This window comes from Stigmatopora nigra, chromosome 8, assembly GCF_051989575.1.
Source record: "Stigmatopora nigra isolate UIUO_SnigA chromosome 8, RoL_Snig_1.1, whole genome shotgun sequence".
In the NCBI taxonomy this organism is placed as follows: Eukaryota; Metazoa; Chordata; class Actinopteri; order Syngnathiformes; family Syngnathidae; genus Stigmatopora; species Stigmatopora nigra.
The window spans coordinates 14,471,823-14,543,911 of record NC_135515.1 but is presented as its reverse complement, the minus strand read 5'-3'; the positions used below and the strand labels follow the sequence as shown (position 1 = coordinate 14,543,911).

Sequence of the window (72,089 nt, the reverse complement as noted above, 5' to 3'; positions counted from 1 at the left end):
CACTACTATCACTATCACTACTATCATTATCACTACTATCACTATCACTACTATCACTATCACTACCATCACTATCACTACCATCACTATCACTACCATCACTATCACTACTATCACTATCACTACTATCACTATCTCTACTATCACTATCACTACTATCACTATCACTACTATCACTATCACTACTATCACTATCACTACTATCACTATCACTACTATCACTATCACTACTATCTCTACTATCACTATCACTACTATCACTATCACTACTATCACTATCACTACTATCACTACTATCACTATCACTACTATCACTATCACTACTATCACTATCACTACTATCACTATCACTACTATCACTATCACTACTATCACTATCACTACCATCACTATCACTACCATCACTATCACTACCATCACTATCACTACTATCACTATCACTACTATCCCTATCACTACTATCCCTATCACTACTATCCCTATCACTACTATCACTATCACTACTACTACTATCACTATCACTATCATTAGTATTAAGAGTAGTAGTAGTAGTACTAGCAGTCACTACTATCACTATCACTACTATCTCTACTATCACTATCACTACTATCACTACTATCACTACTATCACTATCACTACTATCACTACTATCACTACTATCACTATCACTACTATCACTATCACTACTATCACTACTATCACTATCACTATCACTACTATCACTATCACTACTATCACTATCACTACTATCACTATCACTACCATCACTATCACTACCATCACTATCACTACCATAACTATCACTACTATCACTATCACTACTATCACTACTATCACTATCACTACTATCACTATCACTACTATCACTATCACTATTATCACTATCACTACTATCTCTACTATCACTATCACTACTATCACTATCACTACTATCACTATCACTACTATCACTACTATCACTACTATCACTATCACTACTATCACTATCACTACTATCACTACTATCACTATCACTACTATCACTATCACTACTATCACTATCACTACTATCACTATCACCACTACTATCATTATCACTACTATCACTATCACTACTATCTCTACTATCACTATCACTACTATCACTATCACTACTATCACTATCACTACTATCACTATCACTACTATCACTATCACTACTATCACTATCACTACTATCACTATCACTACTATCACTATCACTACTATCTCTACTATCACTATCACTACTATCACTATCACTATCACTACTATCACTATCACTACTATCACTATCACTACTATCACTACTATCACTACTATCACTATCACTACTATCACTATCACTACTATCACTACTATCACTATCACTACTATCACTATCACTACTATCACTATCACTACTATCACTATCACTACTATCACTATCACTACTATCACTATCACTACTATCACTATCACTACTATCACTATCACTACTATCACTATCACTACTATCTCTACTATCACTATCACTACTATCACTATCACTACTATCACTATCACTACTATCACTATCACTACTATCACTACTATCACTATCACTATCACTACTATCACTATCACTACTATCACTACTATCACTATCACTACTATCACTATCACTACTATCACTATCACTACTATCACTATCACTACCATCACTATCACTACCATCACTATCACTACCATCACTATCACTACTATCACTATCACTACTATCCTTATCACTACTATCACTATCACTACTATCTCTACTATCACCATCACTACTATCACTATCACTACTATCACTACTATCACTATCACTACTATCACTATCACTACTATCACTATCACTACTATCACTATCACTACTATCACTACTATCACTACCATCACTATCACTACCATCACTATCACTACTATCCCTATCACTACTATCCCTATCACTACTATCCCTATCACTACTATCACTATCACTACTACTACTATCACTATCACTATCATTAGTATTAGGAGTAGTAGTAGTAGTACTAGCAGTAGTAGTAGTAGTAGTAGTAGTAGTCTTAGTATTAGTATTAGTATTAGTATTAGTATTAGTATTAGTATTAGTATTAGTATTAGTATTAGTATTAGTATTAGTATTAGTATTAGTATTAGGATTAGTATTAGGATTAGTATTAGGATTAGTATTAGGATTAGTATTAGGATTAGTATTAGGATTAGTATTAGGATTAGTATTAGGATTAGTATTAGGATTAGTATTAGGATTAGTATTAGGATTAGTATTAGGATTAGTATTAGGATTAGTATTAGGATTAGTATTAGTATTAGGATTATTATTAGGATTAGTATTAGGATTAGTATTAGGATTAGTATTAGGATTAGTATTAGGATTAGTATTAGGATTAGTATTAGGATTAGTATTAGGATTAGTATTAGGATTAGTATTAGGATTAGTATTAGGATTAGTATTAGGATTAGTATTAGGATTAGTATTAGGATTAGTATTAGGATTAGTATTAGGATTAGTATTAGGATTAGTATTAGGATTAGTATTAGGATTAGTATTAGGATTAGTATTAGGATTAGTATTAGGATTAGTATTAGTATTAGTATTAGTATTAGTATTAGTATTAGTATTAGTATTAGTATTAGTATTAGTATTAGTATTAGTATTAGTATTAGTATTAGTATTAGTATTAGCATTAGTATTAGCATTAGCATTAGCATTAGCATTAGCATTAGGATTAGCTTTAGGATTAGGATTAGGATTAGGATTAGTATTAGGATTAGGATTAGTATTAGGATTAGTATTAGGATTAGTATTAGGATTAGTATTAGGATTAGTATTAGGATTAGTATTAGGATTAGTATTAGGATTAGTATTAGGATTAGTATTAGGATTAGTATTAGGATTAGTATTAGGATTAGTATTAGGATTAGTATTAGGATTAGTATTAGGATTAGTATTAGGATTAGTATTTGGATTAGTATTAGGATTAGTATTAGGATTAGTATTAGGATTAGTATTAGGATTAGTATTAGGATTAGTATTAGGATTAGTATTAGGATTAGTATTAGGATTAGTATTAGGATTAGTATTAGGATTAGTATTAGGATTAGTATTAGGATTAGTATTAGGATTAGTATTAGGATTAGTATTAGGATTAGTATTAGGATTAGTATTAGGATTAGTATTAGGATTAGTATTAGGATTAGTATTAGGATTAGTATTAGGATTAGTATTAGGATTAGTATTAGGATTAGTATTAGGATTAGTATTAGGATTAGTATTAGGATTAGTATTAGGATTAGTATTAGGATTAGTATTAGGATTAGTATTAGGATTAGTATTAGGATTAGTATTAGGATTAGTATTAGGATTAGTATTAGGATTAGTATTAGGATTAGTATTAGGATTAGTATTAGGATTAGTATTAGGATTAGTATTAGGATTAGTATTAGGATTAGTATTAGGATTAGTATTAGGATTAGTATTAGGATTAGTATTAGGATTAGTATTAGGATTAGTATTAGGATTAGTATTAGGATTAGTATTAGGATTAGTATTAGGATTAGTATTAGGATTAGTATTAGGATTAGTATTAGGATTAGTATTAGGATTAGTATTAGGATTAGTATTAGGATTAGTATTAGGATTAGTATTAGGATTAGTATTAGGATTAGTATTAGGATTAGTATTAGGATTAGTATTAGGATTAGTATTAGGATTAGTATTAGGATTAGTATTAGTATTATGATGACGAGGACGACGATGACGATGATGACGATGATGACGATGACGTTGATCCGGTAGAAACATGTTCATACATAAAACTGGTTTAAAGTGCAAAAAAAAGCTTGGGCACCCCAATTAATGAACATGAAGTTAGGGGTTTAAGTAATCTGAATATTTTCAGATTTTAATTGTCTACTGTCATTTTACATTCGGAGCACTCAGTCAACCGCCAGCCTACTGGAAGGTAGACAATTAAACAGGTCAGCATGAGGTAACCTCAGGCATCCTGTGGGGGTGCAGCAGACACGCAGCTGGAAGTCGCAGGGCAAGTGAGAAGAGCAACACCTCTTACAGGTGCGGTCTCAGTTTCAGAAGCACACATTGACATAAGACAGATGATCCAGATGCACTTGTTCAAACAAACTAAGCCTCTGATATGAGAAACTGAAAATATTGTTGCCGATGATCTGGTAAAATCATCAAGAATTATCAAATCAAAATTTCGGGGTTTTGAACTATCTTTAGTGTTGGAAGCAGGTTTTTATAGTAGGTCAGTATTTGTGTGAGCTACTTCAATTCACCACACACGTATGCAATCAAATTATAAAGTAGAGGCTAGTTCTTTGGTAATTAATCAATTCTTTGAATTATTTGCCTTCACTAAAATCGGCTCTCTTTACAATTGTACCGTCTTTAAGAAAACAAAGGCAGTCGTAAAAAAAAGGCATTCGAAGACATTTTTCAGAATTGGAGTTACACTGCCATCTAACGGACACAGGCACACATTAAATAAAACATGCGTTTTGTCATTGAGATTTTTTAAATTAGGTTTATATCCAAAGACAAATTACACTTTAGGCACATTTTTTAAGTGCATATTATATGTTGACTAATTTTAAATAATGCCAACAACTGATGGAGTGGTTCTTCCGTCTGACATTAGTGGGGCAGTGAATTCGCACTCAGCGGTATAGTACTTCTGGGCGTGAGTGGTCGTGTGTTTCATTGTACCCTGTAATTGGATGGCACTATGTTGTCTTGTTGCCACAGTTTGTCTCACTAAAGTTCATAAATAAATATAAAGTACATGACAAAGACACGATATAAAGAAATTAAGGATGTCGAAAACAAAAGTGGGTTAAGCAAAAAAGGTGCATTATAAGGGCCAATCGGATTGATTGAGTCATGTTCCTTATTGGTATAATGTTTTGTATATTGTACCGTTAAGATTTTCATATTTGATCATTGCGATGATTTCATTGCATAATTACACTTAGAATTCATTAGTTCAAAAGTATAGACAGAGACACGGGAGATAAAAGCATTTATTTAGAATTGTTGACGTGGGGTTGGTCATGTGACCCAAATCTCGTTGTTGAGAGGTGTGACCCAAGTATCTCCAGTCAGTTGAAACCGCCTTCTTATAGCGTCACAGTTTTTTGACCATACGACATGATTTGTATTAGGAAGATCGTTATTTTTTAGGTTGAATATAACTTTCTTGTCCTGTCGTCTGCGTTCAAGACTTTATGGTTATTCGGTTTAAAGAGGTGTATTGAAGATGTTGGAATTACCTATACACCTACATTAAAAAAAATGCTACGGTAGATTGCATCGCATTGATTTAAAGAATAAAAGTGGCTGGCGAGTAGACAAAACTCATGCTAAAGTGGCTGGAGGCTCATAAGGGAGACAATCGGAAATAGTGGGTAATCCAGGGGTGTCAAACCAATTCCGTAGTGAGCCCTGGTCTTTGTACCAATCGATTCAGTGCCAACAGTTTCACAAATGAGATATCTTCTCAAACAGGAAGCACCTGACTTATTTCACCTTATTACACTAGCAAACAATCAGTTGGAATGAAAACCTGCAACCACTGAGGCCCTTTAATGACCATGCAGTTTGACAGGACTGCATGTAAGCAGTACGCTTAAAATTGACTTAAAATCTATGAATTTTACAATTTCCCTCATAGAAGATGCCACATGATTTACAATTTTCACTTCCACATTCATGGTTTTAATAGAATACAATTGTGTTACTTTGAAGGGATCTTAAGTCTAGCCTGTATCTATCAATCTTTTTCTCTCCCTCTCCTCATCTATCTATCAATCTCCCTCTTCCTCTATATTTCAATCTTCCTCTCTCCCTCTCTCTGTTTTTCTATCAATCTCACTCTCTTCCTCTATCTATCAATCTTGCTCTCTTCCTCTATCTATGAATCTCTTTCTCTCCCTCCCCCTCTTTCTATCAATATCCCTCTCTCCCTCTATCTATCCATCTTCCTCTCCCTCTCTCTCCCTCTCTATCAATCTCCCTCTCTTCCTTTATCTATCAATATCCCTCTCTCCCTCTCTGCCTCTATCTATCGATCTCCCTCTCTCCTCTCCGTTTATCTATCAATTTTCCTCTCTCCTATCATTCTCCCTCTCTCCCTTGCTCCCTTCTTTCCAATCTTCCTTTCTTGCTCTCTCCCTCTATCTATCAATCTTTCTCTCTTCCTCTATCTCTATATCTCCATTTCTTCCTCTATCTATCAATATCCCTCTATTCCTCTATCTATCAATCTCCCTCTTTTCCTCCATCTATAAATCTCCCTCTCTCCTTCTTTCCTTCTATCAAGCAATCTCCCTCTCTCCCTCTATCAATCTCCCTCTTTCCCTCTATCTAACAATCTCCCATTCTTCCTCTATTTATCAATCTCCATATCTTCCTTTATTTATCAATCTTATCAATCTATCCCTCTATCCATAAATCTCCCTCTCTCTGTCTATCAATCTCCCTCTCTCCCTCTATATACCAATCTTCCTCTCCCTTCTCTCCCTGTATCGATCAATCTTCCTCTCTTACTCTCACTCTATCTATCAATATCTTTCTTTACCCTATCTCCCTCTATCTATTAATCTCCCTGTTTCCCTTTATCTATCAATATTCCTCTCTCCCACTATCTATGTATCTTCCTCTATCAATCAATGTCCCTCTCCCTTCTCTCAATCTATCTGTCAATCTCCCTCTCTCACACTCTGACGCTACTTATCAATCTCTCTCCTGCTCTCCCCCTCTCTCCCTCTATCTATCAATCTTCCTATCCATTCTCTCCATTTATAAATCAATTTCCCTCTCTCACTCTATCTATTTATCTCCCTCTCCCTCTATCTATCAATCTCCATCTCTCCCCCTAACTCCCTCTCTCTATCTCCCTTTCACCCTATATCCATCAATCTTCCTCACTCCCTCTATTTTTCAATCTCCCTCACTCGCTTTATCTATTGATATTCCTCCACTCTCACCCCCTATTTTCCAATTTCCCTCTCTCACTATTTATAAATCTCTCTCTCCCTCTTTCACTCTATCTATCAATCTCTTTCTCCCGCTTTCCCTTTATCTACCAATCTACCTTCATCAATCTTCCTCTCCGCCTTTCTCCCTCTATATATCAATCTCCCACTCTCCCTCTCTCCCTCTAACTATCAATCTTCCTCTCTCCCCTATCTATCAAACTCTCTCCCCCCCTCTCCCTCTCTCCCTCTCTCCCTCTCTCCCTTTCTCCCACTCTCCCTCCCCCTCTCCCTCTCTCCCTCTTTCCCTCTCTCCCTCTCTCCCTCTCTCCCTCTCTTCTTCTCTCCCTCTTTCCCTCTCTCCCTCAATCCCTCTCTTCCTCTATCTAGATATCCCCCTCTCTTCATTTATCTATCAATATCCCTCTCTTCCTCTATCTATCAAGCTACATATCTTCCTCTATCTATCCATCTGCCTCTCTCCTCCTTTCCTTATATATATATATATATATATATATATATATATATATATATATATATATATATATATATATATATATATATATATATATATATATATATATATATATATATATATATATATATATATATATATATATATATATATATATATATATATATATATATATATATATATATATATATATATATATATATGTATGTATGTATGTATATATATATATATATATATATATATATATATATATATATATATATATATATATATATATATATATATATATATATATATATATATATATATATATATATATATATATATATATATATATATATATATATATATATATATATATATATATATATATATATATATATATATATATATATATATATATATATATATATATCATTCTCCATATATCCCTCTACCCAGCAATCTTCCTCTCTCTCTATCTATCTATCAATCTCCTTCTCTCCCTCTATCTATCTATCTATCAATCTCCTTCTCTCCCTCTATCTACCAATCTTCCTCTCCCTTCTCTCCCTGTATCTATCAACTACCTCTCCTCTCTTTCTCTCTCTCTCTCTCTCTCTCTCTCTCTCTCTCTCTCTCTCTCTCTCTCTCTCTCTATGTATCAATCTCCCTCTCACTGTATTTATTAATCTCCACCTCTCTCCCTCTCTCTCCCTCCCTCTATATATCAATCTCCCTCTCATTATTTCACACTATCTATCAATATCTCTCTCCCCCTCTCTCCTCTCAACCTCTATCTCCCCCTCTCCCTCTATATATAAATCTCCCTCTCCCCCTCTATTTATGAATATTCCTCTATTTATTCCCTCTCTCCCTCTATTTATGAATATCCCTTTATCTATTCCCTCTCTCCCTCTATTTATGAATATCCCTCTATCCATTCCCTCTCTCCCTCTATTTATGAATATCCCTCTACCTATTCCCTTTCTCCCTCTATCTATAGATCTGTTAGGTCTAATGTCAGGTTTAAGACCATATACATTCAATAATATCGGAGCAGAGGAAACACACAGCCAGTCGTGATGAGAATTTAAACCACTTCATATGAAGGAGGAAAGCCAGGATAGCCAGAGCAGAAAGATGGTCTATCTTCCTGAATGACCGTTTGGAATTCCCGGCAACTCCCTACAAACAACCTGGTTTTATTAGAGATAAGACAAGTCATAAAAATGGGAGGCGTTAATACAAATGAAGGAGGTGGGGTGCAAAAGGTGTAGTGCACATTTTAACCAATAGGTGTAAGTTAAATTCTATTCTAGTAACTTTTAATACATCATAGTGAAAAGGGTGCAAGACTAAATATAAGAATACAAATATATTTCACATCTAAAAATACAACTTCAGGAGCAGGTGAAGAAAGAGTGATATCAATTTAAATTAGGAAATAGGTTTATTACCGAAACTGCAAAGTGGAGAGTCACAGCTATAGCAGGGGAGTCCTGTTCAGCGTGATGTTCTTGCAACTCTAGTCGAATGACCAGTGAGTGTGTCTTAAATACAGGCAAAACTGACAGTTGTCACTAGGACTTTGGACAGATACGTTTCAGTCATTTGCACGGCAAAAAGTAATTGATCAGTGTCGGACAGTTGGGTGTTCATGCTGACATGTCAGCCATAAGGATGACTACGATGCTGTTATACTTACAAAAACTAATACAATATTAGCAAGTATTTGCAAAGAGACTTTGTCTAGTGTTACATATCCCTCCTGTTTGTGAGTATAAACACATCGGAATCTCGTTTGTTAGCGACGCTACTTTTGAACGAAATTCTTCACAAATTACTTCAAACTGGTGTTTAGACCGACCAGGAAGGGTACCTGGTGTCTCAGAATGGGAAAGGCATATTAATCAGCTTCAGACAGTAGCACAGCATCAAGGTCAGATTGGGATATGGATTGTTCCATGTGAATACGAGTTAGCATTAGCTGGGTTTCAACAATCATGATTCGTTCAACTGTGGAATTAATGGTACGTTTGATTAAAGCTGAGAAGCAGGGCAAACAATGAGTTAGGACAACAAGCACGAGAGCAATAACAGTTACGACTGGTACTAGGGCTTTCAAAAGAGTATGTGTCCATAATGAGCCAGAGAGGAACCAGTCAAGCCATCCTTGTTGTGGAACTGGATCTTTGGTCATAGCGTTCTGTATGTTCTTCATAGTTTGTAAGGCATCATGGACTGAGTGGAATGCATTGGCAGGGATGAAGGTGCAGCATGAGTCTCCTACCATGGCACACACACCTCCCTGCTGGGCGGTTATTCTGTCGAGGGCAAGGCGGTTCTGGATAATCATCTGGGTCATGGCAGTTATTTGGATTTCTCGGCCTTGTTGCAGTCGGACTGATGCATTGACGTAGGCCTGAAATCTGTAGTCAATGGTAGGCGGTCGAGCTTTGCTGGACAGGATTCTTTCAGATTACCCAGGATACAGTTGTAGGTTTGGTTGGCGAGTTCTTCGTTCTGTAGGTTGGCCCATAGCTGTGGTTGGGCTACGGCAGTAGGCATGAGGGAACAGACATAACAACCCTCATTGTTTGTGGCGCGTGCTGTCAGTGCGGCGTATCTGTACCAACTGTTCCTCATCATCGGGTGGTAGTCCTTTTCTTCTTGTGTTTAGACATGGGCGAGAATTGGGTGTATCTCGTCAGGCTTAGGTGTTCCTGCCGGACGGATTTTGAGTAGGCGTGTGGCTGAGGGTCTTACGAAGGGGTTCACACCAATCACTTTGGGGACCATGGCTGGACTAGTAGTCCAGATGGTGATAGTAAAGAGGGGGTCTTTTCCTGGTCGGTCCGGTCGGAGGCATAGGTTGATGCAGCCTTTTTGTTGGATATTGGTCGTGAGCCCCAGCGTATGTTCACCATCTTTGATGGTGGTGGCTAACTTGGTGAAGTTAGCGGTCATGGTGGTAGCTTCTTTGGAAAGGGGCCATGTGATGGTTTTGTAGCCTGTATGGAGGAGGACCTGGTCCCAGGTGTCTGGCCAGACCCCTCGGACTCTGGGAGCTTGTAGGTACCAATAAAAATAACTGGAGTCAATCCCGTGTAATCCCAAGTGAGTAAACTGTAGGGTGAGCAACAGGACTTGAACAACAATGGGTGTCTTGGTTAATGGGATGCAGATCTGGAGGGCCAATGATCGTTTCCGGAACCAGCTAGTGGGGCATTCCCCTCCAGTGGGAGTGTACCAAAGTTCTGGTAGGTCCCCCCATGTGGTTGAACAGAGAGCGGTGATGATGATGAGTAGCCACTTCATTCTTGTACTTTGTTTACTGTGGGATTGATGTATGCAGGTGTCTCTTCCTTCGATTTTGACGGTGGTGGGTGTGGCCAAAATCACACGGTGAGGTCCGTTCCAACGTGGAGAAGACCAGCACTTTCTTTTTATCACCTTGACGAGTACCAGGTATCCTGGGGACAGGACCTCCTCTGTGGGAGACAGAGAAGATGTCGGCAGATGATTTGCATTCATCACAGTTCTTTCTTGGAATAGTTTGCATAACCACTTAGTGAGGGAATCTGATTCTCCTTTCTCTTCTACCACCAGATCTTTTTCCCACATTGTTAAGTGGAACGGTCTGTCGTTCACTGCCTCAAATGGTGTGCATCCCTGTGCTGTTGGAATGATTCTCATGTAGGGTTCTACCAGGCTCAGGCATTCTGGCCATGGTTTTCCTGTGTCCTCCATAACTTTTCTGAGTCTGAGTTTTACTGTTCCATTGGTTTTTTCGACGAGTCCAGCACTTTGGTTCAGTTTGATGAAATCCATGTTCAGAACCTTGAAGGGATATGTTCTTGTTTGCCTTGTTCCGTGCTTGGGTTGTTCATTGCCCTGAGAGTTGTGTCTACAGCAGTTGAGACAGTTTCTGCAAATAATTTTGAAGTAAGTTTGGAGACCTCTGGGAACATGCATTGTTTGTTGTACAGTACTGATCATCCCTCCTATTGAGACATGGCTCCTCCCATGGCTCAATTTCGCAATTACTTCAAACAATGATCGTTGGACGCATGGCTTGTTTTCTACTTTATAGAGTCTGTTCTTGTTTTGAATGGCTCCTTCTGTTTCCCATTGCAGTTTCTCTTTTTCTGGGGCATGATTTTGCATTTCTCTTAGGAATTCAGCAGAGATTGGGCTGTGTCTTTCCACCGTCACGTCTTGTTCTTGGAATAGTTTACATGCCTCTGTCAGTGCCACTATTTCTGCGGCTTGGCAGACCAGTTGCCGGGGAGTCGTCCTGTCTTGAGGTTGTTTTTGTTTTAGTCACCACGGCATATACGGTGTGTTTTTTTCCGTCCAGGGTTTTTGATGATGATCCATCCCCATAGACACTGTGTCCGGTAGGCAGTGGGTTGTCCATTAGGTCAGTTGCATACACGTGGTTAATTATGATTCGTTGAGTGGGCAACTGTGAGAATTGGTTTAACCACTTGTCGTCCGGTCTCTGGTCTCCCATGAACTTCAGGGTGACATGTAATGGCCATGTTTGTTGTTTCTGTCCTGGTGCTGCTGGGCAGATATCTTCAGCCTGTTCTCTCAGATTTTCAGCTACCTTGGCAGAATCATTCCTGACAATGTCGAGAGAGTAGAAGGTGTTAGATGTGGTGGTGTGGAAGATGTTTATGGTCTGTAATTTCCTGGGTTGGAGGCCATTTTGGGTGGCCACTAGGCTTAGCCCAAGCTGGACCATGTTATCTCGTCCCAGTAGGTTGATCGGACATTCGGAGCATAGGACAACAGAAGCAAAGACTTTGATTCCGTCCTCATCTTCCATGTCGATGGCTTGGGAGTAGAATCTTCTCTGTGGGACGCCGGCTACACCTATAACTTGGAGGGACAGGGTGCTGGGCTTGACTCCTGGAACCTTGTCGGACAGGACGGTCCGATCGGCCCCTGAATCCACCAGGAACCAAACTGGTGTGCGGTGAGGTCCTACCAAGAGTTGTACTCGGGGTTGGTTTCCAAAGATTGGAAGTCCGCGGCATAGACTGAGAGGTCCATAGCTGGGAAGGGGGGGGGGGCGGTTCCTTGTTACTTAGGTTAATTTCTTCTTCGTCCCTCGTTTCCCCCGTCCTCCCATACCCTCGTAGATGGTTCGAGGGAGTCCTCTTGGACGGACTTCTGGCGTCATTGTGGTTCATCGTATTGGGGTTCCCTGTCCTCCCGTTGTCTCTGTGGTCCTGAGTAATGGAATCCAAACTGTCGCTCAAGGTGAGACTCTGGACAGTCTCGGGCCCAGTGTCCTCTCTGGTGACAGTTGTAGCATCGTCTGTCGATTCGATCACGGGTTTGCTGTTCAATGTTGCGGGGTCCTGGGGATTTTCTTGGGGATCTTTATCCTCTGGCGACAAACATGGTGGTGGCTTGAAGCGCCTCGATTATCATTTGTGCGCTGGCGGCCTCCTGTGCCCATTCCTTCTTAGAGCGAATGTTCTCTTCTGCGTGGCTTGCCCATTGGATTAGGTCAGCGGATGCGGCAGTCTTGTAGGTGACAAAGTGTTTTCTGATGAATCCGGGAATGGGGACCTTCGATAAACCATTGTTTCAACTGGACTCGGAATGGGCCATTTTCATCGCCGTCATCCATAAGGCGGCTGTTGGACTTGACACAGCTTTCTAATCTGGCATAGTAATCATTTGTACTCTCGCCCTCTTTCTGCGTACATGTCCTTATTCTTTGGTAGTCGGGGGGTCTCTGGAACATTGCCACTGCTCTTCCTAGTAGCTTTTCTATTTCTCCGGTTAGGGCTTGGGAGTCGTAGTCTAATACGTTTCCCCCTGCATCACGTCCTGTGAATCTCTCTCTGACTCTGGCCAATCTATGTTTCAGAGAGTTCCTTAAGGCTTTCTCCACTTCAGCTCCATCTAGGTGATAGGATGCTACTAACTCACGGAAGTTTCTGGCCCATTGTTCCGCATTTTCTTCCACATCTCCGAGTCCCTTGCATGCTTCCAGGCATTTGGCCTCGGTCCAGGGTCGGTAGATCAATAGGGTGGGTGGTTGTTGTTTTCCCCTCACCTTGGATTTGCCACAGCCATCATTGGGTAGGTTTCAACATTTCTTGTTTCTGTCACCGACGTTTGTGAAGGGGGTTGTGGAGCTCCTCTTCCGTTCCAATATTCTTCAATTTTGAGGTCGGTAGGAGTTGCCAGATTTGGTGTGGCCTGGTGACACAATGGTGTCGTCAGCGCGCGGAGCGGAGGTATCATATCCGGGGGGGCGTTCCAATCCTACGAGGAAAGGGTAGATGGGACCGGTGGGCGGCGCCGCTGGAGGAAGAGAGTTGAGCAATCTTTCAGGAGCTTGGCCGTTTTCTGGGTGTGTCGGTCTCCGATGAACAGCCGTCGGGTTCAACCTTTCAATGAAGGATGCTGTCGTCGTGCTCTGTCGTGGCTCCGGCAATTGTTGGCTGTTGGGTCTCGGGTTTCGGCACCAAAGTATGTTAGGTCTAAAAATACAACTTCAGGAGCAGGTTAAGAAAGAGTGAGATCAATTTAAATTAGGAAATAGGTTTATTAACGAAACTGCAAAGTGGAGAATGACAGCTATAGCAGTGGAGTCGTGTTCAGCATGATGTTCTTGCAACTCTAGTCGAATGACCAGTGAATGTGTCTTAAATACAGGCAAAACTGACAGTTGTCACTAGGACTTTGGACAGATACGTTTCAGTCATTTGCAGAGCAAAAAGTAATTGATCAGTGTCGGACAGTTGAGTATTTGTGCTGACATGTCAACCCAATCACAAGACTAAGATTGATTATTCATTCAGACAGTTGGGTGTTCATGCTGGCATGTCAGCCATAAGGATGACTACGATGCTGTTATACTTACAAAAACTAATACAATATGAGCAATTATTTGCAAAGAGACTTTGTCCAATCTTACAAGATCTTCCTCTCCCCTCTCTCTCTATTTTCTAATCTCCCTCTCTCACTATTTTTAAATCTCTCTCTCTCCCTCTCTCCCTCTATCTATCAATATCCCCGTCTCCTTCTCTCCCTGTATGTTACTATGTCCCTCTATCTATCATCTCCCTCTCTCCCTCTCTCACTCTTTCTATCAATCTCTCTCTCCCTCTATCTATCAATCTACTTCTATCTATCAATCTTCCTCTCCAGCTCTCTGCCTCTATCTTTCAATCTCTGTCTCTCCCTCTGTCTATCAATATCCCTCTCTTCCTCTATCTATCAATCTCCCACTCTCACCCTTTCCCTCTATCAATCTCGCTCTCTTCCTCTCTCCCTTTATCTATCAATCTCCCTCTCTCCCTCACTTTATTTATCTATTAATATTCCTCTCTACCTATCAACCTCCCTCTCTCTCTCTGTCTATCATTTTTCCTCTGTTCCTCTCTCCCTCTGTCTATCATTTTTCCTCTGTTCCTCTCTTCCTATTTCTATCAATCTCCCTCTCCCCCTCTCTGTTTATCTATCAATCTTCCCCTCTACCTACCATTCTCCCTCTCTTCCTCTATCTATCAATCTCCCTTTCTCTCTCTATCTATCAATCTCCCTCTTTCCTCCTATCTATCAATCTCCCTTTCTTCCTATATCTATCAACATCCATCGCTTCCTCTATCTATCAATCTCCCTCTCTTCCCTTATGAATTAATCTCCCTCTCTGTCAGGCCTCTGACCAGATTGGTGGCGGGTTGTGCCTGTCACCCAATCACAGGCCCAGCCCCTAACGAGCGGAGTATTGCTAGGTGCAAGCCATCAGCCAAGAAGCATTATTTCAGGCCACCAGGAACCTGACCATGCTGCTGGATCGTCTTATCAGTTAACTGTTAAGTACCCTCTCACATTTCCACATTACTTGCTTTGTTGATCAACGACCTGTTTGCTCACAGGCTTTCGACCACGCCAAGCCCCCACAGACCAAGGATAATGGAACAAGGATCTGGAGATCAAGGATCAAGAGAACAAGGATCAAGAGAACAAGGATCTGGAGATCAAGGATCAAGAGAACAAGGATCAAGAGAACAAGGATAAAGCGAACAAGGATCAAGAGAACAAGGATCAAGATAACGAGGATCAACGGACCAAGGACAACGGACCAAGGATTACTGAACAAAGATCAACGTAACAAGGACAACAGACCACAGAGCAATGGACAACGACCACGCTTCCTACCTGGTACCCGCCACACTAACACCACGGGAAAGACGACCTTCCTATACAGCCAACTACCCACCACCGCTATACCCACGTGTGCTCGCCAGCTACGTGGAAGAGTCGAATAAAGATTTGGAAAATAACTAAGCTCTTACCCTCGCCTGCTTTGGGGTCCGCACCCTCGTCCATAACACTATCCTTCTTTCCTTTTATCTATCAATCTCCATCTCTACATCTCACTCTATCTATCAATATCCCTCTCTCCCTCTATCTACAGTTAAGTTTTAGCACCTGACTCCAATTCCTTAACTCTGTCAAATCCCGTCTAACAATGGAGCGTGTTCAGCATCGTGGGGGGACAGACCAGGCCGGAGCGAGTGGATCCACAGATGGTTTATTCCTAACAAATTGATCCATACAGAGCTACGGGTCCGACCCCCAAGTAATAAGCCCGCTGAGCTTGTCTATGCGCAGCGGAGGATGAGAAGATTAATGTCCACGTGCAAGTTTGCCCAGTTATAGTAATACAAAAATGCATATTCATTAGCTGATTAACAACACGATGTTGACTGATTCACGACTGTCCAAGGGTCTGTCTTTGCTCAGGATTCCCTTGTCCTATGCCCACGCATCCTGTTGGCCTTGGAAGTCAGCGCCGGTAGTCTCCTTCTCCGCCTGGACCTGAAGATTTACACCGCTTGTCTCCCTTATCCGGCTGGACTGTCTTGGAGCCTCCCATTAATCAACCTCACAAGGATTTTGGACAAAGAGCCTGTTCTTTGCAAAGGCACAAGGAATTTGGGCCAAGGGCCTCTGTTCTTTGTCAAGGCCTAATCTCAGGGGAACCTCGACAGTCTGTGTGATACTGAGTTAAAACAAGTGCTCAACAATACATCAGTAACATACAAAAGGAATCAGCTATACTAAAATGAATAAGCAAAATATATCTTCATTTCATAATCGTACAACAGCAATATATAGAACTGAATGAAGAAAATGACATATTTGAACCATATATCATATATCTAAGACCATGATGTATTTTACTCATTCATTTTATTACAGCTGCATCAGTTCTATATATTGCTGTTGTACGATTATCAAATGAAGATATATATATATATATATATATATATATATATATATATATATATATATATATATATATATATATATATATATATATATATATATATATATATATATATATATATATATATATATATATATATATATATATATATATATATATATATATATATATATATATATATATATATATATATATATATATATATATATATATATATATATATATATATATATATATATATATATATATATATATATATATATATATATATATATATATATATATATATATATATATATATATATATATACATCCTTCGCTCCATCTCTCCCTATATCTCCCTGTAAGATAAGACAAAGTCTCTTTGCAATTGCTTGTTCATAATGTATTTGTAACAGCATCGTAGTCATCCTTATGGCAGATATATATATATATATATTTGTATATATAAATATATATATATACATATATATATATATATATATATATATATATATATATATATATATATATATATATATATATATATATATATATATATATATATATATATATATATATATATATATATATATACCAGAAATCAAATCAAAAATCAATATTAAAGGATCAAAAATCTGATCCTTAACAAATTGCCCGACAATTGCAAGACACCACCAGACAAAAAATATTGATGCATAGACCCCTGCTGTAACTAAGCAAATTATTGAGTATTTCAATAACCTATAAGAGATTTTTTGGCAATGGAAATATATATATATATATATATATATATATATATATATATATATATATATATATATATATATATATATATATATATATATATATATATATATATATATATATATATATATATATATATATATATATATATATATATATATATATATATATATATATATATATATATATATATATATATATATATATATATATATATATATATATATATATATATATATATATATATATATATATATATATATATATATATATATATATATATATATATATATATATATATATATATATATATATATATATATATATATATATATATATATATATATATATATATATATATATATATATATATATATATATATACCAGAAATCAAATCAAAAATCAATATTAAAGGATCAAAAATCTGATCCTTAACAAATTGCCCGACAATTGCAAGACACCACCAGACAAAAAATATTGATACATAGACCCCTGCTGTAACTAAGCAAATTATTGAGTATTTCAATAACCTATAAGAGATGTTTTGGCAATGGAAATTGGAATACCTAGAGAACACCAAAACTGATGCAGGAGCAGGAGGAACAAGCAAACTCTGCATGGAAAGGGATTGAATCCAAATCTCAGAACTTGTGAGGGGGGCATGCTACAACTTAGCAAAATGGTGCTATTTAATTCCAAGTACATGTTTAAACACAATCAATAAATGGGCGGCATGGCGCTCAAGTGCTTACCACCTCTGCACAACAGTTCTGAGATTGAGGGTCAATCCCTAGTTTCTTCCAAACTTCCTGTGTGGAATTTGCATGTTCTTTCCATGGCTGTGTTGGTTTTCTCTGGGTTTCTCCCACTTCTGAGAAACATAGTCTTGCAAAAAACTGGCCTCACCCAGGGTCCGCACACATTTTCATGTCATTGATACCTTGATGACATGTGGAATAAAGAGATACAGTTTCTTACACTGCTTTAGACAAAATTAATGTTTGGTCAATGTGCCGTTGAAAAGTGGCCCGGTGGAGCGAGTGCTTAGTGCATCGGCCTCACAGCTCTGGGGTCCTCGGTTCAAATCCAGGTCACGTCTACCTGTTTGGAGTTTGTCTGTTCTTCTTCATATGGCCTGCGTGGGTTTCCTCCGGGTACTCCGGGTTCCGTGGGTTTCCTCAGGGTACTCCGGGTTCCTCCCAGATTTCTAAGACATGCATGGTCAGCTGATTGGACTCTCTAAATTCCCCCTAGGAATGGTTGTGAGTGTGCATGGTTGTCCGTCTCCTTGCGCCCTGCGATCAGCTGGCCATCAATTCAGGGTGTCCCCTGCCTCTGGGATAGGCCCTGGCACCCTCCAGGACCTTAATGAGGATAAAGCGCTTCAGAAAAGGAGATGAGATGAGTGCTCTTGAAAACATCTTAACCACACCAGCATTTGGGCTCATATCAGTTTGTGTGCCAATGTCTTTATCGTGTATCATTGCACGCATATTTGCACTGTTTTGTGTAATGTACGAATAACATGAATGTTTATAAGAAATAATAATAATAATCCTTCTTTAAGATTGTTACATATAGGATTCTTCATTTTAAAATGAAAAAGTAATGCTGGATAAGAAATAACTTGAGGTCAATATGTCAATGCCAAATGTTGTGTTTGTGCGTGCTACCAGACCGAACTGTGTATATTAGTTACCTGCATGTTAGGAAAATCTGAGTCAGAATTTTCTCCGGAAATAGTTGTGTCAATGTTCTGCTTTTCTGTAACTTGAATGAAATGTTTATGGATTAAATATTAATGATTTTCATTTAGTGTCATTATCACAATCACTTTTGTAGTTGCGTAGTCCAGTGGTGTCAAATCAAGTCCATAAATTGTCCTTGATAAAATTCTTACCAATCTGATCTAATAAAAGTATAATCAATTGATTGTAGTACAATTCTGCCTTATTTAGCAGGGATAAACTGTCTGTGCTGAATTGGTTGGAATGAAATCCAGAGCCTACTTGTTCCTTTCTGGAATTGGTTTGACACCCCTGGCCTAGTCATTCTTTGGTTCATAAAATGTGATAAAACAGTTGTGACATCTTGAGCATGTCTGCATATTTTTGCTTCACATCCAAGCATTTTTTTGCCTAGGATAACCAAAGAGAAAGAGTGGCGGTATTTTAAGACGTCAGCCATTTTTGTAATGCTTCTAGAAATTGTCATATATTTTTGACTGTGCAAGTAAGGACATGACAGGTGTGCCAATGTGGCCTGCACTGCAGGCTGTGTTTTTCTGTTGTCTTGCATTCACAATTTCATGACATGGTTGTCCTTACTTTTTCTCGTATCCTCAACTTTTAATTTTAAAAGTATAACACCTGTATGAAAATTCAAGCACGTATTATATAGCCTAATCAAATTTGCCTTTTTACGTGTGCCTTTTTAAAATGAGTTTCACCTTTTGACATTGTTATGCTGTTGCTAATCAAAGAAATGAATGAATGCATGCAGAAAGGTATACTAAAAAAGAAAAAAATCTCTCTCACTCTCTCTCTCTCTCTCCCTCTCTCTCTCTCTCTCTCTCTCTCTCTCTCTCTCTCTCTCTCTCTCTCTCTCTCTCTCTCTCTCTCTCTCCCTCTCTCTCTCTCTCGCTCTCTCTCTCTCTCTCTCTCTCTCTCTCTCTCTCTCTCTCTCTCTTTTTCTCTCTCACATTGCCGATGTGATGCTCCCATTGGTGTCTTCGGGATTCAATTCTTTGAGCAACGGTTTCCATATTTTAGCTCAGTTTAGCGGAGAGATATATGCATCCATCAAAGAGCCAGATGTGGCTATCAAGACATGGAGACTATCCCAACTGAGTTTGGGCCAGATACGGGAAACACCCTGAATTTGTGGGAGTCTGATCGCAGGGCACAAGGAGACAAAAAACCATTCATGCTCAAACTCACACCTAGTGGCAATTTATAGTGTCTAATGAGGCTACCATGCATGTTTTAGAAAATTCAAGCAGGGGGCCCAGTTTCGGCCGACTGCTTGTATTTTCGTGATCGTCGACTGCTATTATAAAAAACAATCCTGTGCACAAACCCGGTGCAATAACTTCAGGTAACATGATGGTCGATGGGCGGTGATCTGACTCCTGCTGGCTGACTGAAGGTAATTGAGGAGATAGTGAGGAGGTAAGTGATCCAGAATGGCGGCTGTAATAACTTTGCCGTATGGACGACAGCGCCAACTTGCATGCGAGCCACAGGCTAGTTTATTGATACTCACAGACAGGCTTTTAAACCATCAACATCCGAGTTACTCGTAATACGTACTGTCCATCAGGTGGCGATGGTTACGCCCACCGTTATTGTATCCATCTATTACATTCCTTCCCCTAAAATATGATGTCCCCCTTAAGAATTAACCCTTACATCAAAAAATGTAACTAACTTATTACTGCTCACACCACCATTTGTCCCAATATTTCCATCTTTGACATTTCCCTCTCAGGAACACTTTTTCACATTTTTGGTAGGAACCGGAACATTTTTATTCTAGGAACAAAGTTCCAACAACTGATTGATCACAAAGTCAATCGCTTCGGAGGTGTTCTTACTCTGTGTAACCGTTTTGTCACAGGCCACTGAGCCGGGTGAATGTATTACCGGTGTCTCTTTAGCCTCCATATGTTCCAAAGGTGTCTCTTCCGGTGAGTACGGGCTACCACCTACTGCTCCAGGTGTGCCTTTCCTCTCCACATCTGCATGAACCACCACCGGGTATTTGTTTGTGATGTCCAGCTGCTCATCTGGAAACGGCAATGTCTCTGGTCTAGATGGTTGGTTGTACAGCAAGTGATCTATGTGGACTGTGCATCGGCTCAATCCATTCCACACCATATATGTGACTGGTCTGAGTCTTTTGTCCACTATTCCTCTTGTCCACCTCTCTTTTCCTCCACGGAAATTCCGGATCAGGACTGAGTCACCCTCAGACAGGTGTCTCACCTTGGAGGCGGTCTTATCATGGTAGGTCTTCTGCCTTTGTTGTTTTAGGAACAGTTCCGCTGGAGCACATCCCGTAACAATGTGTGGTGTACTACTGTATGCTATCACGAAGTTAGCCAGCTGGTGCGGCATTGTTATGGTGACATTTTGTTTCCTTTCATCAAGCACTTGTTTCAGCAGTAATGCTTTCACTGTCTGAACGCCCGCTCTGCGGCTCCATTTAAAGCGGGATGGTAAGCCAGTACCAAAGTTTGTTTTTTCCATTGCTCAGCAAGAAGGTTTTGTACTCCTGTGACATGAATTGAGGACCGTTGTCGGAAACAATCTCCTCAGGAAGACTTTAAGACGAAAATATGTTTGGCAACACCTCAATTACTTTGGCTGCGGTGGTTTTTGCCATGGCAATGACCTCAAGCCATTTGGAATGACTGTTTACGATTACTAAAAAAACGTGTTGATCTTTTGTGGCAAAGTCAATGTGTATTCGTTGCCAAACTCTTATCGGCCGCTGCCAGCAATGTAGAGGTGCTGCTGCTGATAGCTTCCTCACACTCTGACAGGCCTTACATTGTTGCACAGTATATTCTATGTCACTGTCCAGCTGCGGCCACCACAAGTAGGTGCTGGCCAAGGCCTTCATCCTGCATCTTCCCGGGTGTCCTTGGTGAAGATCCTGCAGTAGTCGCTCTCGGTGTGCTGGTGGAATGATAACTCGACTTCCCCATAATATGCATCCTTGTTCCACAGACAGTTAATTTTTCCGGGAAAAGTATGGGTTAAGTCTCTCGTCCTGGTTATGACTTGGCCATCCAGACCGGGTCAACTCCAGTACTTTACACAGGACTGGGTCCTTTAGAGTGCTCTTTGCAATATCCGTAGCTTGCACGGGAAGCTCATCCCCTACTGCAAAGTAGAAGATGCTGTTTTCCTCCGCTGTGTTATCCTTCCCCGGCAGTCTAGATAAGGCATCTGCATTAGCGTTTTGCGCCAACATTCTGCACTCAATATTGTAATCGTAAGCCATCTGTCTTAGTGCGCAACACTACATTCGCAGAGCAGCTAAAGTGGGGATTCCCGACTTTGGTCCCAAAATGGCCAGAAGTAGCTTGTGGTCACTTATTAAACTGAACTTCCGGCCATAGAAATATTTATGAAATTTGTTCACGCCAAAAATTATGGCCAAAGCCTCTTTTTCTATTTGGCTGTATTGTTTTTCTGCCTCCGACAATGTATGTGACGCAAACGCGATCGGCTTCTCCTCCCCATCTTCCATTATGCGAGACATGACTGCCCCTAATCCATCAGGGGATGCATCTGATGCTAGTCTCAGGGGTTTCTTGCTGTCATAATGAACGACTACAAAGTTTTTTACTAACTTCCTTTGCATTTTTGAATGCTGCTGCACATTCAACTGTCCATTTCCCCTCAACTTCTTTCCTTAGCAGTTGATGTAGCGGCTGCAGCAGTGTTGACAGATCCTTCATGAACCGACCATAATAATTCAATATTCCTAGAAAAGATCGCAGCTCTGTGACATTTGTAGGCCGGGGTGCATTAACGATGGCTGAAATTTTCGTCTCGATGGGGTGCAATCTCTCCCTATCTATCATATGCCCCAGGTATTCCACTTTCTCCCATGTGAATTCACATTTGGCTCTTTTCACTCTCACCCGTAGCTTTGCAGACGGCTCAGTACCTCCTCCAGATTCCTTAGGTGCTCAGCTCTTGTTTTCCCTGTGACCAATATGTCATCCAGGAAACAGGTCACGTGCTCCAAACCTTGGGGAATCTGGTCCATCACATTCTGAAATATAGAAGGTGCACTGGACACTCCGAATTGAAGTCTACGGTACACATAAAGTCCTTTGTGAGTATTTATCATTAATTTCTTTTCCGAGTCTTTTTCCAACTCCAGCTGTTGGTAAGCGTGTGACAAGTCCAATTTGCTGAAAAGAGTGCCCCAACTAGGGTGGCAAAAAGGTCTTCAACAGTTGGTCGTGAATACGTCTTTTCTTCCACACTCTGATTCACTGTGACCTTTTAGTCCCCGCAGATACGAATTTACTTGTCCGCTTTGGGCACTACCGCTATGGGCGCAGCCCACTGACTACGTTGGTAAGCGTGTGACAAGTCCAATTTGCTGAAAAGAGTGCCCCAACTAGGGTGGCAAAAAGGTCTTCAACAGTTGGTTGTGAATACGTCTTTTCTTCCACACTCTGATTCACTGTGACCTTTTAGTCCCCGCAGATACGAATTTACTTGTCCGCTTTGGGCACTACCGCTATGGGCGCAGCCCACTGACTACGTTTTTTCCTTGAGATAATGCCTGCTTTTTCTAGGCGATTCAACTCATGCTCCACCGCATTCTTCAGTGCATACGGTACTAGCCTGGCCTTCCTGAAGATCGGTTTGGTATTTGGTTTAACTGTAATTTTGGCCTTAAAATCACGAATCGTGCCTAGCTCCTCAGAAAACACTGCTTTGCTTCTCTGCAACACTGCCTCTACATCTGAATTGTCACATCCTCTCGCTGGTCTAACTGCGAAGATGTTTGCCCAGTCTGGTTTTAAATTTTTTAGCCAGTTACGGCCAAGGAGGGCTGGTCTGTCAGCTCTTACGATCATCACCACTCTGAGTCCCATATTCTACTTTCACAGTTACTTGTCCCATCAAAGGAATGTTCTCCCCGGAAAAGGTCTCCAGCTGCACTTTACATACGTTTAATGGTCAATGCGAGAGATGCATCCTATATATTCTTTCAGACACAAGTGTTCAAGCAGCTCCTGTGTCGAGCTGCATTTCTAGAGGATCGAAATGATAGGTTAATTAATAATTACCCTTCTCTATAATTATCAATCACTGCAGGCAGACATCTTATTCAATTATTGACATTTAATTAAATATTTTGTATCTCTGGTCAAGAAACCTAATAAGGGGGGGGATACATCAAGTGGGGGCTCATCCGGGAGATCATTAAGATCTCTTATCACAGCAGCAGTTTGGTCATTGGTGGTACGGACTGCATGTGCAGTAGGCCGGTGAAGGCTGGGCAAGCAGTGTTGAGGTAGGCACATTTAATAGCTATCATTCAGTCTAGTGTAGTGCTGTAACTAGCAGGATGGACTTTGATGCGGAAGAGTTCCTTTTTTAACTTGGCACTGTAGATCAGGTTGACCAATGTAAGAGGAGAGATCTGTTAGGTCTTGCCGCTCATCTAGGGTCCACTCTGTCCAGGACTACCAGGCTAGCTGAATTGAAGCAGGAGGTTATCCATATATTAATAGCAGCGCAGTACTTAGAAGCCACAGGAGGAGCATCTGCGGGTGTTTCCTCTCAGTCTCTGTTCGATTCTGAGGAATCAGGCAGGATGGAGAAAGATAAGGTAGGCAGGGATGGTGTCTTCTTGAATGTAAAGGCTCTAGTTATAAATCCCAGGGCTGGTTTAAAAGGAAAACCAGAGGGATATGGTGTTGTATCTATTGGGGAAAATTCCCACATTGCTCTAAAGATATTACGTATGCAATATGAGGCTAGTGATAGGGAGTATGCTCATCAGCTAGCTCTCAAGGAAAAGGAGATTGAACTAGCAAGACTGGAAGCTGAACTCGAGAAACTCCAAAATGGCCGCAGGTCTATGGACGGCACTCTTTTCTCCACACCCTGCTGGAGTCCAAACCCTTCTTGGAAACAGCATGGTAGCCAAAAGGAGCTTGAGCGTGTAGAGAAAGCACGTGTAGCTCAAGAACGGCTTGAGAAAGAAAAAGCTTTGGAGCTTGCACGTCTAGAGAAAGCACGTCTTGAGCAAGAACGGCTTGAGAAAGAAAGAGTTTTGGAATTTAAGAGGCAAGAGTAAGAAAAAGCCTTGGAGCAAGATCGACTAGAAAGAGAAAAGGCCTTAGAGCAAGAGCGACTAGAAAGAGAAAAGGCCTTGGAAGCAGAGCGAAAAGAAAAAGAACTGATTGAAAGAGAAAATATTTTGGTGCAGGAAAATTTAGAAAGGGAAAAATTGGAGCAAGAGTGTCTTGAAAAGGAAAAGGCATTCGAAGAAGAAAGAAATAAAATAGCACAATGCATGAAGAAAATGCCCACCGCGGAGATCAGCCTGCAGAAAGCACCCCAAGTTTCGGTGCCGAGGCCACGCAAAGTACTCCTGTCGCCACTGGGGCCGCCAGTCGCACCCGTGCCAAAGCCACTAACCAGGCTTCCGGTGCCGGACGGCCTTCCAGGCACAGTTTTTCCAAGCACTGTTCTGCCAAGCACCGTTCTGGCCAGCGACTGCCCGCCCAGAAGTGGTAGCAATGCTCCGGCGCCCCTGGATGATGGTGCCGGCGACTGCAAGAGCGGCAAAGCTCTGGCACCCCTGGACGAGGGAGTTGGCGACCCTTCGAACAACCAGGGTAAGGTGCCTGACCGTTCTAAAATTCTAGTGTCTCCTAAAGGAAGGGGGCTTGGCCAAGACTTAAAGGACCAGCGCGGATGCCCGCCAGATCGGCCACGGCTCATCATCGGCCGGCACGGACGCCCGCCAGACCGGCCATGCCTTGTCCTCGGCTGGCGTGGACGCCCGCCAGATCGGCCACAGCTCCTCACCGGCCGGCGCGGACGCCCGCCAGACCGGCCACGCCTTGTCATCGGCTGGCGTGGACGCCCGCCGGACCGACCACTTCCTCGTCTCGTTTCTGGCTGGCATGGACGCCCGCCAGATCGGCCACGGCTCATCACCGGCCGGCGCGGACGCCCGCCAGACCGGCCAGGCCTTGTCATCGGCTGGCGCGGACGCCCACCGGACCGACCACTTCCTTGTCTCGTGACTGGCCGCCGCAAAAGGGGGCGCAGTAGAGCACGCTGGCGCAGAAGAGGATATCGGCGCAAAAATGGAAGCCGGCACAGAAGAAATTATGTATAATGCCCTATCTCAAATTTAGGAGAGTTTTAACAGGAGTGTATTGATTGATTGAGGCAGGTTGGTGGTTCGATTTTGTCAACAGGTTGACTCTTGAGGGGGGAGGTGTTACGGCTGGCAGCCTGGACACACACTATGTAGGAGGTGTGTGCTTTCTTTTCTTTACAGGTATCTGCAACTGTGGCTCCACCCCTGTGACAGAGCCCTGCCCAGGCCAACACAGCTGTAATTAATTCCCCAATCATCCCTCCTGCCCTTATTTAAAGCCTTTTCAGTTGTCAGTTCGCCCCTTGCCCTTGCCCTTGCCTTTGCCTTTGCCATTGATGCCTTGATGCCTTGCTGAGTTGCAGGCTTGTGAGTATGTTACTCCCTGTTATATTTTGTATGTGTTGTTAATTATTTTGGGTTGCATAGGGGGACTTGAGATAAGTTTAGACACCCCGGGGGATACATATAGTTTGTGCATTTAGACACAGTTATTCCCCTGTCTAGATTTTATCACATCAGTTTAGACAGTGGCACCCTTCGGTCTTATTTCCTGTATTTTGTGGGTGTTCATTTGAACACTTGTCTGGGAGGGGGTTTTACCGTGTTTATTTGAGGGTGCCACTTTAATATCTCGTGCTTCCCCTATGTTATCCCATAGTCTGTTTTATTGACTTTATTGTAAATAAAAATAACTGAAGGCTACTTGCAGTGTGTGTCCGAACTCATCTTTGACCGAACCTGTCTGCTGTGATAGTTGCGACTCCCTGGTATATCATACCCCAGGGGGAGTCGTAACAAGTGATCTCCAAAGTATCTCCTCGAACAGTAATTTGTCGGACGGCTTTAAAGCCATAAATCAAAACATTTACAAGGTTATTGATTAATCCAACATGCATAAGCAAAAACAACATCTGTAACTATAATAACAATTAAGGTATTTAACAATGATAGAAAGAGGAAACTAAAAACAAACTTCGTTTCAATCAAAACAATCACGCCTTCATTTGGCATAACAATTACATAAAGAAGCGCGAAGTGGTTCACGATGTAGGAACACTATGCGAGTGTTCCTGGAAGTGATAGATGTCCATCTGCTGGTAGCAAGAGGCCATAATGACTCCTCGCTGCAAACCCAGATCAACAGTCCTCAGAGCCCGGGACTGGGTGAGATGACAGATAAACATTCCTTGTGAGAGGACTAGATGACTGGTTACGACCCCGAGCGCTCTTAGAACAATTGGAAGAATGATTTAACAAAGAAATTATTAAATACACATATATACAGGGTGTCTCAAAAAATGTACTCACTTTTAAAATAAAATGTACTCACTTTTAGAATGACCAGAAAACCTTTATTTATGAACATAGAGTGAAGTGAAATAGCATCGAATACATGAGACAAATGTAATTGAAGAATGATGTTCGCAAATGTTCAAAGTGATGACCATTATTGTCCAGACAACGCTGATAACGCACACGAAGGGATTCGCAAACGTCGCAAAACATGTCATTAGGAATATCACAACATTGTCTTTCAATTTCCAATTTCAATGCATCAATTGTCCTTGGTTTGTTTGACATAAATGTACTCTTTTAAGTATCCCCACAAAAAAAGTCTGTGGGTGTTAGGTCTGGGGAACGCGCAGGGTATTCAGTGGGGCCCCTTCGTCCAATCCATCTGTCGGATAACACTGCATCGAGGTAAGCTCGTACGTTGCGATGGTAGTGGGAGGAGTGGGCTCCATCTTGCTGAAAGTAAATCTTGCTGTCATCATCAAACATCTCTGTAATTTTTGGACAAACAAATCCATCGCAAAGGCATTCAAGGGATATGACCCAACAAATGAATCATCAACATTTCCTGTTGTCTCACTTATATCTTCAGTTACATACCGTGTGTGTCCTTGCCTATATTTTGTTGTACACATCCTTGCCACCTGCCCTACCCTGGAACACTTTAGCATGTCTCTGTTTTAAATCGGCACACTTGAGCTCTGTGAACCTGCCACATCAGTAACGGGGTTGGTAAGTTTCTGCTCTCTGTGGTCTGAAATTTCCAATTTTTGTGGTTTTACCCTTCCATTTGCTAGTGGTGGTTGGTTGGTATTTCGACGCACCTTTGCTCGTTTTCTCCTTGTCGATCCTATTCAGTGCAAGGTCCTTCCATTTTGCTGGCGAACTCCATACTCTTTCTTAACCTGCTCCTGAAGTTGTATTTTTAGATCTATCACATTTAACTAATCACATTTCAGCGATTATTTGTTGCGAGGATCAGAAATCTGCCTTAAGGCCTCACAATCAGTTCTGCAGACTCTGCTGCATTAAACAAGCGTTGAGTTGCTTTAACCAATCAGATTTCGAGTTGGCAACACCACATTGCTTTCTTGCAGGAATAGGTAAATTTCATACCCTTCTCGCTGGCGTAAGGATATGTCATCGCTTTCACCAACGATGATTGGCTAGTCATCAAGTAGTCGGGCCAAAGCCAGAGTGAGCCAGCCAGAGCTAGCAAATTCCACCTACAATGCCTGATGCAGGAAAACAAGTGGATTTGCAGATGGACTTTTCCAGAAAAAAAATCTATATCATTAAGAAAGGGCGGTCAACTCCGAAACTGGCAACCCTGTCACAGCCGGGAAAAGGGTGTATGTGCCACTTTCAGTTCACCAACTATGAGCGCTACCCCTGGCTCATGGGCTCTGAGAATCAATGGAAATTGTATTGCCTTGGAGTGCTGTTATTTGCCACCCATCAACATGGTGTTTGGAGCAACACTGGATTTCCAAATTTTACTTGTTTAATCAAAGCAGCAACGGGACACCAAAGCTCTGCCGGACACTTAAAAGCAACAGCACGCTCCAAGACTTTTGGAGAATCTCGAGTAGAGTTACAATTCAATGAGCAAGTGCGCAGGGAAACGGAGCGCCAAACGAAAAGGTAAAAAAATAGGGAAATCTTAAAAAGTTTGATTGACTGTGTCATTTTTTTGGGCAAGCAGGAATTTTCATTTCGGGGACAAGATAAAAGCACTGCCTCCCCAAACAACGGAAATGATGTGGAACTTCTTTCTCTCACTCCTGAGAAAAACATGGATTTACATTACCATCTATCCACCAATAAAGTGTTTAGTGGCACGTTGAGCAAAATACAAAACAACTGGATCACTACTATTGCTGAAGTGATGGAGGAAGAGATCAGAAGCTAAATAAAAAAGCACAGTTTGTCTCTGCAATGGTGGGCGAGACAACAGACGCGAGTAATGCAGCACAACTCGCACTGGTTCTGCGTTACAACATAGGTGTCAAGGAGCGCTTTTTCAGATTTGAAAATGTTACCAGTGGGAAGCGAGCCGATGACATTGAAGGTCTCATCATTCAATTCTTGGTTGGAAATGAATGTCTGGGTAAAGTTGTGGCAGTGTTTTGACGGTGCAGCGGTCATGTCTTCTGGATTAAATCGGGTGCAGGCTAGATTTAAGGAGAGAGTACCGTTCGCTTCATTTATACACTGCTGCGCCCATTGGGTCAACTTAGTACTGACTCAGGGGGCCTCATTGTAATGTATGCCATGGATGATTTTGCAGGAAAATATCCCACTGATCTCCTTGACTTCCTTCAGCAAAAAAATCTGAGTCAGAGCATGAGGCACATTAGTGTGTTTGGCAGTGACCATCCCCGTGGCCACTGCTTCTGTCGAACAGACATTTTCAGCCCTAATTAGAATCAAAACTTATGTTAGAAATACAACAAGACAGACTAGACTTTCAGCATTAGCTTTGATGGCAATAGAAAATAACTTGTTACGCATGTGTAATCTATGTGATAGAGTAATTGAAATCTTCTTGAGGAAAGAAAAGATGATTGTCAGGTTTAGAACCATATACATTCAATAACTTCGGATCAGAGGTAGCACACGCAGAGTCGGCTTGATGAGATTTTCAAAGACATCAGCTGAGGGAGGGGTCGGGAGGAGCCAGCGCTTGGAGATGAGTCTATCTCCTTGCCTGACCAGTTCCAATCCCTGCCTCCCTCCAACAGTTGAGCTGGTTATATTAACAAAGGGTCATGTGACCTAGGTACAAACTTAAGGCGGGAAGAAGTAGACAAAGAAGTGGGTGTCGTGATAGATGACACCCCCTTAACTAAAAGGTGTCATGATGGAAGTTTCCACTGGGTCATGCAAAATTATATTCTAGTTACTACACTATATAAACCAAAAGACATAATAATAAGCATAAAATACATTCATACTTCACATTTCCCCCCTTTAGTAACTTTGAAAGAATTTTCATTAAACATCAATTTATATCCCTCCTATCTAGGTATTAGAATACAAACATCATCAGCAGGTTCTTATCAAAAAGTATGGAAAACAACAAAGTCATTTGTGAAGGCAAAGGTGAAAAACATGAGATAGTTTTAAGGTTATATAGGAAAATTCCTCTGTGTCCCTCTTTATGAGCGAACACAGTTTTGAAGTCAAGACATGTACAATTACCCGGATGACTCGACATACCGTCACTCGTCGCACTTCAAAATGATGGAAGAATCTTCATTACGGCCTGTCACGCGGTGATACTGTATGTCGCTGTAAGCTACCAGCATATGCTGGATAGTATTTCAAACCATAGCTTTCATGCAAGGGATTATACACATTGAGAAAATACAGAAGAGTAACATAATTGCAAGTAACGGTGTTAAAAATTTAACAAGGATCGCGAACCACGACCCGGATATTCACCACGACCAAAGTGATGCACCTATACCTGAGTGATCCTGGGCCATGGCGTTGGCCAAGGCTTTCATTTCAGCTATCGCACGAGTAATGTTACCTACGTTACCGGTTTCATCTGGGATGAAAGTACAACCGTGTTCTCCGACCATGGTGCACACACCTCCATCCTTGGCTGTTATCAAATCCAAGACCATATGGTCTTGGCGCTCCATTTCTCTAAGGGCTTGTAATTCATCTGCTATGCCCTGTAGAGCCTTGACAGTTTGGTTAATGAACAGTCCCATACGATAATTCAATGTCTCCACTCGGAGCATAACTTTACCAATTCCAAGCTGAGGAAGTAGTGACAGTATGAATTTTTTGGGGGGTGGACCATAATTTTTGGTCATCAGGAACATCACTGCCCCAAATTGAGTCATGTGGTTTGAATTGCAATGATCTCTTATCCCTTGCCTTTACTCTCCTTAGAAGGAAGGCATCCTGGACCATCTGCACCATTGCACACCGACCTGTCCATGCTGTGGGCAAACTCAAAAACACTGTATGGCCGCATAGCCAATACCCATCATCTTGAGGATTAGTGCCCATTACATCAGGGAGAGTGTAATAATCCCTGCAGGTGGCACCCGGGGGCACTCCTGTGGCATTGAACTGGTCTTTGTTAGTGGTTTTTCGCGTGCACGGGGTAATTACCTGACTGCAGTACTTCATGGGGACTTCCCCCAACGACATGGAGTGGCCAAAAGGGACATGATACTGGCAAAACACACGGCTTTAAAACCACGTGGGTATGGGACGTCGTTCAACATAGCAAGATCTGTCCAATTGTATTTTAGGAGTCTTGTAAAATGTCTACCCGCCAAATGTGGTACAGTCGGATTAATTTGGGGAACTGTAGCTCTAATGGCAGCTTCTAGGTACCATGGAGGTGTGTTGGTGTCATAGTCGTAGGGATTAATTGGTTTAGGATAAACTGGCGGGGTGCCTGTGGAAATAGGTATACGACTACACACAACAATTTTCATTCACACCGGACAATTTCTTCTGAAACATCATGAAATTATACCACACATTTTCTTCATAATAATTCTTTTGATCACTCTTTTCATACCACCTCACTCTTTTTTGCGACAGTAGCATGGGACCATCTCGATTTCCTGCTCGAGTCTCAGTGGGCAGGGCATCCAGCCACGCCCAGGTTGCGGCTGATAGTAGAGTCGCTGTGATGAGGGTGGAGGCAGCTTTCATTTTGGCTTCTGCGCGGGAATGCTAAGTCTACGAAATGTCAAAGTTAAGCGAGGGGCGCTCGGGGCAGGTGAGTAGACGTCTGATGATGTTCCACGGACAAGGGTTTTGGTACCGTCCGGCTTGCAGTCTACTCACAGTCCCCTATGTTTCGAACCACCTTGACTTGAGATTGGTGAATCTACGTATACCTCTCAGCAATCTTTGCAGCAGTGGAGGTTGGTGAGTTGGGCCACGAATGGGTCTTCCCATCGTGGAGAGAACCAGGACTTCCTTTTTATGACTCGGATCAGCATCCAGTCACCTGACTTCACCACCTCCTGCAAAGTAGACAAAAGGGGATCACAGCAGCTTGCATGTTCTTTGGACAAGTTTCTCCAAACATGTTACCATCCATTCTGTGATTAGGTCTGCCTTGCCCTTAGCCTTTTGTCATGTTTTACCTTCCCATAGAGGATGTTGAAATGGTCTTCCATGAACATTTGTTTGCTCTACCAGTCCCACACTCTTTGGACGTTGTCCTCGTTTGGGCCCGAGGTTACCTTGCACACCATGTCTGCAACAAATCAAACGGTTCCTACAAAAAATTTAAAAGTAGGTATTTAGACCTCTGGGACATGGAACACACGCTGTACCATGTCCATCATCCCCCCTGTTGAGACATGGTTAGGGGTTAGGGTTAGGCTCAATTTTGGAATATTTTTTGGTAGGCCCGCTAGGCCTTTAGCTGTGTACAGATCTTCTGCAGACTGTTCTGTGCCTTTCTGTATAGATGCATCTCTACCTTTTGTGATGCAATGTTTTGCATATTAATTAATACTGTTTTCGACTCAGTTTTTGTTGTTGTGAATACTGTGCAGTAAGTGTTTGCGCTGCTCCTTTAGCTGCTGTCGTCTTTAGCGCGTGCTCAACACCTGCATACGGCCACTTGGTTGGGCTTAATTCTCTAATGGACAAAAATCACAACAATCTTACTTATTCTATCACTTTGCTTGTGAAAATCTGAATGCTTTATCAGTCAACAGTAGATATACTAGCTGTTATTCTATTGTGATTGCTGCTTCCTTGTTAAGATCAATAACTATATTTGATTTTTCCATTCCTGCAATTACACAAATTAACTAATCATGCTAAAAATATGAAGAATACATAGAGCAAACCAGGCTGCCTTCTCCTCAGGAAAACAGCTTTGCCGCTCTCTGCAACAGTTACATTCACATCAATTAATATCCAGAAACAAATGTATACATTTATAATTCTGAAAAGAATTGAACCTACTAAAATGTAACCACCCCTTGTTTATTAGGGTTAATATTTTCTAGCATAATTGTCTTTTAGAGCCATTAAAACTCATTACTTATGAATTGCATACTAATCAAGTCCCAATTCAATTAACAATGTGTATTGCGTTGCACATTTATCTCAGCTGTTTGAAAATTCTAAAATATCCCAAACTAGTAGTCTTTTTTTATCAAATGTAACATTCCATTGTCTTTGGAGTTTGCCAATCATCTATAAAACTTTCTTAATCAACATTTTCCAATAGTGCGGCATAAAATTAAAATTTAGTTACATATCTATCCATTGGAATCTCTCTTTTCTCTCTAATCATTTACTTTAAAAATCTGTAAGAAGGTTTGTTCTCAATTGAAACGCTTTCACTCTTTTATGGAGACAATAAAATCAATATAAAAAGTTCCTTATGGTTTATGGCATTGCTCCTCGAGCAATAATCTTTCCAATCAATATTGGATGCTTTCCATTACGTCTGATCACGTCGATAAGCTTATCTTACCTGTCTCCTCAAACATTTCAACTGAGAGAACCTCCTTACAGTGCAGAGGTGGATCTGCATCCTCCTTTCCAGCTATTTTCATGTCTGCTGTTTGGTCAGCAACAGTTGTACGGACATTCTCATTTTAGGTTGCTCGTGCGTCTTCTCCATGTTTCCTGTTGAAAAACACAGTCTTCTTCTGCTAACTCAAAATTAGTGCGTTTCTTTAAAGTTTTTCTTTTATACAGATAGCCAGATTAGAGTCATCCTTCAGCTCCAATCGTGTAGTGAATAATGGCGTTTGTTATGGTAACGAAATATGGAACATTTTATCAATTCAGTCAATTAATCTGTTAACACAATTTGGATGCCATTATCCCTATACATCAATGGTACTTTGAAATGTCATATGATGCACTGTTTTTGTTTTTCTCAGTGCTCAACATTTCGCATTGCAGATTTGTTCCTCCAATTCAATGCATTATCATCAAAAAAAATTCTTTGGACTAAACAATTTTCCTTGATTCTTCATCGCCATCCAAAAGGGCTTATTGGCGGTTTCAGAAATTGATTCCAATTTGCTAAATCCTTTTCCACCTTGATATCTAACGGATCAATTATATCTTGGTGGATGGCCAATCAAAAACACAAAAAGACAAACAACCATTCACGCTCACACGCATTCATAATTAGACATCAGTGGTCAGCAATTTTTTTCTAGTGGAGAGGTTGGCAGCTAACCACCTTTTGCTGTCCTATCAGCACTAATCGTTCTCAAAAGAACTAGGTTAACGGCATATGGTTGCCATCAATTGTTTGATGCCTATGCAATCCGTTATATTCTAATAGTCATTAATATGACTTGCGCTAAAGCATATCTCATCTGTTGATGGGCGATCGAGACACATCATTCCGTGCACTGAATGATCTATGATGCTCACATAATCCCAGAGAAATCATGCCTTTCCTAAATTAATTATTTTATCTAAACTTTACCTAATAATTTGGATCAATGCCATTTCTGCATTGTTTTCTTCTCGTTTGATATCATTAACAATTTGGATGAATGCCATTTCTGTCTCCCCTGCCTCTAAATCCTTATCTCTCTGCTCTTACTTGGTACGGAGGTAATTTGAGACGTCTATTGCCTGGCATTCCAGGGGCCCCCGCAAACCCTCTTGTGTCCTTTGTTTGTAGAAAGGTGCCTGGAATGTTGGGTGAGGAGTGTCTGCATCTGTGAAGGGGGGCTGGTTTAGCCCTTTTAATTTTCTTCTCAGATCTTTTTTCTTCTCGTTTAGTAGCTTGTTCTATCCAAACTTTAATATCTTCTAGCTGCTTACATATTTTTTCTTGCTTTTTTCCTTTGTTTACAGCTTTTTTTTACTTCTAAATTCCTTTGAATAGTTTGCAAAGGTTCCACTAACAATTTCCCCCAAACCATGTGCTTTGTTCTCCTTGGTCCATTCTCCTACATGGGCGCAATTGTCAGGAAAATGTCTCTGCATGAATTTCACATCATCTGGATATTCTTTACTATTCCCAAAGCCCGTTTGGATGGATATTTTCCTCTTGTGCTTTGGTTTTGAACTTTTTCCAAACAATGGTCAAATGTTACTCTATTAATATATTTCTTTAGGATTTTTTGAGGACGTCCCAACTAATTTATTATTTTATTTACCCGCCTAGATAGTCGTTTATACTCTTATTTTGCGCGGCAATCATCGAGATTTATGACTGCGTCACGGCGTATTTCAGGTTCATATATATATATATATATATATATATATATATATATATATATATATATATATATATATATATATATATATATATATATATATATATATATATATATATATATATATATATATATATATATATATATATATATATATATATATATATATATATATATATATATATATATATATATATATATATATATATATATATATATATATCCTTCCGGTTGATATATATATATATACTTCATATGAAGATTACTTTTATCAAGCGCTTTTACTCATCAGGTGCTGTATTTTATGAAGGTTTCCCTTATTTTTAACAATCTCCAAAAATCCTTTACGAGGGATTCTTTCACCCCCTAGTCTAAACCGCGTCACCAGTTTTCCTTACGAACGTCACCTATGGCCGAAGTGTACATTCGCCGCATATCTTGTGTATTCCCTTTATTTTTTATTTTTTTGACATACATACTCCCCAACGATATGCAAATATTTCCTATTTATGGAACGTTTTTCTTCGACTTTTTCACGAGAGGAAAAACGGGATTTTCACCAGCCTTGTTATATATAAATTTTAAACAGCCCTACCGTCTCTTGTGCGTGCATCCTCTCTCCGGCCGGGTTCCTCCTTCAAACGGGCCGCGATCGACCGAAAAGCCCCCTCTTTTAAAGTAAGAGGGCTGACGTAAGTAATTCTTGGCCTTCAGTCCACCGCGGTCCGAGAAATTCAGAAATGAATCCCCGGGTTTTTTCGGCACCAGAAAATGTCAGGTTTAGAACCATATACATTCAATAACTTCGGATCAGAGGTAGCACACGCAGAGTCGGCTTGATGAGATTTTCAAAGACATCAGCTGAGGGAGGGGTCGGGAGGAGCCAGCGCTTGGAGATGAGTCCATCTCCTTGCCTGACCAGTTCCAATCCCTGCCTCCCTCCAACAGTTGAGCTGGTTTTATTAACAAAGGGTCATGTGACCTAGGTACAAACTTAAGGCGGGAAGAAGTAGACAAAGAAGTAGGTGTTGTGATAGATGACACCCCCTTAACTAAAAGGTGTCATGATGGAAGTTTCCACTGGGTCATGCAAAATTCTATTCTAGTTACTACACTATATAAACCAAAAAACATAATAATAAGCATAAAATACATTCATACTTCACAATCATGGATTTTGTGTCTTAATAAAAATAATTTTGTAGAGTAAAATGTGTCTATTTTTTGAAATAATATATACATTTTTGAGGTTATTATTGATTATTTCTATGTGTCGCAGCTGTTACTGCAGTAAAGGTTTTGTAGACATAAAATACTTATTGAGGGTTGGATCGATTCACACAGCACTACTGAAAGCCCAGGTGTGAAATGCACGGCCCGCCCCTGTTCAATGATGATGATAACGCCAGTGTCTGAACAGATATTTTCATGTTTTAAGCATTAGATATGTGCAGGCGAATTCCATTTTCACTCATCCGCCTTTTTCCTCTATAAATATAGCGCATCAGCAAGAAATGTACCCAGACAGTCATGCTGTCAGCTCATACAGCGACATCATCCTTAGTCCACTTGGGAACATTTTAGACTTTTAGTTACGCCTTGTGAGGAAATATGTGCCGCAAATAATTTGTGCATTTTTCATCAGTTAACAAGGGGAATTGCAATCATTAATAAGGGGATAAATTGGCTCAGGTTGACAGGTACACTGAGTGGCCGAATAATATTGCACAACCCACTTTTCAGTGTTTATCTATTAAAAAGTATAAAATAAAAATAAACAATAAATGATGTTCTACGTTACGATTATGTTCCACCTCTTGTTAATTCTTATTTTTGAAGACTGAAAGTTCAAAGGAGGATGAATTCAGCAAAAGGCAACATATGAATGGATAGAGTGATAGATATATCATCTTGCTCCACTTCTCCGAGGTCACGTCATGGGGACAGCAGCTTCAGCAAAGATGTCCAGACTCTCATCTAACCATCCACTACATCCAGCTCATCCAGGACGATACCATTACATTTCACCATTGTATTACCCACTTGTACTCATTGCTGCCCTTGTTGTTGTTGTTGTTGTAGAGGCAGCGCCCAGGTGGCCCTAACATAGGGTACGCCTGGCTAGCGCTAGCACCTTCGACGGCTCAGTCACCAGCACGTCCAGGGGGGGTGAGGCGACACCGAAGATCTGGAGGCGGAGGGAAGAAAGGCCGGGGCAACGCTGGAGCCAATGTTCAAGGTCTTGCGTCTCTTCCCGGCAGAGGGGGCAGGTTGGGTCGAGGGTGGGGTTGAGAAGGTGACGGTAAGCTCTCAGGCTTGGGTGGTGGCCCGAGCGGAGGCGGGCGATGAGAACCGCGTCGCTCCGGTTCTTCACGCGCGCACAGTCTAGGCGCCAGTTATATTTTGGGTAGACGACCGCTGCGCGATGATCCGGTCTAGGTGGATTGTCGCGAATTAGTCGTCTGATGGCTGCCTTGGCTGGGGCGAATGAGATTGGTCGTGGCTCGTCGACCTTGGAGGAGGCGGCTTCCTTCGCTAGGGCGTCTGCCATCTCGTTCCCAGGCAACCCGCAGTGACCTGGGGTCCACAGGAGGGCTGTCCGAGCCCTGCGCTGGTTCAGCAGACGACGGATTTCGCCGGTGTCGGCCGAGTGGCTGGCGATGGCAGTCAGTAGTGATTGACTGTCCGAGCACACTGCGACGTCACCAGCTATGTCCGTGTCAGTTAGCCATTGCAGGGCCATCGTCATGGCCGCCTTCTCTTCCTCGAAGGAGGACGTGAAAGGGGCCCCACGCATCGGCTTTGAGTGCGTGGTGATTGGGTCTGCCGGATCTCCAGTGGTGACGATCATTGCCACCCCGCCGGCCCTTGTTCCATCGGTAGCAGAGCCGTCGGTGTAGATGGTGACCTCTGGTGCGACTGCACGGATGGCGGAGATGGCACGTTCCCGAAGGACTGGCAGGGGGTCGAGTTTTGTGGCACTCCCAAGGGTTGCAGAGACCGTCCAGAGGTCGGTGTCGTTCACCCATGGGCACTCGATGGGGGGCGGGAGGACCTCTCGTTGGTTGGTTGCTGCCCTTTACTCTAAAACCCACCACTCTCAAAACATTTATATTCTGCTATTTTCTCAACTTCATATTTTGTGGGAGGGAACTCTTGTGCCAATATGACCGCATATCCGGTAGACACCACCGTGTTAGCACTTGAGGGCAGTGGATTCATCAACTAGAGCAGTGTTTCCCAACCACTGTGCCGCGGCACACTGGTGTGCCGTGAGCAATGGTCAGGTGTGCCGTGGGAAATTGCAAGAAGTCATACAATGTGATATTGAGAGAGAAAAATTAATATGAATATAAGGAGATTAAAATGGAACTATTACAAGGTTCAAGTCAAAATATGATGGACGTTAAATTGTAGATTATACTATTATTAGATTCAAGTTGTGAAACAGTAATTTTGCTGCTTATTTTTTTCTAAGTCGAAACGGAAGTTGTCTGGTTTCTAGGGCATCAACTTTTGCCGGCGTGAAGTCTGTGTGAGCACAACATTTTTTGCGAAATATTAGGAGATTTAAGTAATATTTGGAGAAAAATCATAAAATGATGCGATCAATAACTTTACTTGGTTATTTGCATCAATCAAACCGGAAGTTGTTCAGGGTCCACAGGCCAAATTTTCGTGACATTAGGTCATTGTGAAAAATTAGATTTTGGAATAATTTTGGATGCGATTTCTGCTGATAAAACTTCGGTGAGAATAACTATTATAAATATAGGCGACAAAGATTTTCAGATGGTGGTGTCCCTTGAGATTTTTTTCAATGCAAAAAGTGTGCCTCGGCTCAAAAAAGGTTGGGATACACTGAACTAGAGGGTTACCAGAAGTTAGTGTCTAAATTATCTTTCCTGAGTACTCTCAGGAAATTGAGTCGTTTCTGGGCCTTCTTCACCACTGCTGAGGTATTGGTAGACCAGGAGAGCTTATCCATGACGTGGACCCCCAGGATTTGGAAGGACTGGACCCTGTCTACGCATACACATTTTATGAGGAGTGGGGCCAGATCTGTGTTGCGTTTGCGAAAGTCGAGGATTATTTCTTTAGTTTTTATGGTGTTCAGTGTGAGATTGTTCACCAAGCACAACGAAGACAATTTGTTGACCTCATCTCTGTAGGCCGACTCATGCCCTCCTGAGATGAATCCGACTACAGTGGTGTCATCGGCAAATTTGATGATGGAGTTAGACTGGTGGGTCGGTGTACAGTCGTATTTATACAGGGATTATAGAAGAGGACTCAGTACACAGCCTTGAGGGGAGCCAGTGCTTGGTGTAATGGAGGAAGAGAGGTCAGTAACAAGTCTAACAGTTTCTGGTCGGTTGGTAAAGAAGTTCTTTATCCAGCAGCAGGTGGAAGAGGATAGTCCAATTGGGGAGATTTTGTCAGCCACAATGCCCAATATTATAGTTTTGAAGGCTGGGCTATAGTCAATGAAAAGCATCCTCACGTAGTTCCCATGGTACTCCAGGTGGCTCAGTGCTGTGTGTACAAGTACGGCGATGGCGTCCTCAGTGGACCTATTTGCTGTATAAGCAAACTGGTGAGGGTCACATTAGGGAGGGATATATTATCCCTGATATGGCGGGCGACCAATTTTTCAAAGCACTTCATGATGACAGGCACGAGTGCAACAGGCTTATAGTCATTCAGGCTGTCAATGGTTGGCTTTTTAGGGACAGGGATGATGGTGGCAGATTTCATTGCATGATGGAATGATTGATTGTTGCAGGGAACAATTGAAATTTTTGGTGAAAACACCAGTCAGCTGGTCAGCACAGGCTTTGAGCACCTTCCCAGGTACTGGATTCGAGAGCCCTGATTACAATGTACATCTAAGTTTTGAAGGGAGTGCTGGAAACACAAGTGAGACTTTTAAGCATGAACGTGTGTTCATGCATGTGTAGTCAATACAGGAAAAAGTCAGGAGGCCGTGTGGAATGTCTGTGGTGGATGCAGGTTCAGTTCCCGGATCAGATTCACGCACTATGAGGCGTCCTTGATCCTCTTTGTTTTGTCCAGTCCCAGCAGTCCAGGGCGTTTTGGCTTCACTTTGTTTAGTCTAATCAAAGTTTTCAGGAGCAAAGCTTCTACTTCGTTGCAAGCAAGTAAGATAATAATATTCATTCATTCATTTTCAAAACCACTTTATCCTCACTAGGGTCGTGGGGCATGCTGTAGCCTCTCCCAGCTGACGGGCCACAGGCGGGGGACACCCTATCTCGGTGGCCATTGGATTGCAGGGCACTCACACCCATACCGGAGTGCAATTTAAAGTGTCCAATCATCCTACCAGAGATGACTTTGGAATGTTGGAGGTACCCAGAGAAAAACCATGTAGGCCCAGGGAGACCATGCAAATTCCACACAGGTGGACCAACATGGATTTGAACCCAGGAACCCAGAGCTGTGAGTCAAGCATGCTAACTATTCAATATGGCCCGCCATGATACTAATGATGATAAGCAAACTGGAAACACACGCAAGAAGTCTTCATTTTAAAACCTGTGTTATACATTATACAAGTAAACCTGATCTTTTTCATCAGATTCATCCCCTAAAATTCACATGATATGAATATCGGATCAAGGGCATTTTAGTCCAAATACAGTGGGGCAAATAAGTATTTAGTCAAAAAACTATTGTGCAAGTTCTCCTACTCGAAACGATTAGAGAGGCCTGTAATTGTCAACATGGGTAAACCTCAAAAATGAGAGACAGAAAGTAGAAAAAATACAGAAAATAACTGTTTGATTTTTGAATAATTTGATTCCAAAATATAGTGGAAAATTAGTATTTGGTCACCTACAAAAGAATAAGACTTCTGGCTGTTAAAGAGGTATAACTTCTAACGAGGTCTAACGAAGTCTCCACTCGCTGCCTGCATTAATAGCATCTGTTTTAACCAAAGGATTGGCTTCGTAAGAATAATTTCAAGGTCCCGGAGAGGCCAAGTAAGTTTCCAGATCCCAAACCCAGAGAAAATCTGTGGAGGGACTTAAAAGTGTGTGTTGCCAAACAACAGCCCCAAAACATCACGGCTCTAGAGGAGGTCTGCATGGTGGAATGGGCCAAAATATCAGCAACAGTGTGTGAAACGCTTGTGAAGAGTTACCGAAACTTTTTGGCCAAAGTATTGCTACCAATGGGTACATAAGAAAGTATTGAGATGAACTTTTGGTCCACATTCTGTCTTTCATGGTTAAGGTTTACCCATGTTGACAATTACAGGCCTCTCTAATCTTTTAAAGTAGGCTAACTTTCACAATTGATGGTTGATTAAATGGTTATTTGCTTCACTGTATGTCAACCCTTCAATAGTGTCATGCAGTGCTGGTCCGTGTATTTTCTCAATGTGCCTTCAACGAATCAATCCAACCCTTTAAAACTATTTTATGGCTATAAAACTTCTACAGCTACAGCTGTGACACAAAAAATACTCAATAAATCAATGCACAAAAATGTAAAATCCACTTCCCAGCAGCATTTAATGATTAAATACAAATACTGGAGCTTTTCAGACATTACAAAAAGGGGATGATTTTCCCGGTAAAAGACAGCGATGAATGTAAATGGCGTACGGGCAATCATTGCCCGACAATGGGGTAAAATCCAGCCGAAAACAGCATTTATTGATTAAATACAATTTTGCAATTACTTCAAAAATAGTTTCCAATGGTTTTATGGCATTGCCTGCTGAGCAATAATCTTTCCAATCTATACTGGAGTGGTTGGTGTTTCGATTCTCCATCGTGCAGTCTAGCAATGAACCCATTTACCTTGTTACTTCCCGGATTAATCACTTACTTAATAGTTTAAACAACAATTCTATTCTAAATTTGCAGAAATTGATCTCTACTTCATGATTCAACCAATATTTCTGAAAACACCAAGACCAAAAAGTCCCTGACTTTTGTCTTAGGAGAGTCCCTGACTCTATTAACAGACCAAGACTATAAGTACCCGACTCATTCTTGTTCTACTTATGTTGGTTTTACCCAAAAATTATAATGTTCGACGCACGCTGGTCCCGGACCAAAAAACTATTATGTTCGACGCACGCTCGTCCCTGACCGAAAAACTATTATGTTCATCACAAGCTGGTCCCTGACCGTAAACTGTTAATCTTACCGCAGTGATAATACTTATTCAAATTATCACACTTTACGGAGACAGAAATCAAAGGGTAAACTTACGATCTTTCTCGTTCTGAACCTGCCCTAGTTCGGGGACCTGTCACCAGATCACCGGAGCGGCGAGGGAACGTCCGCTGGGTTGATCCTTCCAATGGAAGATGCTGTCGTCGTGCTCTGTCGTCGCTCCGGCAATTGTTGGCTGTTGGACCCGGGTTTTCGGCACCAAAGTATGATAGGTCTGAAAATACAACGTCAGGAGCAGGTTAAAAAAGAGTGAGATCAATTCAAATAGGAAACAGGTTTATTACCGGACTGCAGAATGGTTGGAGAATGCTCCGCTAGCTGTGAACCTCTCAGAGCCTGGCTTCCTCGCAATTCTCTCTGACTAAACACAAGGTCCGTCTTTATATAGGAACTCAGGTTAATATTTCTAAGACAGTGATGTATTTCTAAAACAGTGATGCATGACAGAGTTTATGTAAACAAAACTTGGGGCAAATATGGTTAGACATTAGCAGGTTTAAGTTGTATGCAAACACAATATTTTTATAGCTCACACAAACTGCTGCAGCCTATCTTATATTGCCCATTTCGAATAAACAGTTCCAAAGCCAGTTGGCCATATTCCACAATACAAGGAAACAATTGCAAGGCCAGCAAGTTAGCTATCTTACAATTTGTGGTGCGAACAAACAGTTGCAAGGCCAGCTAGTTGGCTTATCCTACATTCCACTGTCCTAACAAACAATTGTAAAACCAGTTTGGCCACATTGGCTCGACATGAACAAACAATTATTAACCCAGTTGTCAGGTTTACCCCAATAGTGACATCAAATCGAATTCTTATTGGTTAAAGCAACAGTCTTATTGAAGCTTGTTTAATACAGCAGAGCCAGCTGAACTTATTGTGAAGGCCGTGAGTCAGATTTTTGACCTTGGCAACAAATAATGGCAGAAATGTGATTGGTTAAATGTTTCAATATGAAAACACACCTGGAAGCAGTGCAACCAGAGGGGGAGCAATGAAAGGAAGCTAACAGTCATTTTGGAATTATTTAATTAATATTGATTGACAAAATATAATATATGATTCAGATATTTCCAAGGCCAGCAGAGAAGGCCTTGAATGCCCTGATGGCCCACCCCTGGAGGGGGGTAAAGAGCTAGCGTGATGTGTGTATTGTCACTGGCAGTGAGTCATGACATTTTCTAACCTCATTTCCACTAAAATGTTTTAATACTTTCTTCCATTAGCCCCAATCTCTGTCTTCCTTCAATAATTGGTACTTTCACTCACAATTATTCTGGAATAACCCCCAGCTCCACCGCCCTAATAGCATGTTACCCAGTGGTGTGGCGTCAAGGCCTTCAAGGCATTCTCTGCTGGCCTAAGAAATATCTGAATCACAGACTGATGTTAAATATATATTTTTCCATGAATACTTATTAAATAAATCCAAATTTTCTGTTAGTTTCCATTCATTGCTTTTACCCCTGGTTGCACTGCTTCCAGATGTGTGTTTTCATATTGCAGCATTTAACTAATCACATGTCAGCCATTTTTTTGCCAGGGTCGGAAATATGCCTCAAGGCCTCTTCAATCAGGTCTGCAGGCTCTGCTGCATTAACCAAGCATTGATAAGACTGTTGCTTTGACCAATCAGATTTTGAGTTGGCAACACCACAATGCCCTCTCGCTGGCGTAGGGATATGTCATTACCGACACGCAGGCGTAGGGATACGTCATCACTTTCACCAATTATGATTGGCTAGTGACAGAGTGGCCTTGCCAGTGCTACCAAGCTGTATCTGGAGCGAGCTGCACACGCAAATATGTTGTTGTGTGGATCTAAAGCCATTTTCAAGACGGAACTTTCAAGTAAAAAAAGCTTGGGATCATTAAGAAAGGTCGGACAACTCCAAAACAAGCAAGCCTGCCACAACCGGGAATGAACATTTTCAGCAGTATTTCAAAACGTATGCCAGAAATATGAGTGTGAAATATATTTGTATTCTTATATTTAGTCTTGCACCCTTTTCACTATGATGTGTTAAAAGTTACTAGAATAGAATTAAACTTACACCTATTGGTTAAAATGTGCACTACACCTTTTGCACTCCACCTCTTTCATTTGTATTAACGCTTCCCATTTTTATGACTTGTCTTATCTCTAATAAAACCAGGTTGTTTGTAGAGAGTTGCCAGGAATTCCAAACGGTCATTCAGGAAGATAGACCATCTTTCTGCTCTGGCTATTCTGGCTTTCCTCCTTCATATGAAGTGGTTTAAATTCTCATCCCGACTGGCTGTGTGTTTCCTCTGCTCCGATATTATTGAATGTATATGGTCTTAAACCTGACATTTTCTGGTGCCGAAAATCCCGGAGATTCATTTCTGAAATTCTCGGACCGCGGTGGACTGAAAGCCGAGAATTACTGACGTCAGCCCTCTTACTTTGAAAGAGGGGGCCTTTTCGGTCGATCGCGGCGCGTTTGAAGAAAGGAACCCGGCGGAGAAAGAGGAGGCAGGCAGACGGTAGGTGCATTTAAAAATTTATATATAACAAGGCTGGTGAAAATCCCGTTTTTCCATTCGTGAAAGAGTCGAAGAAAAACGCAGATACATGAAGAAGCAGAACAGTCAGCCTATTCACAGCTAAAGGCCTACCATGCCTACCAAAGAATTTATTGCAAAATTGAGCCATGGAAGGAGCCATGTCTCAACAGGGGGGGAGATGGACATGGCAGAGCATGTGTTCCATGTCCCAGAGGTCTAAATACCTACTTTAAATTTTTTTGTAGGAACTGTTTAATTTGTTACAGAGGGTGTGCAAGATAACCTCAGGCCCAAACAAGTGCAACGGGGAGACAAAGTTGGAAACTTCACGAGGTGTCTCCTGAGAGGCCGCTCGTCGCCACCTTCGAATTCGACTGCCCCACACCTCCGGCTACCCCCCGGATGAACTAATGTGACTGAGGGTAACCCCTAGACGCCTGGATGGCCTAACAACAACAATAACAACAACAAGTGCAACGTCCAAAAGAACGTGGGACTTGAAGATCGAACAAATGGTACAATAAGACCAAGAAACCGATAAACTTGTCCAAAGAACATGTAAGCTGCCGTGATCTTTTTGTCTATCCTGCAGGAGGTGGTGAAGTCTGGTGACCAGATCCTGATTTGAGTCATAAAAAGAAAGTCCTGGTCCTCGCCACGTTGGGAAGGCCCCTTCGTGGTTTAACTCACCACCCCGACCGCAGTAAAGATTGCTGAGAGGTCGACGTGGATTCACCAATCCCAAATCAAAGTAGTTCGAGACAACGGTGACTCTGAGTAGACTGGAAGTCGGGCGGTTCCAAAACCCTTGTCCGTGAAAAAATCATCTGACGTCTGCTCACCTGCCACGAGCACCTTTCACCTAACCTTGACCTCTCATAGTTTTTCCACCCTTACACAGAAGCCAAAATGAAATCAATTGCCACCCTCATCACTGGGACTGTACTATCAGTGGCAGCCTGGGTGTGGCTGAATGCCCCGCCCCCAGAGATTCGAGTCGAAAAAAGAGACAATGCCGTGCTGCTGTCACAGAGGAAAGTGAAGTGGTATGAAAAGAGCAATCCAAATAACCACTTTGAAGAAAATATGTGGTATCATTTCATGGTATTTCAGAAAAAACTAACTGGTGAGAATGAAAGTTGTTATGTGTGTAGCCGTATACCCATTTCCACAGGTATCCTGATATCCTGAATTCACTGGGTCTAGGTGTCACATTAGGTCTGCAGTGATGTAGGTCGTCCAAGATGCATTCCTTTGAAGGGGAGTGAACATAACAGTAAGATATATAAGATCAAAGTCAGTGGAATTCAAACCACGTGATTCAATCTGGGACAGTGATGTTCCTGGTGACCATAAGTTGTGGTCCACCCCCCCAGAAAATCATTCTGTCAGTAACTTCCCAACTTGGACATTGAATTGTTACATGAGTGTTCATTAACCAAACTGTCAAAGCCCTACTAGGTATAGCAGATGAATTGAAAGCCCTTATAGAAATGGAGTTGCAAGGCCGGATGGTCCTAGATTTGATAACAGCCAAGGATGGAGGTGTGTGCCATAGTTGGAGAGCACTGTTGCACCTTCATCCCAGATGAAACCGGTGACAAAGGTAACATACCTCGTGCCATAGCTGAAATGAAAGCCTTAGCCAACACCATGGCCCAAGATCACGCAGCCGTAATTGGGTATCACTGTGGTCGTGGTTACCAACCGGATCATTGTTCTCTATTCAGATTAAATTTGCAACTCCCTTTCTTGCGGTTTTACTTCTATACTGTATCTTTTCAATGTGTGTAATCCTTGGTATGAAAGTTATGATTCAAAAACCTAACCAGCACACGCTGGTAGCTTACAGCGACATACAGTATCACCGTGTGGCATGCCGTAATGAAGATTCTCCCATCATTTTGAAGTGTGACGAGTGCCGGTATGTCGAGTCCTCCGGGTAATTGTACATGTCTTAACTTCAAAACTGTGTTCGCTCATAAAAAGGGATGCAGAGGAATTTTCTTAGATAACCTTAAAATTACCTCACGTTTTTCACCTTTGCCTTCACAAGTGATTTTGGTATTTTCCATACCCTGTTGAGTGACTATTAATGATATTTGTTTTCTAAAACCTGCAGAGGAGGGATATAGATTGATGAAAATGAAAATTCTTTCAAAGTAACTTCAGGGGGGAAATGTGAAATATATTTGTATTCTTATATTTAGTCTTGCACCCTTTTCACTATGATGTATTAAAAGTTACTAGAATAGAATTTAACTTACACCTATTGGTTAAAATGTGCACTACACCTTTTGCACTCCACCTCCTTCATTTGTATTAACGCCTCCCATTTTTATGACTTGTCTTATCTCTAATAAAACCACCGTTGAAGCAGCTTTTCGGGGGGAGATAGCGTAGAGGAGCTTGGAGAGAAGTCACACTCTCGGGCCTCAGGATGGTCCACTCCCCGCCTCTGCAGACGCGGCCTTCAACTTTCATTCCATCTGCCTCAGTGTGTGTTCCTGTGTTCGAGTTTATTTAAGTGTTGGCCAGTAGCCCCAACAAGGCGTCACTTGGTGATTGATGTCACCTTAGCAATAGCAAACATGCCCCCGGCTTTCTGTCCTATTTCATTCTCACTTCATTTGAGTTGTGAAGAGACTTTACAGTAGTGTAATTGCCAACTCGGCTGAAAGGCCTGAGAGAACAGTTTGCCACCCACCCACACATCCCAATTTACGACTCATGGACTGATGTGAGAAATGGGCTTACCATCAGGGGTAGCAACTCAAGGATTCAGACATCAGAAACACACACGTACATTGTTTATATAAATACCTCGTAGGATATCTCTCAAATTGATAGGTTCATTCATAATCCCCCTTCCTGTGAAATTATCAATCACTGCAGGCAGACATCTTATTCAATTATTGACATTTAATTAAATTGATCGGATCCCAGATAACGTTACCTTAATAAGGGAAGATAGATCAGAGCCTTAAGACTTCATCTTGATTTCCAAAGTATCTCCACGAACAGTAATTCCTGTACGGCTTTTAAGGCCATAAATCAAAACAATTACAAGGTTATTGATTAATTCAACATACGTAAGCAAAAAAAACATCTGTGACTAAAATTACAATCAAGGTATTTTAACAATAACAAAACAGGAAACTAAAACCAACCTTCATTTAGATTAAAACAATCACACCTTCATTTGACATAACAATTATATAACAATTACATAAAGAAGCCCGAAGTGCGTCACGAGGAATGCACACTATGCGAGTGATGCTGGAAGTGGCAGTTATCCATATCTGTTGTTAGTCATAGACCTTGGTGTCTACTTGCTGCAAACCCAGACATCATCGGAGACCCAGACTGGGTGAGATGTCGGATAAACAATCCTTAGATAAGCAGTCCTTGTGAGAGGACTAGACGGCTGTTTATGACCCGAGCACTCTTCGAACAATAGGAAGAATGATTTAACAAAGAAATGATTTACTACACATATATATATATATAATATTAATACAGAATAAACCCAACATTCCCCGTTTTTATAATATGTATGTTATTATTCATTTCTTAGTAATCACAAATGGAAATGTCGCGTGACTGCGATTTTACCCGCCATTTTTTCATTTAAAGGAGAGAAACAATGTTCTAAATAAATGCAAATATGCTTAAATGCATTGCCACGTTTAAACAATAACAATGGGGTCTCATAAGTAAAACTTTTTAAATTGATCAGCCTTTTTTTACTTTAAAAATGCAACTCAAAGGATGCATGCTAAGTCGCCATTGAAGATGCTCCAGAAACACTAAAAACAAAAACAATGGGAACTTGGGCTTGATAGGTCTGAAAATACAACTTCAGGAGCAGGTTAAGAAAGAGTGAGATCAATTTAACAGCTGTGAACTGCTCACAGTCTGTCGTCCTCGCAATTCTCACTGAATGACCAGCGAGTGAGTCTTAAATACAGGCAAAACTGACAGTTGTCACCGGGACTTTGGACAGACACGTTTCAGTCATTTGTAGGGAAAAAAGTAATTGATTAGTGTCGGACAGTTGAGGGTGTGTGCTGACATGTCAACTCAATTACAAAACTAAGATTGATTAATCAGTCAGACTGTTGAGTGTTTATGCTGACAACTCAGCTATTCACAGTTTGTATGAGAACGATGCTTTCATACTCACAAAAATATTATAATCTTACAGGCCTGTCACTACCATTTCGAAGGAAGAGAAATGACAGGTACCCCCCCCCCCCCCCCTCGAAAAACAGATTAAAAACAATAGACGAGAGACACCAAAATACCAAAATTAGGGATATTGACACAATATAAGGTATGAACACGGTTGGATTTGAAATCTGTTCCAAGAGATGAAGGCAATTCCAGCAATCATGGCACACGAAACATTTGTTCATATCTGGTATATCCTTTCCTGCCTTCCAGCCTGCCCACTTAACTGATTATGTATTTGTTGTTATTTGTGCACTATGTGGTGAAAGCTTTTAATGTCGTCATTAGATTAGATTAGACCGGGTCAGATCGGATCAAATGAGATTTATTTCATCCCGTATTCGGGAAATGCCCTTGGTTGCAGTAGCAAGACAGACACAGAAGACATTGTAAACTTGGTAAAAAACTGAAGCCACACAAAGGAAGTCCACAAGGTGGGGACCTTCTGCTGACTGAGACTAAATATGCAGAATCACTCTTTCAAATTGATCTGCACAGTCCCTCAGTAGACTAGAGGTGATCATCTTCCTTGCCTAGATCCTCCTAACATGTCCTATGATCTGAACAGCAGCAACGGAGAGGCCAGTGGTGGGCTTAAAAGCACACAAACATACAACTCTCCTGTTGCAACGGGGCAAGCACTAATAGCTCCTCCATCTGACCGGAGAGAGATCTCAAGCTCCCATTACAATGGTGAATTGCACTTTCTGGAAGATCGCTTCTTCTCCAGGCACTATCGTCCACTGATTGCAGCTGATCCCGCGTGCATGACAAGGGAGGCACGGCTAAACGGCTCCAAAGATGTCTAGGACTAGCACAAAGAAAAAAAGACACACGTTGAGTGTGGTCAAGTCGCAAAGGTCCTAAAACAGACAAGAGCAAGAGCGGATGGAACTACCGCTACCGGCTGTCGCTTGAGGGAAGCCATCTTAGTTAAAGTAGCAAGAACGGATACAGACACAAGAAAGAGACATTGTAGAGTTAGATAAAACTGGAACCACAGACACAGGAAGTCTTTCACAAGGTGGGGATATTCTGCAGACTGAGACCGAGATTGAAAATATGCAGTCACTCTTCCAAGCTTATACGCACAGTTCCTCAGTAGTCTGGAGCATTCATTTTCATATTCATCATACCAAAGGGTAAATTGGACTGTTCAACCAGCCTGTCATGTTTTTTCTTTTTTCCCCTTGTCTGCCCTTGTCTGTCTTGTCCTTGTAATTTTTCATTGTTTTCACCCGTAGTTTCATGTCCTATGTGTCTAAGCAAGGGATGGGCAAAATATTCGACAGAGGCCCACAATGGTTACATGATTTTTGTTCCAACCCTTAAATAAGACACTTTTTTAATCAATCTGGTTTCCTACAAATGCAATCAGTGGATTGCATTCCGGTGCTTCTTGTTTTTTTGCAGAAATCTCATTGCAGAAACTGTCTATTTGGAAAAACAATTGGCACCCACAGTAGCCATTGAGGACTGGTTTGCCAACCCCTATTCTAAGCCTATCGTCTGCCTCATGTTCACCCACCTGTTCCTTATGTCTCGTTAACCCATTAAAGTGTACTTAATTTTCCTTTGTCAGGTTTTCATTGCGTCATTGTCAGGTTGTGCCTAGTTGCATCAAGTTGGTGGCGTTTTCCAAATCCTGTCTTTGTTTCCTTTTCTAGCTTTTGGTTTTCACTTTGTTTTGGACATGTAATCAAACATTTTTTTCAGTTACTGTCACCCTGGCCTTGTTTTCGTGCGATTGGATCGATCCGCTTTTTTTACGCCCACATGCCTCACTTCAAGACAGATTGTTGCAATCCACCATAGAAGCAGTGGGACGTTGTTAAGTTTACCAACGTCTGCCTGTCACCCACCTCCCTCCTCTGTCATCATTCACACCCTCTGTTTGTCCAGGGAACGGCCCTGAATTTACTGATTTCCTGCACTCAGATTCGGATTGGGAATTCCTCCCATCCAATTCTGACTACCGGCCGTTGACCATAATGGGCTCATAGTTTCCCTGTTCATCAAAGTCCCTGTGATTTGAACTTCCTAGGTGTCAGGCCTCCGACGTGACTGGTGGCTGGGTGTTCCAGTTCGACCAATCACTGGCCCAGCCCCAACGAGCAGAGTGGCGCCAGGTGGAGGCAATCAACGTTCTGCCAAGATATAAGGCCACCGGAGACTGAACCAGATGCCGGATCGTCATTTCAGCTCGCTGAAGTAACCTCACGTATAGACCATTGTTCAATGTTAAATTCATTTGCCCTTGTATGCCCAGGAATCACCAAGCCAGAGACCAGCAAAGGAGAACGACGACCCAAGGATAATACACCAGGATACGAGAAGGACGACCCAAGGATATTGACAGGATAGGACAAGGACTACGCCAAAATACAGACTAATAGAAGGAGAAGGAACTGCCAAGATAGCTACCAGGACACGGACTGAATATTGTTGATGATAGAGCTTATTTCAATAAAGGTGCACTAATAACTGGACTATCTATCTCGCCTGCTTTGGGGCCATTACCAGGATCATAACAGTACGATCCGGCCACAATAAGCATGGATCCCGCGGGCGCAGATGGAGCGTCGAACAACCCAACTACAGGAGGTACGGACCAGCAATCCAGAATGATGGAGTACCTCTGTGCCGAGATGTCAAACATGGCGCAGCAAATAAGATCCTTACAGGCTCAACAGACGCCTTTGCCGATCTCTCCGGGGGCACAGCCCTACACAGTGGCTCCCGAGGTAACTCAGATATCGCCATACCACCAGCCCAAAGCTTCCCCTCCCGCCCCTTACAGTGGGGATCTGGGCGCATGCCGTCATTTTCTACTTCAATGCCGGCTGGTGTTCCAACTGGAATACCGCTCATACGCCTCTGACGAATCCAAAATAGCTTACCTGATCGGGTGTCTGCGTGGTGAAGCCCTGGCCTGGGCGAGCATGGAATGGAATCAGGGCTCGCACATATGCTCGTCCTACGAACTGTTTACAAATGAGATGTGCAGGATTTTCGATCACCCGGTGGGCGGCCGGGAGGCAGCTGAACGTTTAGAAGCCTGTAGGCAAGGGTCCAGGAGCGTCGCTAAATATGCCGTGGAGTTTCAAATCCTGGCCCCCGAGAGCACGTTTAATGATAGTGCCCTCCGGCACATATTCCGGAAGGGCCTAAATGTGGTTATGAGGGAAGAGTTGGCCATCCGAGATGAGCCAGGTTCCCTCAAAGAGCTCGTGGAGTTGGCCATACGGATCGACGGCCAACTACAGAGGCAACAGGAGCAGCGGCGGGGCGATTCATGGATGGGCGCCGGGGTTGGTCTTCGACGCTCGCTTCCGGGTTCCCCCGCAACAACGACGCCAACCCCTCTTGTGACGACGTCAGAGCCTATGCAAATAGGACGCGCTGGGTTGTCGGAGGAGGAACGCTCACGACGCCGCCAGTATTCGCTGTGTTACTATTGCGGCGAGGGAGGCCACATCTCGCGGTCATGCCCTGCCCGCCCGGTAAAAGGGAAGGCTCACCATTAGTTAGGCAGGTCATGGTGAGCCAGGCCATTGGGGAGTCCTCCCATCGTTGTATCCTGCCAGCCTCCCTTTCCTGGGGGGGAAGAATTCATGACACCACAGCCTTTGTCGACTGCGGTGCGGACGAGAGTTTCATCGACCGCTCCTTGATTGCAGAACTAGGAATTGGGACCCGGACTATCGAGAAGCCTCTTAAGATTACTGCACTGGACGGGCGTACCATTGGCAAAGTGGAACAACGCACCGACCCCGTTCTACTGCGGTTGTCCGGAAACTATCAGGAGAAGGCATGTTTCTACGCCTTGGACTGCCCGGAGGCGGCTATTGTGCTGTGTCTTCCTTGGCTAAAACGGCACAACCCGATAATCGACTGGGAGGGTCCCAAGGTGGTGTCCTGGAGTCCCTCATGTCATACCCACTGCCTCCAGGCAGCCCAATTGCCCCCGCTACCGCCACCCCAGATTGACCCACCGGATTTATCGGCAGTGCCTGATTCTTATCGGGACCTCTCACTAGTGTTTTCCAAGGACCAAGCCTCCGTGCTTCCTCCGCATCGGCCTTACGACTGTGCGATAGACTTATTACCCGGTGCTTCACTTCCTCGACGCCGGATTTATAACATCTCCAGGCCGGAGAGGAAGGCACTGGAGGATTACATCTCCGGGGCATTAGCATCGGGACAGATTCGCCCGTCCTCCTCCCCCGTTGGGGCAGGGTTTTTCTTTGTGGACAGGAAAGATGGTTCACTGCGTCCCTGCATTGATTACCGTGCCTTAAACCAAATCACGGTTAAAAGGAATTACCCGCTGCCACTCATGGACTCCTTTTTTACCCTGCTGCAGGGTTCTTGCATCTTCACCAAGTTGGACCTTCGAAACGCGTATCATCTGGTCCGGGTTCGGGAGGGGGATGAGTGGAAGACGGCCTTTTCCACCCCCCAGGGCCATTTTGAATATTTGGTCATGCCCTTTGGACTCCGTAATGCCCCGGGAGTGTTCCAATCACTGATAAATCATGTCCTCCGGGGCATGCTTGATCGTTTTGTTTTCGCTTATCTTGACGACATTTTGATATTCTCCAACAGCCTGGAGGAGCACGTGCAGCACGTACGCTTAGTGCTGCAACGTTTGTTGGAGAACCGCCTTTTCGTCAAAGCAGAGAAATGTGAGTTCCACGTCTCGGAGACCACCTTTCTGGGGTTTGTGGTGGCTGCCGGGGAAATGCGGATGGACACCAGTAAGGTGGAGGCGGTGACCCAGTGGCCCAGGCCAAAGGGTAGACGGGAGTTACAACGTTTTTTGGGGTTCGCTAATTTCTATCGACGCTTCATTAGAAATTATAGCAGGGTCGCTGCACCCCTCACAACGCTAACTTCCACAAAACTCCCGTTCTGTTGGTCGGAGGCAGCAGAGGCGGCGTTTTGTGACCTAAAATCCCGTTTTACTACCGCCCCCGTCCTCGCCCACCCAGATCCTAAGTTACAGTTTCAGTTAGAGGTTGACGCCTCAGAGGTAGGCGTCGGTGCCGTCCTCTCCCAGCGCGGGCAAGCAGATGGGAAAGTGCACCCCTGCGCTTTCTTTTCCCGTAGGTTGTCCCCAGCCGAACGTAATTACGGCATTGGGGACAGGGAACTGCTCGCCGTTAAGTTGGCCCTAGAGGAATGGAGACACCACCTGGAAGGGGCTAGTTTACCATTCGTGGTGCTGACTGATCATAAGAACTTGGAGTACCTCAGGTCGGCCCGAAGGTTAAACCCTCGCCAGGCTAGATGGTCCATGTTTTTCAATAGGTTTGATTTTACCTTGACTTCTATCCCTGGCTCCAGGAACGGGAAGTCAGATGCCCTGTCCCGCGTTTTTCAGTCCCCCGACTCGAGGAGAGAGTCTCCGACAATTTTACCCTCCTCCCGCATTTTGGCCAGTATGGAAATAGGGTTGGAGGCGGAGGTGTTAAGGGCCCAGGATTTTGAGCCGGACCCTAGGAGAGGTAATCGAAATAAATTGTTTGTTCCCACACCAATGCGTCCAACGATATTGGAATGGGCCCACACCTCACGGCTTACCTGCCACCCGGGGGTTGCCCGCACACAGGCGGTGTTGCGCCAACGCTTCTGGTGGCCAACATTGAGAGCGGACACGAGATCCTTCGTATTGGCCTGCGAAGTATGTGCACGTAATAAGACCTCAAATAAGCCAAGCTCGGGTTATCTTCTCCCTCTTCAGATCCCCAGCCGTCCCTGGTCCCATATTGCGGTCGATTTCGTCACAGGCCTCCCTAGTTCCCAGGGTAACACCGTTATTCTCACAGTGGTCGATCGTTTTTCCAAAGCAGCCCATTTCATCCCCCTACCCAAATTACCTTCAGCCCTGGAAACTGCCAAGCTCCTTGTAAAACACGTTGTCCGCTTACATGGAATTCCTGCCGACGTGGTCTCCGACCGGGGGGCACAATTCACGTCGCATGTTTGGTCTGCTTTTTGTGCTGCGTTAAAGATCACCCCTAGCCTCTCCTCAGGTTACCACCCTCAATCTAATGGCCAATGTGAGCGGACTAACCAACAACTGGAGGCGGCTATCCGCTGCGCCACTCATGCCGATCCTACCACCTGGAGTGAACAGCTACCATGGATCGAGTACGCGCACAACTTCCACCCCAACGCCTCCTCTAACCTGTCTCCCTTCATGTGTTCACTAGGTTACCAACCCCCCTGTCTTCCTTCGCTGGAGGCAGAGATTGCAGTGCCCTCCGTCCAGGCACACATGACCAGATGTAGCCTTATATGGGAGAAGGCCCGGGCTGCACTGCTGCGCTCCTCAAACCTTGCCCAGAAGCAGGTAAACCGCCGTCGTGCCCCAGCACCCACCTACGTTGTTTGCCAGAAGGTATGGTTATCCACCCGCGATCTTCCCCTTATGACAGAGTCCCGGAAGCTGTCTCCCCGCTTCGTGGGGCCGTACAAGATTGAGCGGATAATCAACCCTTGCGCGGTGCGTTTAAAGCTCCCTCCATCCCTCCATCCCTCCGTATCCACCCCACTTTCCACGTATCTCAGATTAAACCGGTAGCCTCGAGTTCCTTGAACCCACCCAATCCCCCTCCACCCCCTCCACTAATGGTCGATGGGGGCCCGGCATATTTGGTGGAGCGGCTGGTGGACGCTCGCCGCCGGGGCCGTGGCTTGCATTACCTCGTCGACTGGAAGGGCTACGGTCCCGAGGAGCGGAGCTGGGTCCCTGCCCGCCACATCCTATGCAAGGAACTGATTGAGGATTTCCACCGTGACCACCCGGGGGCCCCTCGTAGCGGGCCAAGTGGCCCGCGTAGAGGGGGAGGTAATGTCAGGCCTCCGACGTGACTGGTGGCTGGGTGTTCCAGTTCGACCAATCACTGGCCCAGCCCCAACGAGCAGAGTGGCGCCAGGTGGAGGCAATCAACGTTCCGCCAAGATATAAGGCCACCGGAGACTGAACCAGCTGCCGGATCGTCATTTCAGCTCGCTGAAGTAACCTCACGTAAAGACCATTGTTCAATGTTAAATTCATTTGCCCTTGTATGCCCAGGAATCACCAAGCCAGAGACCAGCAAAGGAGAACGACGACCCAAGGATAATAGACCAGGATAGGAGAAGGACGACCCAAGGATATTGACAGGATAGGACAAGGACTACGCCAAGATACAGACTAATAGAAGGAGAAGGAACTGCCAGGATAGCTACCAGGACACGGACTGAATATTGTTGATGATAGAGCTTATTTCAATAAAGGTGCACTAATAACTGGACTATCTATCTCGCCTGCTTTGGGGCCATTACCAGGATCATAACACTAGGTCGCCATAATTGATGACAGTAAGGCCACAGCTCCCAATTGGAAGTGCATTCCGACCTCGTCTCCGCCGCCAAACGATTCTACCGTGCGGTCATTTCTCCTGCCCCTTTAAGGCCATAAATCAAAACAATTACAAGGTTATTGATTAATCCAACTGCATAAGCAAAAACAATATCTTCAACAATCATAGCATATCAGGTATTTAATAATAACAATTAAGGTTGGAACTCAAAAACAAACTCCATTGGAAATGAAACAAACAAGCTTCCATTTCCATATCAGGCGAACCAAGCGTCACAATGTAAGAACAATATGCGAGTATTCCCGGAGGTGATAGATAGCCATCTGCTGGAATCAAGTGTCCTTCACGGCTCTTCGTTGCAAACCCAGATAAACAGTCCTCGGAGCCCGGGACTGGGTCAGATGTCAGGTCAATATTCCTCGGAGTAGGGCAAATCGGAACCAGCTGCAGGGGGAGGTGTCCTTCGGTAACAGTTATAGTGAGTGTATGTCTCTGTTGCAAGCCCATATTAATCCATACATATAATGATTAATGCTCACATTTATAATAGTATCTCAGAATAACCCCCTAACATGTCTCTATGACAAAGCTGCAGCAGGACAGTGACACCAATGATGGTGGTGACACTGAAGATGTTAAAGGAGATGCAAATTCTCTGAAACGGATGGTTGTGACATGGATGGAAGGTCTCCATGACATGGCCGAGACACTGATTGATATGTTATTGGGGTAGACCTGCCAACTGGCTTAATACTGAACAGGGATTCGTGGCCAGCTAGAGTGGGTGTGTGTGTCCTCAATGATCTACTAATGAATGCGGGGTGGATCCAGACCTTCCGGAATGTGGGGTATTCTGGCGTCCTCGAGAATTTGTGTTTTTTCTCCAGTTTACTCCCACAAAATGAAATTATGGATGCTAGATTGGTTGAACAGTCTAAATCAGGGGTCTCAAACTCGCGGCCCGCGGGGCAAATGCGGCCCGCAGGATGCTAATTTGCGGCTCGCGTCTTAATATGCAAGATTAATGTCCGTGCGGCCCGCAAGATTGATATGAATGACACGGTGTTCGGAGCTGGATGAACCAATCACGGTGAAGCATACGACTCTGGAGGGCGGGACATTGGCCGGGCTGTCCAGTGCCTCGCTCACTCACTCATTCATTCCTCCAATCAGATGGGCAGAGGAAAAGCTGTGAAGCCGATCACGCCGCTTGTCCGTAATCCAATACGATGGGAGAGCGAAAGTGCGCATGCGCCACAGACCCGCGCAACTGAAAGTCAAACGTCAAATCGAAAGTGCGCATGCGCCACAGAACCGCGCGACTGAGACTCATTCCAAGTGTAAACACATATTACAGCCCTGGAGAAGAGAAAGGTCAGTGATGAGCACAGACAGTTTCAAGAAAAGTGGGGAGTGCAATATTTCTTTGTTGAGCACAGGGGCACCCCGACGTGTCTCATTTGCACTGAAAATGTTGTGGTCCACAAGGAATACAATTTGAAATGTCATTATGCTACGAGACATGCTGAGGAGTATGAAAAATACCAGAAAGATGAGAGAGCCAACCAGGTTGACAGTCTTAAAACAAGACATCTAAGGCAACAGGGTTTTTTTAAGAAGGCTACCAAAGAAAGTAATGCAGCAGTCGAAGCTAGCTACGCCGTTTGTGAGCTGATTGCCAAGGAAGGCAAGCCATTCACAGAATGTGAATTTATCAAAAAGTGCATATTACAGGCTGCACATATTGTCTGTCCAGAAAAAAAATGTCAGTTCAACAACATCAGCCTTTCTGCCAACACCGTGGTAGAGCGCATTTCTGAACTGTCAAGTGACATTTATGGTCAACTTTGTGAGAAAGCGCAAAACTTCAGTGTATATTCAGTGGCTCTTGATGAGACAGACATCCCAGACACTGCCCAGCTCGCAATATATGTCCGTGGTTTTGATGACAATTTTGAAGTGTTGGAGGAGTTGCTCACAATAATTCCAATGCATGGCCAGACCACCGCTAAGGAATTATTTCACAAGCTGTGTGATGCCATTCAGAATGCCGGTTTTCCATGGAAGAGCTTTGTTGGAATAACAACTGATGGAGCCCCATCAATGATTGGGAGGACGAATGGACTGGTAGCACTTGTTCAAGAAAAACTGGAAGAGGAGGGTGTGGAGTCGGCCATAGCTCTGCACTGCATTATCCATCAGCAGGCCCTTTGCAGCAGATGCCTGAAGTTTGACAATGTGATGTCTGTGGTTGTGAAATGCATCAACCAAATCAGATCCAGGGGCTTAAAGCATAGAAGGTTTCGTGCTTTTTTTGGAGGAAATGGTGTCTGAACATGGGGATGTGCTCTACTTCACTGAGGTATGTTGGCTCAGCAGGGGAAAAGTGTTGAAGATATTTTTTGAGTTGAGAGCAGAAGTAAAAGACTTCATGGAGATAGACGGGGTTGCTGTTCCTGTGCTAAGTGATCCCAAATGGCTCATGGACTCAGCTTTTCTTGTTGATATCACACATGAGCTTAATGTACTGAACAAGAAGCTACAAGGCCAGGGGCAACTTGTCAATGCTGCCTATAACAATGTGAGAGCATTCTGCACTAAACTTTTGTTATGGAAAGCTCAGCTCTCTCAGGCAAACCTTTTCCATTTCCCAGCATGCAAGGCTCTTGTGGATGCAGGCACACCACTCAGTGGTGAGAAATATGTGGAGGCCATTTCAAAGCTGCAGGAGAAATTTGATCACAGATTTGCAGACTTCAAGACATACAAAGCCACATTTCAAATGTTTGCGGACCCCTTCTCATTTGATTTGCAAGATGCCCCTCCTGAGCTTCAAATGGAGCTCATTGACCTGCAGTGCAACTCTGCACTCAAAGCCAAGTTCAGGGAGGTGAGTGGAGAAGCAGAAAAGCTTGGACATTTTTTGAGAGAGTTGACCCCCAGCTTCCCTGACCTTTCCCAAATCTTCAAGCGGACCATGTGCCTTTTTGGGAGCACATTGTCAGGAGTGGCTTGATTGCCCCTCCTGGCATGATGTCATGATTATTATCAGCCGTGGCTAATTATGTGATTAGGTTTTTTTTTATGCTATTTAAGCATTATGGTTTTTGTTGAACACTGTCGGATCGTCTGGTTTCGTTCCCTGTTTCCACGTAGTCATGCCGTTCCCTTGACGCCACGCCACGTTTTTTTTCTGTAGTAGTAGGTGATCAAGCTAAGTTGTTTATGTTATGTTTTCCCTGTTTATTAAACCAAGCATCAAGAGCAACATATCTGCCTCCCCTTTTCCATTTGTTTCGGCGACTCCGCACCTGGATACACCTTCCCCCCGATCGCGTCGCACTACGCGACGGGATCGTAACAGCACGATCCGACCATCATGGACCCAGCGGAGTGCCACCCACGCGTGGGCGCCAACCATCCACCTCGAAGACACCGGACTGCTTGGAGTGTATAAGAAACCCCTCAGAATCGTTTAGGGGTTTTGTAATGAACACACCGTGGTGTGGGGCTCTCAGGCACATCATTGCTGGAGATGAGTCTCAGCTGGTAAGAGAGTTAGATCCGCAGCTTACTCCTACGCCCCACCACCGCTATGCACGTTGCCCTGGGAAGCCCAAACTGTTTAATCATGATGCCCAGGTGCGTACAACCACCAGAAATCGCCCAAGTTATCTTATCTGGTGAGGAGGACGTCGTTGAGGAAATTGATTTTTTTTCTGGCGTTTCGGAATCCGATAGTGAATTCTTCGACCAATTCGGACCCCGAGACCTTCCACTGGAGGAGGATTGTCCCTATTTTCCCCCCGACAATTCCTACTCCAAATACCCCGACCAGGAATTACAGAGTGAGCTAAGCACCTATTATGGGACACCACGTGATGGCGGGGGTGCTGTGCAATCCTCCCAGAGGAGGCGCCGAGCGGCACGCCGTAGAGCGAAGCGAAAGGAGTGCCTTGACACGCTAACCACTGTCCAAGTTACGCACCCAACCTCGTCCGTCCAAGCTCCTCTCCTGACCACGTCTGTCCAAGCTCATCTGCCGACCTCGTCTGTCCAAGCTCCTCTCCCGACCACGTCTGTCCAAGCTCCTCTCCCGACCACGTCTGTCCAAGCTCCTCTCCCGACCACGTCTGTCCAAGCTCCTCGGCCGACCTCGTCCGTCCAAGCTCCTCACCCGACCTCGACCACGCTTTTCCAAGTGCCCGAAGTTACTCGGTCGACCACGCTTTTCCAAGTGCCCGAAGTTACTCGGCAGACCTCGCTGTTCCAGTTGCTCCAAGATAACCGGCCGACCTCGCTGTTCCAGTCGTCCCAGGGTAGTCGCCCGACCTCACTGTTCCAGTCTCTCCTAGAAACTATGCCGATCAAGCATTTTCAAGTGCCCGAAGTGACTCGGCCGACCACGCGTTTCCAAGTACCCGAGGTTACTCGGACGACCACGCCTTTCCAAGTGCCCGAAGTTACTCGGCCGATCACGCTGTACCAGCATCTCCTAGAAACTATGCCGCCCTCACCGTTCCAAGTGGCCGAAGATACTCGGCCGATCACGCCTTTTCAAGTGCCTAAAGTTACTCGGCCGACCACGCCGTTCCAAGTGCCCAAAGTTACTCGGCCGATCACGCTGTACCAGCATCTCCTAGAAACTATGCCGACATCACCGTTCCAAGTGGCCGAGGTTACTCGGCCGACCACGTCTTTCCAAGTGGCCGAAGTTACTCGGCCGACCACGCCGTTTCAAGTGCCCCAAGTTCCTGTGCCAAGGCCAAGCAAAGTACTCCCGTTGCCACTGGGGTCGCCAGTCGCACCCGCACTGTTGCCACGGACCAGGTTTCTGGTGACGGACGGCCATTCTAGCACCGCTCAGTCAAGCACCGCTCACTCAAGCACCGCTCTCCCAAGCACCGCTCTCCCAAGCACCGCTCTGTCCAACGCCTGCCCGTCCAGCGCCTGCCCACCCAGAAGTGGCGACGATGCTGCGGCGCCCCTGGAAGACGGGCCTGGCGACTTCGAGAGTGGCAATGCGCCGGTGCCCCTGGAAGAAGGGGCCGGCGACGTCGAGAGTGGCAATTCGCCGGAGTCCCTGGAAGAAGGGGCTGGCGACGTCGAGAGTGCCAATTCGCCAGAGTCCCTGGAAGAAGGGGCTGACGACGTCAAGAGTGGCAATTCGCCATTGCCCCTGGAGGACGGGGCTGGCGATGTCGAGAGTGGCAATTCGCCGGAGTCCCTGGATGAAGGGGCTGGCGACGTCGAGAGTGGCAATTCGCCGGAGTCCCTGGAAGAAGGGGCTGGCGACGTTGAGAGTGCCAATTCGCCGTTGCCCCTGGAGGATGGGGCCGGTGACGTCAAGAGTGGTAATTTGCCGGTGCCCCTGGAGGAAGAAGCCGGCGACGTCTAGAGTGGCAATTCGCCGGTGCCCCTGGAGGAAGAAGCCGGCGACGTCAAGAGTGGCAATGCGCCAGTGCCCCTGGAGGACGGGGCCGGCGACGTCAAGAGAAGCAATGCTCCGGTTTCCCGGGAGGAGGGAGTTGGCTACCCCCTGAGCAAACAGGGTAAGGTGCCCGACCGTACTAAACTTCTGGTGTCTCCTAAAGGCAGGCGGTTTGGCCAAGACTACGTCTGTCCAAGCTCCTCTCCCGACCACGTCTGTCCAAGCTCCTCTCCCGGCCACGTCTGTCCAAGCTCCTCTCCCGACCACGTCTGTCCAAGCTCCTCTCCCGACCACGTCTGTCCAAGCTCCTCTCTCGACCACGTCTGTCCAAGCTCCTCGGCCGACCTCGCTGTTCCAGTCGTCCCAGGGTACTCGGCCGACCTCACTGTTCCAGTATCTCCTAGAAACTATGCCGCCCTCACCGTTCCGAGTGCCCGAAGTGACTCGGCCGACCATGCCTTTCCAAGTACCCGAAGTTACTCGGCCGACCACGCCTTTCCAAGTACCCGAAATTACTCGGCCGATCACGCTGTACCAGCATCTCCTAGAAACTATGCCGCCCTCACCGTTCCAAGTGCCCGAAGTGACTCGGCCGACCATGCCTTTCCAAGTACCCGAAGTGACTCGGCCGACCGCGCCTTTCCATGTACCCGAAGTTACTCGGCCGACCACGCCTTTCCAAGTGCCCGAAGTTACTCGGCCGATCACGCTGTACCAGCATCTCCTAGAAACTATGCCGACCTCACCGTTTCAAGTGGCCGAGGTTACTCGGCCGACCACGTCAGTCCAAGTGGCCGAAAGTACTCGGCCAACCACGCCATTTCAAGTGCCCAAAGCTCCTGTGCCAAGGCCACGCAAAGTACTCCCGTTGCCACTGGGGTCGCCAGTCCTCCCATACCGAAGCCACGGACCAGGTTTCTGGTGACGGACGGCCATTCAAGCACCGCTCTCCCAAGCACCGCTCTCCAAGCACCGCTCTCCCAAGCACCGCTCTCCCAAGCACCGCTCTCCCAAGCACCGCTCTCCCAAGCACCGCTCTCCCAAGCACCGCTCTCCCAAGCACCGCTCTCCCAAGCACCGCTCTCCCAAGCACCGCTCTCCCAAGCACCGCTCTCCCAAGCACCGCTCTCCCAAGCACCGCTCTCCCAAGCACCGCTCTCCCAAGCACCGCTCTCCCAAGCACCGCTCTTCCAAGCACCGCTCTCCCAAGCACCGCTCTGCCCAGCGCCTGCCCGTCCAGCGCCTGCCTGCCCAGAAGTGGCGACAATGCTCCGGCGCCCCTGGAAGAAGGGGCCGGAGACGTCGAGAGTGGCAATGCGCCAGTGCTCCTGGAGGACGGGGCCGGTGACGTCAAGAGTGGTAATTCGCCGGCGCCCCTGGAAGACGGGGCTGGCGACGTCGAGAGTGGCAATTCGCCGTTGCCCCTGGAGGACGGGGCCGGTAACGTTAAGAGTGGTAATTCGCCGGTGCCCCTGGAAGAAGGGGCCGGCGACGTCGAGAGAAGCAATGCTCCGGGTTCCCGCGAGGAGGGAGTTGTTAACCCCCCGAGCAACCAGGGTAAGGTGCCTGACGAGTACTAAACTTCTGGTGTCTCCTAAAGGCTGGCAGCTTGGCCACGATTACGCCTTGTCATCGGCCGGCGCGGACTTCCACCGGACCGACCACTGCCTCGTCTTGTTTCTGGCCGGCACGGACGCCCGCGAGACCTGCCATTGCCTCGTCTCATTTCCGACCGGCGCGGACGCCCGCCGGGTCAACCACAGCCTCGTCTCGTATCTGGCCGGCGCGGACGCCCGCCGGACCGACCACTGCCTCGTCACGTTCTTGGCCGGCGCGGACGCCCGCCAGACTTGCCACTGCCTCGTCACATTCTTGTCCGGCACGGACGCCCGCCAAACTTGCCACTGCCCCGTCTCGTTTTTGGCCGGCCCGGACGCCCGCCAGACCTGCCACTGCCTCGTCTCTGGCCGGCACGGACGCCCGCCAGACGTCTTGACCTTGGGACGTCTAGGATCCGTCCCTTAGAGGGGAGGTACTGTCAGGAGTGGCTTGGTTGCCCCTCCTGGCATGATGTCATGATTGTTATCAGCCGTGGCAATTAGGTGATTATGTTTTCCTGGCTATTTAAGCATTATGAGTTTGTTGAATGTTTGTCGGATCGTCTGGTTTGTTGTCCTGAGTTTCTACGTTTGTCATGCCGTTCTCTTGAGGCCACGCCACGCTGCATTTTCATTTCTGTATTCATAAGTTTTCAAGCCAAGTTGTTTATGTTAAGTTGCCAAGTTGTTATGTTAACTTTTTCCGTTAATTAAACCAAACAACAAATGCAACGCAACTGCCTCCCCTTTTTCATCGGCGTCTCCGCACCTGGGTTCACCTTCCCCCCCGATCGCGTCGCATTATGCGACGGGATCGTAATATGAACTACCAAGAAGGGGACTGGTTTTAGACCACTGTTCTAGAGTATTCCTGGCGTCCTTGAGAATTTTTGTGTTCTCTCCGGGTACTCCAGTTTCCTCCCACAAAATAAAATTATGGATGCTGGTCTGGTTTAAGACTCTAGATTTCCCTGATTATGGCTGTGAGTGTGGATGATGATCTGTCTTTTGTGTTTTTGATTGGCTGGTAATAGATCTGAAAAGACAACAATTCTTCACAAATCACTTCAAACTGGAGTTTAGACCGACCAGAAAAGGGCGAAAACCCTCACGCTGTTGATGGAAAATTCCTCCCTTGACCTCCCGCTTTGGACGATCTCCTGGTGTCTCAGAATAGGAAAGACATATTACTCAGTGTCAGACAGTAGCACCACATCAGGGATACGGATTGGGATATGGGTTGTTGCATGGGTATACGTGTTAGCATTAGCTGAGTTTACACTGTCATGATGCGTTCGACTGTGGCATTAATGGAGACTGACCAGTGTTTGTGTATGAGCGCCAATCCGAGCCCCACACTGGATCATCATCGTGAGCTCCGATACTCGTTCATCAGCTTTGATGGTGGCTGTCAACTTGGTGAAGTTAGCGGTCAAAATCACACGGTGAGGTCCGTCCCCACGTGGAAATGACCAGCACTTTCTTTTTATCACCTTGACGAGTACCACGTCGCCTGGGGACAGGGCCTCTTGAGTGGGAGACCGAGAAGATGTCGGCAGATCATTTGCATTTATCATAGTTCTTTCATGGAACATTTTGCATAACCACTGAGTGAGAGAATCTGTTTCTCCTTTCTCCTCCACCACCAGTCTGAGTCTTACTGTTCCATTGGTTCTTTCAATGAGTACAGGACTTTGGGGCGGCAGGCGCAATGATAAATCAGGTCCATTCCAAGATGCTGTCCCAGAGCTTGGATTATGCGGCTCACGAGCCGAGCACCACCATCACTCCAAATGACTAATGATATTCCATGGCTTGGAGTAATCCTTTTGCCTATGGCTTTTATGACTGCCGTGGCATCCGCTTTCTTGGATGGACATATCTCAACCCACTTGGTCAATGACCACCAGACAGTACCTGTATATTACCTGTATATGCCACCTTGGTTCAGCTCGATGAAATCCATATCCAGAACCTCGAAGGGATATGTCCCTGTCTGCCTTGTTCCGCATTTGGGTCGTTCATTGCCCTGAGAGTTGTGTCTACAGCAGGTGAGACAGTTTCTCCATTTGTTTTAAAGTAGGTTTGTTGACCTCTGGGAACGAGCATAGTTTGTTGTACTATACTGATCATCCCACCTGTTGAGACATGGCACAATTTTGCAATTTACTTATATCACTGATCGTGGGACGCACGGTTTGTTTGCATCGAGGCCGTTCTCGCGTTGAATGGCTCCTTCCGCCTTCCACTGCGGCTTCTCTTTTTCTAGTCGTTTATTTTAACCCTTTCTAATAAGGTTTAGTCTCAATAGAAACACTTTTACTTTTTGTTGAATATGGAGACAATGAAACCAATATGAAAGAGTTCCCAATTGTTTTGTGGCATTGTTTGCTGAGCAATAATCTTACTAATCAATATTGGAGTGGTTGCCGTTTTGTTTTATTACGTCAGAAAGATTATCTCACCAGTCTCACACGCCGTCAAACCATCCTCGCCTCCCTGCATCTCTGTGCCACATGGGCGTACTGGCGCTTTAACAGCGACAGATACGGGTGACAGTGTACTGCATAGAACCGGCAGTTCTTTAAAACTTTCGTCTAGTGGATGATATTCCTTGAGCATGTTCACGTGACACACTCTCGCCTGTATTCTGCAGTCGGGAGTGTTTACTAGGTAGTCTGTCTCACTCAACTTTTTACTTTATCGAGTGAGGACCAGAGAATCGAGCCTGTAGAGAGGCTCCTTGTATGGGCTACAAAACAAGAACTTTATTGCCAGCCTTTTAAGGCCGCCGGACTGCCTTTTTATCGAACTTTCATTCCTTCCTGTGCACCAGAGAGATTTTCTGTAGCCATCTCCCATACATTGTGCAGTCGTTTGCGAAAACGACTGACATCTGAAGCACATTAGTTTTAGCGGGCTTTTCACTAATAATCTTCTGTATTAGAGTGTCTAATGGCTCGCTAACCGAGTGACCAAAAACGAGCTCTGCAGGACTAAAACCCGTTGACTCTTGCACTGCGTACACAGCGAACATTAAAATGGGCACTCCTTCATCCCAATCTTTTCCGGTAGCCAAACAATACTTTTGCAACACCGATTTTACCGTCTGATGCCATCTTTCTAACACGCCCTGTGATTCCAGATGGTATGCACCAGAAACGTGATGGCTGATGGACAGCGACTGCAACACTTGCTCAAATATCCCCGATAATAAATTTGTCCCTTAATCTGTTTGCACGATCCGTGGACAGCCGTAACAATATATATATATATATATATATATATATATATATATATATATATATATATATATATATATATATATATATATATATATATATATATATATATATATATATATATATATATATATATATATATATATATATATATATATATATATATATATATATATATATATATATATATATATATATATATATATATATATATATATATATATATATATATTTATATATATATATATATATATATATATATATATATATATATATATATATATATTTATATATATATATATATATATATATATATATATATATATATATATATATATATATATATATATATATATATATATATATATATATATATATATATATATATATATATATATATATATATATATATATATATATATATATATATATATATATATATATATATATATATATATATATATATATATATATATATATATATATAGTGTTATTGATATAGAGTGCTATTGTGCAATGTGCCAATCCCAGCTGTCTCGGGTTCACCTTGAATTGGTGGCCAGTCAATCACAGGGCACGAGAAGACGGACAATCATGCACACTCACATCTATACCTAGGGGCAATTTTAAAGTGTCAAATCAGCCTACCATGCATGTTTTTGGAATGTGGTAGGAAACCGGAGTACCCGGAGAAAATCCCCACAGGCCCAGGTGGGCGTGACCTGGATTTGAACCCAGGACTCCAGAGCCCTGAGTCCGACACGCTAACCACTCACTCCACCGGGTTGCGTCTCCATTTGAGTGGATCTTAATGAATTTATTTTGGGTTTGTTTGTTGTTTTATTCTATCATTTTTTGGTAAATAAATTAATGTCATCCATCATCTGTTTTGTGCATTTTAGGGTCCTGAAAATGTGGATATTAAAGGCATTGTCGTCTTGGTCATTGCTAAAATGGAAAATCGAATGATTTATATGCTTATGGGGACGACCAGAAAGCAGTGATGAGACTAGGATTTGTCTCCGTAAAATAACAGTGGGTCTTTCAAACACGCCTAAAACAGAAATGTGCAAAAATCAAACTGGAGAGAATTGCCTGTAACTCAGATATTCAGCACTCACTTGTCCTTAGATTGGGTCTATGTTTTCAGAAATTATTTTCATGCCTTTCATTCAACTTATTTTCATTTATTTAAAAAATACATATTTTCATGCCTTTCGTTGATAATAATGAAAACATTTCATGCCTGTAATTTAAAATCATCAAAATTACTTTACAGTACCTTTAAGATTTTTTATCATCCCGTTCATAATTTTATTTCAAAACCATTGTGTTCTTCTTTAGTCTATGGTAATAATACAATACTGTAATTTCCACTTTGTTCCTCCAATTCCATAGAGGAGTGTAAAGACAATCCTCTAAATAAGTTTGATATTCTGCATTCGAACATGCCAGAACACCCTAGGACATGGCCATATGCCATTAGCTTGGCCAGTTGATCAACACTGCTTCAGCTTTTGGATGAAAGCTCACAATGTGCAGAGACAGAGTTACACAGAACCCTTACGACAGATGGTTAAAAAGGTGGGCCACTTCATGTGTGAAGTGAACAGAGGGAATGGGGGGTGATTGCAATCGCTGTAACAGGCAGCAAATAGAGAAAGACACAAGTGTATTGGTTTGGATGTATAGGAAAGTGGATGGGTAGAAAAGAATGACAGAGCATTTCATAAAATCAACTCATTCCATTTTTTTGTCTGGTCAAATAATTATTATTGAAATTGATGAAAGTTTTAACATTATGAACATTCCATCAAGTAAGAACTTGCCATATAATTACCATGGTTGAAGAGGATTAAAAATGATGGAAATAATCATGTGACTATACAACAGCAATCAAAACATGTTTTAGCTCAGGCACGGCAAATTATTCCACAAAGGGCCGCAGTGGGTGCAGATTTTTGTCTCCAATCCATAAAAAGGAGACCTTTAACCAATCTGGTGTTTTACAAGTGCAATCAGTGGATTGCAGTCAGGTGCTTCTTCTTTTCTACAGAAATCTAATTGGTCAAAGTGTCTGTGCTGGATTGGTTGAAACAAAGCTTGACACAGAAGATTGACCTAATTTCACAAATTGGCGTTAACACAGCGCACGAGCGAGTGCACACACAAACATGCAGAACAAATACACTTTATATAGTTAGCAAAAATTAATGTTTGTCCTGTTGTTATAAGCATGAACTAAAGTACCTGCATCTGCAGTTTTTATGTGTGTCTCCTTGTGGGTGGGTGTGCTTCTGTAACTATCCAAGAGCGTGTGCATGCAGGTGGCATTAGAGTGGCTAGCACAATTGCCTAACATTTCTGATCTGTGGGTTTTGACATCGGGTTTGTGGTGTGGGGGGTCTCTCTGAGTACTCCGTTTTCCTCCGACATGATAGGTGGTTGAACACTAAAAAATGGCCGCAAGAGTTTGGGTTTGAAAGGTATTCCCTCAGATTTTATGGCAACCTACTTTGGTTGTTGCCCGCCTGCTACCCATTATTAGCTGGGTTATGATTCCAGTCCCTTGAAGGTCTACACTCTACAGAAAAAGAAGGAATAAACATACCAACCCATATATACAAGGCACGTGTAAAGTAGAATACGTGAATAATTGCAACAATATAAAAATATCTATAAGTAAAATAACCTGGAATTCCTTGAAAGATATATAGGTTTAATCAAACCAAAATTGTTGGAAAAGCCGCCTGATGGTGATGGGGTTCACTCGCCTGATTACAGTTTGGGCAGGCAAGACCTTGATTCTCACTGGTGGCGTTCACCGCTCTGCCACGCACCGCTCTGCCAAGCACCGCGCTGCCAGGCACCGCGCTGCCAAGCACCGCGCTGCCAAGCACCGCTCTGCCAAGCACCGCGCTGCCAAGCACCGCTCTGCCAAGCACCGCTCTGCCAAGCACCGCTCTGCCAAGCACCGCTCTGCTAAGCACCGCTCTGCCAAGCACCGCTCTGCCAAGCACCGCTCTGCCAAGCACCGCTCTGCCAAGCACCCCTCTGCCCCTCTAGGTGTGTAAAATTATATTCTAGTTGCTTAAGAAAACATGGTAGCATATGAAAAATAATCTAAAAGAGTGCATTTCATATTTCACACTTCTGTTTCCCATTGTGGTTCATCTTTTTCTGGTCATTTATTTTAACCCTTTGTAAGAATGTTTAGTCTCAATTGAAATGCTTTCACCTTTTTAGCATATGGAGACAATAAAACCAATATAAAAGAGTTCTCTATGGTTTTATGACATTGCTTGCCGATAGCATCCTCAGTGGACCTATTTGCTCTATAAGCAAACTGGTGACGGTCAAGTGGGGGAGGGAATCAATTCCTGAAAAGCAGGCTACCAACTTTCAAGGCACTTCATGATCACACGATTGACTGCAACAGGCCTATAGGCATTCAGGCTGTCAATGGTTGGCTTTTTTGGGACTCAGATAATTGCGGCAGATTTAAGGCAGGATGTAATGATGGATTGTTGCAGGGACTAATTGAACATTTTTGTGAAAACTCCAGCCTGTTGGTCAGCACAGGCTTTGAGCGCCTTCCCGGGTACTCCGTCGGGGCCAGCAGCCATCCGGGTGTTCAGAGACCGCATTACCAGTCTTACTTCATGTTCCTGCAACTTCAGTGTACTGCTGCAGGGTGGTGGTGGGGGTGTTAAAACTGGGTCTGGTTTGTCAGTCTCATAGCTGGCAAAGAAACAGTTCCGTTCTGCTAGAGAGGCATCTGCATTAATAGAAATATCTGGCAGCACTGTATTTTCCCTTGTCCCCTGAGCTGAAGGCGGTGTTATGGCATTTGATGAGTGTCTCCTTGGACATCCAGGGTTTTTGGTCAGGAAAAACCTGTATCCTTTTATTAACAATGACGTTGTCCGTGCAGTTTTTCATGTTGGAAAGTACAGTGTACGTGTAGACCTGGAGGTTGTGGTGTTTGCAAAGTTCTGTGAAGTTGGTTAAAACAGGAGTCTTAATAATATGTGCATTTCTAAAGAACATCCTGTCTTAATTTTATGCTTTTCCATGATCTCTTCTCAACACGTCTCAGTGTTCAACTGTTGTATTTTTCCATGATGTCTATAATCTCAACTACTGTACCTTTCCATGCCATCATGCTGAAACTTAATAAAGGCAACATTCACCTTGGGAAGATAAGAGAGTTCCACGGAGCCGAGCGCGAGTCATGGACTCACGCCTCCGACCTCTCTTCTGCTGGCCGGTGCTTTAAAATATAACACAGTCTTTGCCTCGTTTTTCCTTAGTGCACGGTTGGTAATTATGGGGATCTGTAACTTCAGACCCAACAAGTTGGTGTGGGAAAAACAGTCCTGCAGCAAAGACAGGGTGCCCTTGGGCCAAGCTTTTATTATCTTTATTTGTGGCCTTGTTAGCCTCCAGAGTAGAGTGTATGCGGGACAGTCAAAGATGATCTGATCTAGCCAGGTGAGGGAGGGGAGTGGCTTCCCAAAAACTGAATAAACGACTGCAGAACCGTCTTTAAAACACGCTTTATTGGAGTCACCAGCGACAATAAAAACTCCATCGGGGTAATTAAGATGGTGTTTGTTTACAGCCG

General features: G+C 43.6%; 1 protein-coding gene and 1 long non-coding RNA gene across 2 annotated transcripts in view; both read right to left on the bottom strand.

Annotated features, from left to right (window-relative positions):
• The window catches only part of LOC144200061 (uncharacterized), a 54,261-nt gene extending 41,271 nt beyond the window's left edge, over positions 1-12,990 (bottom strand). Inside the window, exons 1-3 of the mRNA XM_077721946.1 lie at positions 12,987-12,990; positions 12,618-12,876; positions 12,212-12,538 (exon numbers count right to left, since the gene is read on the bottom strand). Coding sequence (XP_077578072.1) covers positions 12,212-12,538; positions 12,618-12,876; positions 12,987-12,990 — 590 coding nt within the window. The remainder of the gene's footprint in view (positions 1-12,211; positions 12,539-12,617; positions 12,877-12,986) is intronic.
• Positions 12,991-28,458: 15,468 nt separating this feature from the next.
• Positions 28,459-43,398, bottom strand: LOC144200502 (uncharacterized). The gene is made up of 4 exons (XR_013327124.1): positions 43,337-43,398; positions 43,089-43,266; positions 32,770-32,903; positions 28,459-32,646 (listed from the first exon to the last, which is right to left on the bottom strand). It is a non-coding gene; the product is annotated as an uncharacterized LOC144200502 (long non-coding RNA).
• Positions 43,399-72,089: the final 28,691 nt, after the last annotated feature.